This window comes from Corvus moneduloides, chromosome 3 (genome assembly GCF_009650955.1).
Source record: "Corvus moneduloides isolate bCorMon1 chromosome 3, bCorMon1.pri, whole genome shotgun sequence".
NCBI lineage: Eukaryota > Metazoa > Chordata > Aves > Passeriformes > Corvidae > Corvus > Corvus moneduloides.
In genome coordinates this window covers 76899082-76970196 of record NC_045478.1, presented here as the reverse complement: position 1 = coordinate 76970196, position 71115 = coordinate 76899082, and the positions used below count along the sequence as shown (strand labels likewise).

The following is a 71115-nucleotide window of genomic DNA, read 5'->3' as shown; positions in this document are numbered from 1 at the left end:
TGCCAAGCGTTATTACAGTTACCAGGTTTAGGTTCAATTTTTGCAACTTGCTTTCTTCTTTGAAATGAGAAAAAGTGTTCCTTTTAGTCGACCAAGATTAGTGTTCTGCACTGCATTTCCTATAGAAGTGGGAACGCACCCTGGGAATATGAAAGGAAAGGAGAAAAATGTGTCCCTTTGGATCCCAATCTACCTTTCACATCCTCTCAGGAAATTGTTTTGAAAGTGTCCAACATTTGGTGCAATATGCTGCAGTCACAAGGCAAAAATTTTATTCTTTCAAGAATGTTTTATGAGCCCTAAGAATAAATCATCTCTAGCAGGGATGGTGAAGCATAATGTTAAGAGTCTGTGATTTTCCTCAGAGGTACAGAAATTATTCTAAGCTTTTCTCCAATTTGTTCATGAAACTTTAACAAGAAAATACCAAGGGCCGTTCTGGCACATCGCTGGGATATGTACATAAAGAAAGACCAAGGGGAGTGTTTCAATTGACCAAATTATTTCCTTCAGTCTCAAATGATTTAAATGTTTGATTTTAAGCAACAGTTCTGGTATGGCAAACTACTTTCACGGCAAGGCAGTCAACATTATGCTTGGTCAGCATCTTTAAAAAAACAGGCATAATTTTGTGGTGGAGGGCAGGGGGACTGGTCATCCTAACATGAGCTGCACTGAGACTACAGTCTGCAATAAATGGATGCAGCAAACAAAAGGACCAATTCAGTATTTTCAAATGCTAAGATTATTGGAAACAAAGGAAACAATTTTGTCACCCCAGAAAAAAAAAAAAAGGCCTTTTATGATTGTTCTGAAAAAGCCCCCTGCCATGAACGGCTGCCACTCCTAAGAATTCAGAGCATGCAACTAATGCACATGGCTCTGCTTCCAGCTTCATTAATATGAGATTTTGGCATGGCAGGAGCACGTCCTGTGTGTACTGGATCTGGATCTAGCATAAGCACACCAGTATGTTTCTGTTGAATTAGAGCACACAATGTGGTGTTTATGCCAGTTTTATGCTGACTGGAGGACAGACCTTACCTGATTTGGTGCAGTGTCTGCCAGAATGTGTCAAACGTATCTGAACCGGCATAGTAAGTTTGTGCTTGTTTGGTGCTTGGCTTTGTGTGGCTATGATGTCCTGGTCCAGCACAGAATGCTTTTTAGGCCAGATTTTCTATCCCATGAAACTGTGATTTAAGACATACAGTGCAGTTTCATGCCTTGCTTATATTAACTAAATGTTCTGCCCCTTTCCTGTAAGGTGTTGTTTAATTACCATATTCATAACAGAGATTATATAATTCCAGAGAAAAAGCTCTCCTTTGATGTTTACTCACAGGCTTCAGGTTTCTTAGTGAATGCAGGAATTGTCAGGTGCCTCCTGAAAGTAAAACGTTTATGCATCTCTTCGATAAGTAAATGAAAGGCACCAAGTTAACATGAGCAAAGCATGTAAAGAAAAGGAGTATTAGATCAGAAGAGAAATCTACTATTTGCTTCTGCTCTTCTGACTTTCCATTGATTGGGGACTAGGACCAAGCCACCCGGTACTCTGAGTTGCTCCACTTTCAACAAATATTGGTCAAATCCTGCAGGATCAGAGCCAGCTTTGAGACATGCTGGCAAGAGGATTCTGCTAGGATCCTCCCTTCCTCATCATCCCTCCCAAGCAGAACAGAGTAATTTGCAGCAAAGTGGGTGGGGAGGGTTCAGAAATCTTTGAGCCCCTACAGCTTACCCAGGCGACACAGAGGCCAGCCACATGTACACTGGGAATGTCAGCATCCCAGCTATTTTCTAGAAACAATTCCCTCTGAGGGGAGCAGTCCTTCAGACAAAGCCTTATGACACATCCGGGTGACTTTTAGGCTCTTTTCCTTTTCTTCTAATTACTTAGTCATGGAAACCAGAATAATTAGCCATAAGTGGTCAAAAGAGCCACAGAAACAAAATGCCTCTTGGGACATTGCAACACAATACTGAACTAGTAAAAAGAAACTTCATTAACCCAAGAACAGTGTGGTCTCTTTGCTTCACCTGCTTTCTCCAGTGTCCCTGTCTTATTATTCCTCTTTCCACCTCTGACTTTTTCTGTTTTCTCTATATAATTCTCTCCTGTCTTGGTTTGCATTCCCTCTTCTAAAAATAATTTTCTTCTCTTGTTCATCATGCCACTCCTTTTCTCTACACTATAGTTTTACCTACTTGTCTCATTTTTTTCTCTGGTCATTCCCATTCATTCCTGGCCATTGTCATCCTCAGTTTCTTTGGTCTGGCTCTTTAGCTCTCCATTGCTCTTCTCTCCCCTTCACTTCTCCCTGTCTGATGTTTTCTCTTCTTTCATATTTGCATCCCTGAGGAAATTAACTTCTCTCACCTTGAATCTTACACATTCTTACTCCCCATTCTTGCAGTCCTTCCTTTTCTTACACTGTTATTCTCATTGTTACTCTCTTTTTGTGGCCATCCCTCCCTCCTCTGCTCTTCATTCCCCACCAACAGAGTCCTGGACACAGCAGCAGTAGCTGTGTCTCGCCTCACTGCGCTGCAAACTTTCTGTATCCTTACCCATTAACTACTTGGCCAAATGTCGTTGACAAGCTATGGATGTCACTACAGCCACAGGAGCTACAGCCACGGGAGTGATGTTTACAGAAGCAAGACTGGGCTGAAAAGAAGCTCTGCTTGTGCACAAGTTAACCCATGGAGAGTTATTAGTGTGGCTTATCAGAGGGTGGGTCAGCAGACAGGAAAATCCCAAGCTTATCTGTTTGTCCCTTGGACAGCTATGCCTGTTTTGTCACTGTTACTAATCCTTTCCCACTTTCCTAAAGAATGTTGTGGGTACTGCACAGATCAAGAGCTGCTGGTTGCCCCTTCCCTTGTCCCTCTTGGAAGTGGGGAGGGTTGCTGTGGCCAAAAGCATGCAGTAGCAGAGCCAGATCCCCTCTTCCACTTATGTTGGTATGCAGCTTGGAGTCGCGTCAGCTCTTTGGATGAGATGTTCTTTCTGTGGCTGGAAATTACATCAGAAGTTCATCACAGAGGACATCTGAGCCACCAGGCAGCAGCCAGCAGTGCCTGGTAGGGTGCTTTTGCACTCCCTTCCTGAGCTTTACCCAGGTAGTTCCCTGCTGCACTGCCCGCTGATCCACAGGAAGGACAGCCATGCACAACCTGGGTGCTAGAGCTGGTCACTGGCCATGGGGTAATAGTGCACAATGTGCTTTAAAGTTGCTGCAATTAATCCCCTCTGCTCAAGGCCAGCCTTCACACTAAATTCTCTCTTCACAGTGAAAAAGGCTAGAAACTACCCGGACTAACTCCTTCCCCAGGGGTCCATCACTAAGTCAACAAAGTTGCAATATAAATGCATGTGTCCCATTGTTAGAGGTGGGAGAGGCAAAACTGACAAGGGTTTGTCAGGAACACCCACAAAGATCCCTGGACGCAGAGCAACCAAGTTTAAAGATCCAAAGGCCAGTGTCTTGCAACAGCAGCAGCCAAGCACAGTCAAGCAACAAATGAACATTTGCTTTTCTGCTTCATATCCTTCCCAGTTCTTTCCTTAAGAAACGCGGAGGATTAATAATTTTGGCCGCAGAGCCTGAGTTCACACAAACACATATGAAACCAGCAAACAATACCCCCATTAAACGCATCGAGAAGCTCAGAGACTGGAACAACTCACCTCCAAGAGCTTCACCCAAGTCCCACAGGAAGGCTACAGCGGAGCCAGAAATAGAGACCAGACCTCCTGACTCCAAGCCCTGGGCCCTAACAAAAACACCAGCTTCCCTCCACCAAGCCTCTCTTCATACACTACATTGACCAGACTGGAAAAGGCATTCAAAATAAATAAAATCTGCTTCTTGCGCCAAGTTTTAAAAAACATTTTCTTGTCATGGCTGTTGTTTTTCTCCTGCTAGACATTAGGCAGTCTCCACAAGTGAGACAGCTCTCCTTTCTTCTCCAGGAAACACAGTTGTCTCCCACATGTTGCACTCAATGTAGCTCAAAGAAATGTTTTAGGAAATTCCCCCTAATTCGGTGAAATTGTTAGCTTGGCAGAGGCAGGCTGGAAACAGGACTGAAGGATTGCCTTGGAGGGTTTTTTTCATTTTTCCTTTTTAAAGTGTACAGGAGAGCTCGGGCTTCAGACGGGCTGCTGAGGAAGACAGAAACTCATGTTACATAGGAAGGACTTGGCAGGCCTGAACACAGAAATTTCCAGAAGTGTTTGCGTGGCAACAGCTCTGTGCCAATCCACATTTTTTAGCTATTCTGGCTGCATGCCCAGCCGAAAAGAAAGTCTTGTATCTCCACGCAGTTCACTGGCTTCCCTGAGGAGTTTCCATACTGCATGGCAACATTGGATAATCTCATTTACGTGCCAGAAAAACTCCTGCTACTTACACTGTTACTAAATACCAGATGTGCTTAATAAAGAGTAAGTGGAGCCAAACCTAGGGTAATCACATAACCTATCATTAACATTTTCTAAAAACAAAAAAATGCCATTGGAACAGCAGATTACTGTTTTGCTTTGTTTGCTTTACGCCCTCTTACGGGAACCCCTGGGGTGCTGGGAAGGGAGCACGGCAGGAGCAGACAGCTCTGGCACGGCTGATGACATTGTTTACAATCACACCCCTGCACATCTGAAACGTGTGAGAAAGTAAAGGCTAAGCAGATTTCCCTGTGCTGGAGAGGGAGGGGAGGATTGCAACAGGAAGTCTACGCCACCAAGAAAGTGCTGGAGTCTCATGTTTCTTCATTCCGGGGAGGTGGCTGGGGAGGGGGGATGCAGCAAAGGTGGTGTGAGTTTGGTCTTTCACAATATGCACATCCCCAGGTCCCCGGTGCACAGGAATACAGGAGTGGGCCTTGTTCCTTGAAATTTAATGATGGCCCAAATCCTCCAAGCCCATTTAAAATACATTTTTGTGTGAGTCAGGGGGGCAGTCACCACACAAAATGTGTGTGCACATTTATTATGGATTTAAATGGATGTTGCACATGTGCATATCTGATGCTGACCAGACCCTTGAGGGAAATAGCTAAATCTCAGCGATGGCGAGTGAATTCTGCTGTGACAGGCTATTAAGAGGAGGGAGACAGATCCATCGCAATGCAGTCCCTGTGTGCCCTGGGCAGTGGAGGTACAGAGAGCAGGAAGACACCCCGATGTGAGAGGGGCAAGCCCTCCCTGAAATGAGACGAGGGTGAAAATTCTTGCTTCTCCCACAGCTGTCTCTACAACTGACAGGGGAGAATGGACTTAAATGACTAGAAAAAGAGTTTTTTCTATATTTTAGTGCCCACTAAATGGAAGAGAAGCCTGGAAAATGCATGCCAGCCTTCACAGGTCTGCTTGCTCTGGCTGCGTGGAAAGCAAGGTAAGGGGATGGGAACAGGGACAAGTCCAGGCCTTGCTTGTTTTGTACAGGAAGGCAAAGGCAGGGATCAGGAGCAGTGAGTCACTCTCATCACACAACAGCCCGGAGCATTGCCATTGCTCTAGGCCCTCAAGGTAAACTCTGATCCAAGCCAGTAGGAGTTGCAACTATGCAAAGCTGGGATATCTGATGCCAGGAGCTGTGCCAAGGGCACCGGGTGAGGAGGTCACAGTAGGTGTCAGCCTGCCACAGCCCAGGAGCAGGAGGGCGGTCACAGTCCAGTGCCCACATGGTTCCCAGTGTGACTGAACCCAGTGTCTTCCAAAGCCTGGATGCAAGGAGAGAAAAGCCAGCAGGCCAGGAAAACGCAATGGTCTTGATGCTGCAAGCCCACTGCTTGTGCCGTTCCTTCTTGGCCCCATTCATTGCACCCACTGTGCAAGGTCGTGCCCATACTCCGTGTTTCCCCACGAATCCAGCAGCACTGGTCCCACAGGCTGTACAGTGTGTCAGTGAGTAGCACGGCCGCCTGTGCTGCCCCCGGGCCAAACAGATGGTACAATCCTGCTTCCTGGCATGGGAGCCAGCTGCGCGGTGATAGTGATGGAACAGCTGGTCTTGCTCGGGCCAGGCTGATGTAGGTATTTTGCCTGATGTAGGTATTGCTTGGCTGGCCCTTAGCCAATGGCTCAGGACAGCAGATGACTCAGGGCACCAAAACAGCCATGTGCCCACCAGCTATTCTGTTTGCACCACAGCCCTGGGAATCTGGACTTGCTGCTGCCACCACTCAGAGGTCAGGCTGAGGAGGATGTGGTTAGCCTGTTGAGGGGATGAAACTCTAGGACACTTGGGTCCTGCCACACATCTGCCCCTTCCAGCTCCCTTTGTCCCATGGCCAGAGTGGTCCTGGCTGCTCAGCCTCCAGATGGAAAGAACTGGTTTCACCTGTGCTACGGAGAAGCCCCAAAACATCCTGCAGTATTCCAATCTTGTTGCCGGTGCCTTTCCTGTCTTTGTCACCATAGTGTCTTGGGCACTTCTGGAGCACTGAGGGAGCAGTCTGTTACTTGGCAGCCAGAGCAGGAACAAGAAGCCTACTTCACCCACAGCTGCAGGCACAGGGTGACCAGCTTTCCCAAACTAAAAACCTGGGACAGCAGTGATGTAGCCAGCAGCTCACTCCCTCAGTCTGCCCACTCCCTGTCAGACAGAAGACTTCGTATCAGTGCAGCTGCTGGTTCAGGGAAGCCTCACCCCACCAGCTGCGGGTGGTGTGCAAGAGAGCCAGGAGAAAATTAGGTAGCTGCTGCCCAATGCTGTATCACCGTTTCCACTTCGAGGTTTAAGGATCTTATAAAGTCAGGAAACAGCAAAGAGGAACAGCTAATCAGCTGCATAAAGCCACTCCTTCCTTCCCTCACTGCTGCCAGGGTCTCCCAGCCCCTGCCAGATGCCTCCAGCTAGCTGCTTCCCTCTTGGCCTCCCCCCAGGAGGCTGAGGGAATGAATACTCAGGCAAGGCTCCTTGACTGCAAGGATCCGGGCACCTCCACACACCACACCAGATCTGTCCCCTCCCTCACTGCACCACATGGGCCACTCACTTCAGTTTGCAGACAAACTAACAACATGTTTTTCTACAGCTGCTTCCAGGAGTTCAGCAACTGCACTGCTCCTTGGAGTTTGGTTTGATTGTTGTGTTGAGAAGGCGTACCCATCAGATGGTCCTGGAAATGAACACCTAACCCCATTCCTCGCTGGCAGCAGGAAGGAAAGGGTCCTGCCAAGCAGTCACAAGACATGCCACAAACAGCTTGCTTCACTGCCCCGCCAGGGAACGAAGTCCATCACCAGTAGGAGACTTCAGTGTGCTAAGTGGAGCTCATGAGCTTAATGGTGTTGGCATGCACGTGAGGTTTCTATTTTCTGCTGTGGCCAAGCAGAACTGAAGCACACTTGGCAAGGCACTGCACAGGTCTGAACTGTGGGGCAGTCCTTGACCTGAAGGGCTATCTCAAGAGAGACAATAAAGGCAATAAAAGGGACAAGGAAGCAGAAGGGACATAGAAAGAATTTGCAAATATGACAGCAGTGGCATGATCAGTGTGAAAAGAGATGGGCTTTAAGATTTTAATTAGGAAAGAGCTAAGGGAGAGGTATGAGAAGGACAAGAGCAGGAAAGAGCAGAGAAGGCAGATGAGATGAGACTGAGAGGAAGGCAAAGGAGAAAGGGAAGGAAACTCTGACAGGTCCTATTATACCTTCTTCTGTTCCCAGCCTGCAAGATATAGGGAAAGGGACATAAAACATCATGTGCAATAAGATGCAGAGGGTGACTGCTTCCTCCTTCATTTCTTACACCAGTAAGCCTAAGCTGACCCTGTCTTTTCCCATATCACGGGGCTGCTGTGTCTGTTAAAACAACCTCTCCTAGCTCCCATCAATCAGAGCCTACATTGGACAAGCAGGCAACACAATGTCAGGGAACAACCACAACGTATATGCACACAGGAAAGATCTGTTAGAGCTCTCCAACACATTGACAGGTTTTATCTTATCTGTTGCCAGGAGGGACAAAGAGCTGGAGAGACAGTGAAGGTCAATCAGGCTCTTAGGAGAGTTCGGAACAAGGGAATAACTGATTACACTGAAGGACATCACATTTGCAATTAAGGCTGAGCTCCAAAAGTGTGGGGGAAGTAAGCTATTTCTCTTCCCTAGTTCAGTGTAAGAAAGACTCCCCAACTACCAGAACCAACAACTGTGCAAAACCGTCTTTCCCCTTCCTACATGTCCACCGGGTTCTGAATGAGGGAGGATGAGCAATAAGCCTGTGGGTATTTACAAGAAAAAGACTTAGCACATAGTGCTTCTGGGCGCAGCTCTACTGCCAGTAAAAAGCACGATGAAAAGCATACTTTCTTTGATGAAGCCTCATTCGAGTGGTTTTTGGGTAAAGGTGAATCTAGTATATATCATATTTGTCTGATGGCAAACAGAGTGCATTTGTGAAATCCATCTGATTAGATCTTCTGAGAAAATCTTCGTGAAACATCCGTGAGCTTTGAATCACTCCACTGTTGTCTGGGTTTCAGCTGGAAATTGTTCTGGGTGCAAAGGAATGGCAGGTCACTAATGGCTTATTTCTTATTAAATGCTTTGGGTTTAGGAACTTAGAGGATATGTAGATACTTTTCTCATTTACAGCTTCACATGAAGCAAAATACTAGATGAAGATATATAACCAAAGCAACTTGCCTTTTGCTTGAGAAGTAAAGACCCAGGTTATTGCTGTGTTAAAAAAATGTGTGAAAATATGTGAAAAGTACTTTTTATCCTCTATAAGAGAATTGCTCAGTCACTGATCCATATTAGCAGGCCTTGAAATGTAACTGCTGTGGGCCAAAGAGAAAGGTATGTCCCAGAAAGGTTATATCACAAAGAGAGACTCAGTATATCTGGCTTAACCACCCAGCTCTGTTGCTGACGTCCTATCGTTTTATCCATCTTTCTTGGTTTAGCACAGTAATTTCAGAGCATCAAAACAAATTGATTGCTTGTGGGTTTAGAGTTAGGTCCTCTGCTGGATGGCCCTTAAATCCTCTCATCAAAAATGGCAAGCATAAGATGCCCTTCCTGACGGCTTCAGCCTGAAAAGAACAGTTTCATGCTCCAGGGAACTGCTGAAAAGATACAAAGGCTATATTCGCTGGACACCCTCTGTCACCTCTGCTCATGAGCAAAGCTTTGCAAGTTATCTCCCAGCTTTCACTGGAGGGGGAAAAAAGTAATCACAGCTTTCCTGATTTAGTCCCCCCTCAGTGGACTTTCATCTGCTTAGGGCCACATGACAGTGTCCCTGATATCCCAGCCTGCTGTCAATTCAGCCTTCTCTCACTTCATTTACTTGGCTGCTAAATGATGCTGAAGTCACAGTCAGAACATCAGTGGCAGTGAAACAGGGGACTAATACACTGAAATGAGAACCTCTATGGAAACACCTCCCAAAATAATGAAAGGTGTGATGTAAAACTGGCTTAGGTGTTTGAGTGCTGCATCTGCACGTCACTGTGATATTGGCCTACAACCTGTGGTAGGAAACTTGCCAGTGCAAGCTACACTAGATCAGGTCCAGAGCCCCCCATGACCCCTCCCATCGCTCCAGGTGCTGGCTAAAACTCTTCATACCTGCTATGTCCCAGGAAGTTCTTGTCTTTTCCCTTGCACCTTGCATGATCTTTAAGATGAAAAGGAACAAGCTGGGAGAGGCCTTTGTCCCCCAGCTGTGTCCCCCAGCTGTGTCTCAGCCACACTTGCCACTCTGCCCTCAAAGGAAGTGAGGTCTGATCAGGGTGGGGATTTTGGGGGTAATGTGTTAAAAAAGCTGCTTCATCATTCTCACCTGGGGCTTCCCCTTTCCACCTGCCTTACCTGCAGTTAGGACTGTGCTGACTGTAGATGGCTGCTAGTGCCAGAGGTGACAGCAGACACAAGTCCTCAGCTACCCATGTCCCTTCCACATCCGGTTGGGAGTCTCGGGAGCTTCTCATCAGTGGGGCTCCTCCTCCCTTCCCCACATCTGTGCCATGGTCTCTCAGCTATAATACTGCTACAAAAAATTTTGTCCAGGCACCATTGAGACAAGCTCCTTGCAGCTTTCCAGAGTATTAATGGTGAGTGGCGATTCTGCAAGATTTGTCCTAGGTATAGGCAGTTGTCCTCACTAGCCACATGGCTATGGCTGAAGCCCGAAGAGGGAGCAAAGTATCTGACACTGAGCAAGCCCAAACAGGGAGCAAAGAGACCACCCAACAGCAAGAGACCACCCAAGCCCTCAGTGTTTAACGTGTGCGGATCATGACCTTGGGGGAAAGGAAGAAGTGATTTTCCAGTATTAGTGAGAGGAAGGGAGGCAGACAGCTATTGGGATCTCCCAATATCACACAAAAAATGCATTACATGATCAGGAATGAATGCAGATTTCCTAATTCCCAGACCCATGGCAGCCATCATACTGGTTCCTGCCCAGTATGGGCCATCAGGCTTCATTCAGCCTTTTGAAATGGCAGCTAGCTATTTATAGATGCTGCCTACATTACTGCAAGGAGCAGCATCTTTCTCTATTTTACAAACCCACCCCGAGTTTCTTCAGTACCCTGCCAACACAGGGTAAATTTCTGAGAGTAATCTTCTCTCCTTTTTCCCAGAACAGAGAACATCTGTGACTACTGAGATATCATCTTGTGGCATTGGCTGACTTTTTTTTTTTTTTTAAACGAGTTTCTGTGTAACAACTTCATGATGTTTTTCCTGGGAGGACAACTGTCTCATCTAAAACCTTGTCCCACATATTCCTTTACAGACGACATTTTATGCTAAGGTTCTTGAAAGGATTTCCTTTTGTGCTCTGTCCCCACCTTTCTCTGTTTAATTCCTCCCAAATGTCTCTCTGATGCTTAACCTGCAGGTCGCCCCATTCAATAAACCAAAGCAAAATGCTGGTTTGAATAAGCTCAGGATACATTGATGTCATTTCTGAATATTAGCAGGCCACATGATACTACCAACTTTATTTGATCCCATTTGCTGAAGCAGCCTGAATTTCTCAGGGGCAGGTTTTTTAAATCCTGGTTCATTATTGTTCAAACCCATCAAGTAAATGGCTGTGGAGCGGAAGCTTGAATGGGCTTGTTTAATAGGAAAAGTCATTCATCTGCAGCATAGCAGCTCTGCAGCAAGGCTATCTTCCCCCTTCTGCTTCTTACTGCGTCTGCATCGGCAGCAGTGATGTTAAACCCTGGTAGGGAAATGCTGGGGAGAGTAGACCTTTGGCTTCACACTAACTGCTTTTGTTCACTGCAAGAAATCCCTTCCAAAGTAAACAGTCTGATTGTTTCTATGGGTCGATCACCTATTTTAAATTTATTTCTCACATATCACTTGGTACTGCTGAGGACACTGGCCCCATGGCAAGCTGTGTTCTTTATCTGAGGCAGCAACCCACTCAGGCCCCAAATTGTAACCTTGGGATCTGTTGATGCTACATTTGCAGCTCCCCACAGGTCTTATCTGCTGCTATGGAAGGCCAAGATAGGCTGTGAAACCATGGCACCTGCCAGCTTTGGAAAACTAGCCCTAAAGTGTTGGGATGGGCATGACGCTGTGAGCTAGGAGGTGCACTGAGCTTCTTTACCCTCCTGACTTGTACCATGTTTGAATTAAGAATCAGACCCTCAAATGGGCTGAACTGGTGCATGGAAATTCAATGGAGCTCTGCCAGGTAATGGAAGATGAAGTTCTGGCACTCAAACCTATATTTTTATACCAAAAACGTGCTATTTTTGCCCAGCCTTTGGCTTTGCAGCACTGCCAGGAAAGTGCCCTGGCTGCGTTTCCCCCATGAAAGCGCAAATGTAAGATCTTGTTGCTGGACACTTGCACCAAAGATGTGTTCAAGGCAGATAACTGCTAGTATTGATCACAGTGCCATTCCTGCACCGAGCAATGCACGTGAGACCCTGGCCTGTCCCCCTACTCCCTGCCTGCTAAAACCCAACTGAAACTCATTACATACCAGGAATACCAGCATCCCCACAAAGCCTGTGCTGGGTGGAGGAGGAGGCTCTCCCTCTCTCCCTTTTTTCCTTTCCACCCAGCTTGGCTAGTTCTTTGGCAGAGCCCCAGGACTTCAGAGGGGGGAGCAGAGGGGGGCTTGGGAGGGCAGCAACTTCCCGAGCTTACCCACGGCCTCATTTTGATCTGCAGTACTGCCTGCTCATTTCCACTTCACAGATGCTGCTGAGCTCTGCCACGGAGAGACACAAATCCCAGAAGGGGAAGGGAGCGTGGTGGGGAGGGAAGAGATGAAAGCAGAAAAGAGCCACATTTATTAAGCTGTTTTTCTTCCAGTGAAAAGAAGCATTTATCAGTGATTTCATATGTCATGTGAGATGTGGCTCCCTGCCAATTTCTAAGGATGCAAACAAGCCGCTGACATCATACACTAAATATAGAGCAGCTCCTGCTTTAGGTGAATAAATAATGCAGATGCAGAAGACCAGGTTTTCAGTTACACATTCATTACCATCTGTCTGTCAGGTTCTCATCATCAGGAGAAAAACGTCCAACGCCAGCAAGGAGTGACAGGTGAAGAATGCGAAACAACTGCAGACAATAGGTGATTAAGCAGAATTTCCTTGTTCTCTGCCTTTTTTCCTTACAGCTACATTTCATTTCAGCATTAATCCATGGTGCAGCTTTTCTAGCACAGCTCTGCTGCCTCCCTCTCTTTCCCTTGAAGCCAAGCTGGAGTGACAAGCCTGGGTGGGGAGAGCCTGAACAATGAACACAGCCAAAATGTGGAAACTTCCCTAGGCGCTTAGCAGGGGAAAAAAAGCAGAAGAAAGAAAGTGCCCAAAAAAAAAAAAAACGCCTCTGATCAGACTGCACAGGCAGTAAAGCAGCAGCATCCCCCAGTGAAGCAGTTTTCCATGCCCTGTCAGAGAGAGGTTTTAATTTTGGTCTCCCAATGCTAATCATTCTTGACTCCTCTATTGGGGTTTTTTTTGTTAAGGCACCCATTTTAACAGCCGCAGAAGCAAACCTGTAACTGGTTCCATGGCATATTATTTCAGCTCTCAGAAAACCCTCCAGGAAGGATTACAATTGGTAATAAAGCTGAATCGATAACTTTCTCCCTTCTCCTCCTTCAGATCAAAGGCCCTGAGCAGGAGGAAGCATCCCAACCCATCCTTTCTGGGGGAGAACAGAGACAGGAGAGCGGGAAACAAGAAGACAATGCGCCATCAAAGCTGCCGCAAGGTGTTGGATCAATGACAACATCTGCATGAGGGTCTGGGCTACAATAGAAGCTGTTACCATGGAAACGGATGCAAAAGCATCAGGCGGGAAGAAGCAGGCAATGATGAAAGGTGAGAAAGAGAGAGTATTTTTAGATCCCTTAGGAGGAATGCTATTCAATGACATCACCCTATCTCATTATTTGCACCCGTGCTGTACAACACATTGTGGCACCTGCCCCAGACTGCTAAATGGGAAAATGTTATTACAGATGTGAATTATAAATACTGCAGTGACACTTGAGCTTGGGAGTTATTAGACATCACTATTCTGTAATAAAGGAGAGCATTTAATACATTGTGCTGTAGAGATTCACTGTACAGTGTAAGAAGCATCATGTCTAGGATTTTAATATTCTCAGAAAGTAATTATGACTCATCCTTTTATTGTTATTAAGAAGCAGAGTGAAAATAATTTTACACATTTGATATCCCACACATCAACAAGCCTTTTGCACTGGAGAAACATGGCCTAATTTTCCAGAGCTCTGTGTGCCAACATGTTTTGAGTGAATGTGGTGGTAGTCATAGGTGCTCAGCACTGCCAAAAATCCAGCCATCTGTGTCACATGTGAATGAAGCCTCATTAATCTCAAAAATACAAAGTATACATTTCACTGCCTGCGTTCAGCTCCTTTGGAAGGGCCAGACCCCTTTTGTAGTTAAGGACCAGTAGATACCCATAACATCTGCTGAAGCCCTGATTCCAGGCAGGGAAAAAATTCTGGCTGTCAGACATCGCTCCTGGCTGCCAAACAGAGGGGAAAACCTCCATCCTGGGGAGTTGAAACAAGCTGGGGCTCATTTGCCTTGCGCCAAGAGGTGGGTGCCCAGAGCTCACCACAGCAGAGGGGCTGAAATCACTATTCCTGTCACGCTGCTCACAGTGAAGTTGAAAGGATAAACCCAGAGGAATGTGTGTTTCTGGTGACTGCAGAACTTTGAGCCCACTCCCAGCCCTGGAATAACTATCGATAAATGCCGCGCTCAGCCAGAACGTGTCGGTGGCACCGGGGCCTGTCACTGGAGATAGGCAGGAACTGAAGTTCCCAACCCGCGCTGGCACCCACCGCTGCTGCCAAAGCAGCGGTGGGTGAGTGACAGGGCCTGCCCTGGCTTTTGCCCTGTGCACAGCGGAGCACGTGGGCACTCAGCCATTTGTTTTCGCAGTCTGGCCGGGCCCTGCGTCAGCAGGCCAGAGCGGGAGCGGGTGACTGGGGCGGCACCAGGCACTGATGCCAAGGGTGTAGGGCAGGCGGTGGAGTGTGGCCTGGCTGCAAGGAGCAAGCCAGACTGATGTCATGCTGTAGCCCCCCTCCTTGGTGAGCTAAATATACCCTCCCTGTGCCCCACCGCCTGTCCCAGGAGCACGGGCGGGCTGGGGGCAGCGGCGAGAGGCTGGGGGCACAGCTGAAGCGCTGGCCTCGCCCGCCCTGCCATAAAAGGCACTGGTGCACAAGCCAGCCAACTGGGGAAACAGAGCAAGAAATAGCACAGGGACCACGGTGGACGACAAGAAACACGAGCGAGTCAGGGAGTTACCACCTAGCGGCAGGCAGAGGGGGCTTACAGCAAGGAAAACTGGTGGCAAAACCTGATTTTCTTTCTGGTTTGGGTTTTTTTACCGTGCAATCACGATGTGCACTCTTCCCTCTGTCTGAGCTATCTTTCCTACCAGAAGATCTGAGTCTTTAAATATACAGTAAATAGTGAACTGTACTGACGTATGTGTGCTACTTCTGATCCATCTTCTAGGGGGAGAAGACGAAGGTTACCCAACACAGCACAGCTCAGGCTGCTGAAGGTCCCATAGGGCACATTTACGAAGAAGGGTAGAAAAGGTGAGTGAATTTAGCTGAGCCTGAAATAACAACACCTGAAAACATTTTCTTTCCTGGTCTAAATGCAGTCTTCTTGCTCCAACATCCCTGAGTCTATTGTACCTAATCCTCATGATGATTAACCAGACCATGCCTGAAACAGTAGCCTTTTTTTGTTATATCACTGGCTAACTTGAATTATTCTGCACATCAGCTTATCTCTCCTTAACCTCACCCCCATTTCCTAGTTAAGCTAATGCCCAGCACAATGCTGAATTGCTTCTGCTTTCTTCCTGGCACCTCTTTTTTGGCACTTCTCATTTTATTTTTAAGGAAGGAGGTTACGGTTCTACATCTCACAGTATTAGTGTTGGATATAGATGAAACAATATTTCATGTGACTTATCATTTAATTTGTCTTATATGTTAGCTTTGGCACTGCCAGCATTGTAGTCATGCCAGTAGAGAAACTTTGATCTGAATGAGTGTAAAATTCAGCCAGGCTTGATGTAGGGTTGCAGAAAATAATTTCAAATATGAAAAATCTGGCCCATGCCTTTGGGGATACAAGTGCTGTTGATGCTCTAAATATCACATTTTATGGGAGGTATGACCTCTCTGCTAAAATCAAGGACCATTTTAGGACAACATAAGGAGTCACTCTGGGCACGTGTGGAATTCACCAGACACATTTTGGGCACTGTCCCAATCTGAATCACTGCAGTCGTGGACATGTATGGCTCAAGAGACCATCCAGCCCCCCTTCCCCTCCCCTTCCCTCCTTTTCTAGCTGATATCCCTGACTGATATGTGCTTAACCTTTTTAAAATATCTTTGGGGACAGGAACAGCCCTCAGCCAGGGCTCACCTCACTTGCTGGTTACAGCATGTTTTTCTCTAGCTGTAACCCAGCTCACTCTGACTGAGAAAGAGCTCAACTTCTCTGCCTACCTGAAGACTAGTTGGTCTAATGACTTAGATATTTGACATGCTACCACATCTGCCCTCATCCTCTAGTCCTCCACCCCGAACAAACCAATTCTTTTAATCTCTCCCTGTAAGCCAGGCCTTCCAGCCAACCACCATGCCCCTCTCTGTTCCATGCCCACTTGCATCACCCCTGGATCAGCGGGATGCTGTTCTCTGCCTGGCTAAGTCCTGATGAGGGAGAAATAGTGATTTCCCCAGACTCACATCTGGCATGACCTCTGGTACCTCCCTCTTGGCCCCTTCCCCATTCCAGACCTCCATCTTCTGCCTTCCCGCTCACCCAGACCCACCCTGCTCTGCTGCTGCCAGCCTGGCGCTTCCCCACAGCATCATTATGTGTTTGAGTCCTCCTTCTAAATGTGTGCTGAGCACTCCCCTGTATTGAATTTCGGTTTATTGATCTCAGACCGTTACTCCCATTTGCCAAGACTACTTTGACTTCCAGCCCTCCAAAGTGCTTGCAAATTGTGCATCCCCACCTGGAGGAACTCACATATTTTAAAGTGTGCTTTCTATTCCATTATGCTCCTCATTAACAATATAAATAATAGCAGCACCATCCAGCACTGTCTTCTTGCTTGCTGCTCTCCCTTGCCTTCAATCTCTCCAGGTACCAGGACAGTGAGCACTCTTACCCACGAGACAGAAAAGACATGGGCTTGCCACCTGGGTGGCACCTGGATAACAGCAGGACCCTGAAAACAGGGGATAATGCACATTGTCCCATGCTCAGCCTCTTGTTGCTGCCAGCATCAGGCATTAGGCCCTCATGTCTGACTTAAACTTGCCTCCAGCCAAAGTCAAAAGCTGCTCCCATGTGCAGTGTGCACCCACAGCGGTGTTGAAGCACAAGCTTGTAGCTAGAAGACAAGAGGGGATTGGTTTGGCTCAGCAGGACTGCTGAAGGTCGGGCTGCTAGAAATGTTTACTGAACAAGTTTGTGCAGCTTCAGCTCATGCTTGCCAGGGACCCAGCTGAACAATTAAAGGAAATATCAGTTCAGTCGCAGGTTGCAGCACACTCATAGCCCTGCCTTCAATGAATAAAATAAATCATTCACACTGATTCTCTAATCAATCCAATCCTCAGAGGTGTAAATTATGCTGGCAGGTGTATAATCAGTGAAGTTTCCAAATTAACCTAAAAAACCCCGAAGAACCCTCTGAGTCTCTCAGCATTGGCTGAGCTGAGCAAAGGCTGTCTAAAACAAGTGCAACACAAAACTGGGTGGCAGCAACTGTGTCTTGCAAAACCTGATAGAAAAACAACCATCCTGGAACATAGAGCTTTGGTTCAAAAGAACGGTGCTCCAACCTCGGCTGTCCTTTCCTCACATCCTGACAGATGCTCAGGGCATGCCTTGTTTGCATGGAAATCCCATCAGGATCCTATACCTCTGCAGGAGCATCTTAGGAAAGGTCCTAATCCTTTCAGCCAGCAGACCTGTAGGCAGGAAATACACTATAGCACATGGCTAGGAATAAAACACAGAGTGCAGGGGTACGGCCAACAGTATGGCAGAGGGTGTCACCCTCTGCTAAACACACCCCTGACAGCAGCCTCAGTCGAGCTGCTGGCTGGAAGGGGACATCAGCTTGACAGTCTCAGCTTGATTTTGTCCTCTCACTGCTTCTGTGGTGGGAAACACCAGTGTTCCTCGAAGAAGTGAGGGTGGCTGCTGTGTGACAGCACCCAGCAGACAGCCAGTGTTGTTCACCCACTGACCCAGGTCTGCAAAGGAATTTGGAACCACTTTATTTATTTTCTATAGAGATGTGGGTTGAAATAATTTACTGGTGTGGAGTGAGTAACAAAAGAGATGTCAGGATTCTAAACACAGCGTTTGGAGCTGTTAGAGGAAAGCAGTGAAACAAAGCAGCAAAACCTGAGTTAAAAGCATATTGCCTGCTCGACCTGGGGGGACAAAAAGTGTTTGGATGGGGCCCAGCCTGCTGCTTTATGTAGCCACTGTTTTACTGTGTAAAATAAAAATGAAATGGATTCCAGCAAATAATGGTAAATATTTGATGATATAATTATGTCTTATTAATGCAATGTTCTTTCTTTTGCAAATTAAATTTTCACAAGAATTCATCACCCATTTAATTTTTATTATTTAGGCCATGAGTATGTCACAGTTGTTTGTTATGTACTTTCATAACCATTTGATTAATATTAAATGTTTAAAATAAAAACTCCATTTATATTTTAGTTATAATGGCCCTATGAAAATATTACAAATACAAGTTAGTATTTATGGCTCACATTAGCTCTTAGTACTACTTTTGATATTTTTATTGCTGCACAGGACATGCACAGTTCATTACATATGAAAAATAGTTTAATTTTCAGAAGCTTTGTAATGATCTGTAAACTGAAGAATTTTCCTTGCCATGCCGCAGAAACCCTCTCAGTACTCCTGATTGCACTTCTTTTATCCTGAAGAAAGCAGACCCGAGGAGGGGACAAATCTGCCCTATTTATGTGTATTGCTGTAAGAGAGGATCTCTTAGAAGGCATGAATGCAGGAGATACAAGGTTTGAAAATCCTGAATATGCAGCGTCTCTTCATCCAAATGTATAGATATGGACTGTGACTGGGCAGGAATTAGGGGAGAGCATTAACCATCAGGAATTATCTCATGGGTTTGCAGGGCATCTGTCATACCTGTTGGATGTGGTAATAAATTGAACCCTGTCTGTCTGACAGTTACCGTGCACACAAAAGCTCCTTCTGGCCACTTACAGCGCAGGGCTGCTGTGGGTTTCAGGCTCCAAAAATGCCCAGGAGCAGGCTCCCTTGCAGCATTAGGAGCAGCATTAGGTTTTCTGCTCCAGTAGCTCAGGCAATTTCAAGTGCATCAGTTTTTTCGGTTTTTTTACAGTACTATAGAGAAGTGCTGTTGGCTTCTAAAATAAACACCGCTCCCCAAAAATAAGAGCCAAAAAAATCCTCCCCTGCTCTCTGCCAATCCACTGGGAATCAAGCAATCCTATGCAATATTTTCAGAAGGAAAAAAAGCACCACAGTCATTAGTGTGTCTGTGTAGGATGTTAGACCTAAACCTACGAAGGCCTTACTTTCCTTTAGCTGTACCAGGCTGGTGCTCTGTCAGCTTTCGCAACATCCTTACAGACTTAAAGTGTCACTGTATCTCCTGCCAGCCACAGGCTCCTCGTACAAAACGTCTCCTTCCCAGCTCCATTGATGCTGGATTTCACCTACATGGTCATCCGTTACCTGCTGGAAGAAAACTAGATCCCAGGATTTGCTAAACATCGTAATGCCAGCAGGAGACATAGCAGATAACAGCATCCTTGCCCACCACCACTTCCAGTGCTGCAAAATGACAGGGTGACAGGGCACAACTAGGCTTTTCTTGCCCAGCTTTCTCTTAGCAACTTGGAAGAAGCATGCTTACACCCAGCTGTGCTGGGCTTTTGTGAGGCGTGGTGGACTTCTGCCACACACTTTGTGCTCATTTATAGTGATGCACAGTGAATGCAAAACCTCTCCTGTCTGTCCTGATGGTTTCCTATATGCCTTCCCTTGCTACACCTGATCAGCCAAGGCAAGTACAACAAAGACAAGGAGCTCCTGGAGAAGGTCCAGCAGAGGTCACAAAGATGATTTGGGGTCTGGAGTGTCTCTTACAAGGAGAGACTGTGGGAGCTGGGCCTGTTTAGTCTGGAGGAGGCTGAGAGGGAAGCTCATTAATGCACATAAATATCTCAAGGTGGGTTTCAAGAGGATGGTGCCAGACTCCCTTCAGTGATGCCCAGTGACAGGGCATGGAGCAATGGCCATAAACTGAAACACAGGAAGTTCCACCTCAACGTGAGGGAGAATTTCTTTACGTGGAGGGTGGCAGAGCACTGGAAGACGCTGCCCTGGTAGCTCGTGGAATCTCCTTATCTGGAGACATTCAAAACCCACCTGGATGCATTCCTGTGTCACCTGCTTGAGGAGACCCTGCCTTGGCAGCAGGGTTGGACTTGATGATGGACCAGAGGTCCCTTCCAACCCCAACAATTCTGTGATTCTGTGAAATGGCTGCAATGGTGGGTCTATACAGCAGCAGTATGCACCTCACCTGGGTGAAGCCAACTAACGGTGGCAGGCTTTAGAAAGTTAAACAGTCCCTCTAAATATTCTCTCCTCCTCTGCTTCTGAAAGGCTGCCGTATAGCCATCCTACCTCTGCGGTGAGTAGTGCCCCTGCGATTTGGAGTTTGCTAGGCAGAGTGAGTGGGGACAGCCACCAACAAAAGGCGCATATTCTCCTCAGAGGCTGCTGAAGTGACATTTCAAACAAACACAAAAAATACTCCTGAAGGTATAGTGGTTTAAGTACCGGAGTTAAAAGCAGTAGTCTCCACCTGCACCACCAGCACGTGCTCTCCAGAGCTCATCCTGATTCTCATTTTAGTTCCCCAGGTTCTGGGTGTGTATCCGGCATGGCTTTTCACTGAATGGAAACCTCTCGTTTCAGGTGTTTAGCAAAACATTTTCTTCCTGAGGCTAGTTTGGGAACTTTTGGGCTGTGAGAGGCAGAGTGTGCACGGGCCTTCATGTGTTGTTTTCACCCCTTCCCTCTCTCGGCCTCATGCCCATGCTGTCTGCCTGCACATGTAAAGACCACTGGAGGAACACAAGCTGTTTGTGGCCATGACCTTGTCATTGCAGCCCACTGTGGGCTGCTAGGTCTGAGGAAGTGAATCCAGACCTTAGTTTGCAGAGGTAGGGGAGCCAGGACCCCATTTCTAAGTGCTGTTGAAAACCCTGCTGGGAGCAGGGATCTTCTCTTACTGCCAGAACAGGATGTGCTTTGTTTTCTTCCAATGATGCCATCTCAGAAAGCAGGAGGGGAGCAGTGCCCAGGGTGAGGCTGGTAGCTGTGGCCTGGCTAGCAGGGCACCTGCAAGGAGGCTTGTGTCCCCTCACCTCCGACACTGCTCTCCACTCACTGGGCTGCTGTTTCCATTTAGTGCAAAGCATTCCATGTTTCTCAGCCACCATCATAAAACAGGTTAGAGGGTGTCAAAGCGGGAGACTTGATTAATTTGGTTTGTAGGTAACAGCTGCCATGGAAAACAGAAGGCTGTTTGGCCCCTGGGACCCATCAAGCATCTCTGCTAAATTGAAGGGAAGCCTTTCTCCCTTCCAAAATTGTGCTTCCCTTCAGCTGTTGGGTTTCGGGATCTTTGGAAAGAAACACAGCTCTGGTATGGACACCAGCAGCAAGAGCCTGGGACAACAATCAAATTACACTGTTCAAAATACTCAGTCCTTTGAACGAACTGAAAAGATTTTTTTCTTACATGCTAGGAGAAATTATCAGCTTCAGTGAGGGCAAGACAATGCACAGGAGCAATGTACAAAGGCAACGGCAGGGGGAATGAAGCCCATCGAGTCCCTTTGCCCTGAATCATGCCCAAAGTGCAGAGCCCGGCTGTTTCCGGAGGTGCTGCCATGCTGGGCTCTGCAGCAGCCAGGACCATTGGGCTGCCTCCTGTGAGCTTTGTTTGTTTCTGGAAACTGAAATGCCTCAGCGTCCAAATCATGACAGGAGATGATGCTTTACTTAGGGTTGAAATCTGAGCCACAATCTATTCCTGGCAATGACTTGAAGGTCATGCACCAGTAAAGAGTTCCTACCCCAATGGTATGTGCTATTAGACAGATGCGGCTGTTGCTCTTTCTCTGACAGTGACAGATTTTAGGCCACCCTTTCATGGGTGTGTTTGTTTTCTCCTCCAGTCTGCATTGCTCTCCTAATCTGTCCCCCCAACTCAAGTTTCACTCACTTGTGCCCTCCCCAAAGAGATGTGATTAAGCACAGCACGGCTAGTGCAGAACTTTACAGTAACAGCAAATTCCTTCGTGCCTGCAGAGTTCACCAGCAATGAGATGGCAATGTGACTTTGCAAGCATGCCTCACATAGCTTCTCATCTTCATACCCCCTGAGGTGAGCAAAGCAGTTCACACACAGCCCTTGCACCTGTCACAGGAGCTGGGGACAGCCTAGGGGACTCAAAAGGTGGTCAGCAGACCCTTGAGAAGTGTCCATGGAGACATGTCCTATCACTGTCCTTTCCCAGCTGGTGGGATGCAGCACTGCACACTGACCTCTGAGGTGGCTGTGAGGAGCACAGCTCTGGTTTGCAGCACTGAGAGTCTGGCACCCTTTCTTGGCAACATGACAGATACGCTTTACAGGGCAAATGTCTTGGTCTTCAAACTGTGGAGGAGTTCAGGTTCCCACAACACAGAGGTAGTTTATTCCAAATCCCATTAGTCTTCACTTTTCTCTGGAATAACACACCCACCGTGCAGAACAGAGAGGAATAAAGCTCCCAAAAGGGCTGCACTGTTGCCCCCACCCACCCTGCACCACTCTGGTGCCTCTGCATCTCAAGAGGATGATTTTTTTTTAAGGCAACTCTCTGTGGGTGTTTGGCATATAAGGAGACATCAGTAAGAAAGCTGAGCATTATGAATGGTGGCCACAGGTTGGGCAAGTCAATCAGGGATAAATTGGGAGTAAGGAAAGAGGAGCCTGGTGCACCACTTATCCCTATGGTCAGAGCTGGATTAGAGCAAACAGTTGCTTGTATTTATAAACTTCCCAACACCCTGCTGCGCCTGAAGAAGAGAAAGGAAGGATCACAAGACCCTCACTGGCCGGGGCTTGGGAAAGGAAGTCTCTGAAATATGAATGCTGGACATTCTCTTCCCCTCCCCCCAGGGTGAAGATTTTCCATGGTGTCACTCCCGCTGTCACTCACAGTGGGAGCACCCTGGTGATCTGATCTCACTCCCCAACCCTTAGAAGAGTTTTTCGTGTGCCCAGAAACCCAACCTGAAGGGGGGCAGGGAGAAAGCTGCTCCTATGGTACCTGCCCCTCACCCCCTGCCGCCTCCCAAGGGCTGATGGAGCTAATTGGTTTATTATTAGTACAGTCCTTTTCAGTGTGGGTCTGTGTTTATGTTTACTTTCAGGAGCTGGAGATGGTACAGATGGCTAATTTGTTTGTTCGGTATTGTTCTTTCTAGCTGCCTAGAGCTGTTTTTGTACTTCTGTATTTGTCATGGTTACTGCATACTCAAAATCTCAAGTGCCTCTTTTCCTGTGTGATGGAAAGCTTACTGAGTATCAGCTGAATAGTCATGACTGTTTAGAAGGATTCTCTCTTTTGTCCCTTTGTCCGGCACTACCCCCCATTGCCTTTGTTTAGGTGGGGAGTTCTGGGAGGCAGAGAGCCAGCTACAGTCTGGAGGTTTCCCAGAACACCCAGAAAACATGGACAATGGGCTTTTCCCTGGCTCTGAGCCTCCAAAATGGGTCACCTTCCGTGCCGGTTAGCAAGGAACATGGGCAGGGACAACTAGTGCTGCTGGCAAGAGAAATGGTGGTGGTGGGGAGGGAAGCAGCTGCATTTGATCACACAGTATTGCTGCCCAGTTGCTGCTGGTGGGAAGAACAAGCCTGCTGATTAGCATTCCCAAGAATACAATTAGGAGACAAGGCTATTTTCAGCAGTGTCCCCTCTCAAGGCTTGTAAAGACACAAGCGCAAAGAAGCCTGGAGTAGGCGCTTCCTCCACCTCAGGCACTGGATGGCTTATATTAGCACAATGCTCCAAATCCTCTGTAAGTCCTCCCAGAAAGGGAGAGTAAATATAGTTTGTCAAACAGTTATCTTTAGCACACTGTCTCGTCTGCCAGCATGGATCTTTCTGCATGACCTCCTGCTAAGTCAGGGCAATTTCTTCTCGTTTGCTTATTCCTGCCTGCGATGCCATTCCCAGAGGGGAACCGGGGCTCCCTAGGGCTGGGGGAGAGACCATTTCCACCCCCCTCACTGACCAGCCTCTGTACGGACATAGCTGGGTTATTGACCTCTAAACCCAGTTTTTCCCATCTGCTTTAAAAGGCAAAAAAATTGGATGGAAGATCACACAAAAGGAGGGCGAAGGGAAAGCAAACTGTCTCTGCTGAGGACCCCCTCTGAACTCCAGCAGGAAAGGGACGTGCTGAGTCCACACCCCTGCAACAGATTCTCTGTGATGATGGGATGGTGATGGAAGAAGAAACCCAGGGAGGTTTTGCTGAAACCAGCCCTACCTCACACTGCTGCTTAGACTGGCAGTTTTTCCCTGCCTGGCCTCACTTTGGCATCACTTCTCTTGTGCCACTGCTCATGCACACACTGCACCAGGCTGCCTCTGACCTGCCAGTTCCACGAGCAGTAGCATAAGCACAACAAGGAGGGTAGGTAAGTCCCACCTTTGGAGGTTTGCTCAGGCTGGGATAATTGTGGCTGGCTCATGGGCCATGCATGGGGTTGTGGCAAGGCTGGGACATCACAAGGCAGCAACTAAACCCTTTTGAGCTGAAAAGAGGACATGTGGGAAACAGGGCCGCACACACCAGCAGGCACCTTGCCTGCAAGATGAAGAGCATCCCTTTTTGTAGCAAAGAAAAAAGAGCGAAGGATCAGAGCTGACTGCAGCCCTGGCTGCCCACCAGCTGCCCTGTGAGCTGGGGCACTGCAGCAGGGGAAACCCCCTGCCCCTGGGTCTGCAGTCTCTGCCCCACTACAAGGCAGCCTCGCAGCAGCAAGCAGCTATCTGGACAACTTGATAGCACCCAGCAGCCAAAAAAGCCTGATCCAGCACAGGTCATGGCTATACCAGAAAGTCAGAGGCAGAGTTTGCCTCCCCCAGGGTAAGCTGGAGCAGGGAGAAGGCAGGCAGCCCCAGCATGCCGTGTCCATAGGAGCGCTGGGTTTCACAGCAGGTCTCCTGTGCCCATTGCAGTGGGCAGTGATGTGCTTCTGCACAAAATTCTGTATGTCTGAACCACTAATTTTCAAACAAATAATTTCCCTTTCTTTAATCTCAGTGGAGTCTCATCTCTTCAGGATACTGCCACAGGCAAGTGGTGTAACACGAAGCTCAGCGACTCCGTTGTAATGAAAAGGGGGAGATTAGAGAGTTAATGGCCCCAGCTGCTACTATAAGCTTTACTCTCCAGGCTGCACTCAGTTGGAGAGGCATCATGTTGCAGCTCCTTCCCCTGTGCCACTCTCTACATGGTTGGGGAACTCTCCAGAACAAGAACAACATCATTTTGTTGCCGTCTGCCAGACGAAGAAACCAGACCGTGCTCTTTCATCAGGAGGCCCCCTGCTTCCTTCTGCACTTCTGAACAGAGCTCTTCCTAACTCACCAAGGCCAGGTCCCCATCTCTGCTGTGCTGCTGTACAGGTACGGCAACTCCAGCTTGGGGGAAAGAAGACCAGTGTGCGGCCTGGTGAGCTGCTGCTTATCCCGCAGGTGTTGAAGAGGGACCAGCTGTCCCATGGTGTGGCTATGTTTAATAGTGCTCTGGGAATGGAGAGTGAACCCAGCTCTGGCTGAGCATCGGGAAGAGCATAGAAGAGGAGCTGTCACCAGCATCCAACTGCCTGCTGCAGAGGATCACATCCGAAAAACCTCCCTCTCCTGGCAATAACCTCGGGTAGCTCCATTAAATATGTATCTGTAAGAAACCTGTGTGCTGGGGGGACAGCCAAAGGAAAGTCAGACAGCTGTGTGCCAGGTGTGTGGCATACAGCTGCATGTATCCTGTGGCCAAGCCAATGCAGGGGCACCAGAACCACCTCCTACAACACAGGGTGTATGACAGGTTCCAATCCATGTGCTCTTTCCTCTCAGGTCATCAGCTCCATCTTTTCCTCCATTAACTTTGAGTGATGGAGGAAGGGAGGTCCGGCAGGAGCCTGTGCTGCTGTGGGTGCAGGGATGTTGCTCACCTCTCTGCATGCAGGACATCACTCAGCTCTCCTCTCTCTTTTCCAGGCACCTCGTGGTGCCTCCTGATGGTGCTACCCCCTTGCAATTCTCCCCTGCCCGGTGCATGCCAAAATGCACTGCCTTGGCCCTGCACAGCCACTTGGTGCTTCCCCACCTCCCCCCAGTAGGGAAATGAGATTAAGGCCAACCACAGGACTCCTTCATCCAGCACAGCTCCACTCCAGCCAGCTATGACATGGTGGTCAGCCTTACTCCCAGGTGATTTCCCCGTGGCTTCCTGAGATGCCAGTGCACACATGCAGCACAGACATGCCAGCAGAAAAAAAACCTCTTGGAGAGCATATCCAGTGATTCAAATGAAGCTCACTACTTCAGATCAGTTCCCCAGCTTATTCTTTTCCTTAACTTTGAAGCAATTCTGACTCTATCATAACTTCCATATGCCTGACCCAGTTATGCTTGCCCCAGTTCCTGCCTTCACCACCTCTTCGGTGGGCTGGTGTCCAGCCACCCCCACGCCTGATCCTAACATGGTTTGCATCCCAGGACTCAAAAAACCCTTCCCCATTAGGACACTGCTAAGGAGACAGCACCAGTAAGAAATGGCTTCAAGAAATTCTCCCAGCCCTGCATAATTATTATAAAACAGTGAGATGCCAGTACCAATGAGCAAAGTCTTAAAATACTAGTGAGATTCTGCTTGGAAGTTTTCATCTTGTTATTCGTGAACAAGGATTGTATTTCCCAGGTAAATTAACTTGAAAAACATTTCTAAAGTTAGTTTAAGTGTGAACTTTTCAACATTTCTTGCTTGTTTTTCAAAAGGCAAATTAAACTTGCAGTGACAACAAAAACACTTTTGCCTTTACTTGAAGGGAAAAAAATGCTGTGGAGCAAAGGCAGACCAGTGGATAAAGTCCTTCACTCCATCAATTCTGCACTTCCTTCTGATTATTCCGAAAAGCAGCCAGAACATGCCCAGCATGGAGACAAAAGCCCTGCAGTGCTGAGGACAGGACCCAGCATTGTATTTCACTCACTGGCCACCCCCTGTCCCTTTCCTTCCCAGTTTTTCTGAAGATGTAGTTGTGAAAAAGTCGAGGATGGAGCAGCTTTGCTCTGCTCAGGTCCAGATTGCTCTTCTGCCTTATCTGAACATACAAACTACCTTGAAAGAACCCACATTTCTTCTGAATTATTTATAGTTTATGGTAATGATAATAACATAGAAATTTGCAATGATTTAATTAATTATGGATAAGTAACAAGGTAATGCTAGCAATACTTTTAACCGAAAAACCTATTTATAAGGGAACGATTTCTTATAAATAATTAAAGCAATTCTATCTGTGTTGTAACTCATAATTTACATTTAAGCCCTGTTTTTTCTCACATTTCTGGTGAAACTTTACTCATAGGAATGCTCCCATGGAGCTGCTGAAGTCAAGGACAGAGCTGTTGGCAGGATGGAATCCAGTTTAGAATTAGAAGAACAGATTCCAAAAGAAAAACATCGCTTTTTCTGTTTTGTGTTTTAAACTAACTAAGGGTCAGCAATTCAGTCCCTAAAAGATGAGCTTTGCTTTTTGCTCAGTGAGGAAAGTCATCTTATTTTGCCTTTCTTAACCCCATTTTAAAAGCAAATGAAGCCCAGATGACACCAACTGTTTCACAAGTATTGCTTACCATTTCCTTAAACCACTCTTGCCTGACTGTACAATAGCTCCCAGCAATTTGGACCCTCACTGATACACTTGTGGGTACCATGACATGGTAACCATGACTTGTGGGTACTGAGCAGTGATGGGAGGAAGGGCACCTGAAGGAGTATGCCATGTATCAGCTAAGCAAGAGGAATCAAATTTGGACTGCCATCACCAGCCTCACCCTGGTGAGTACTTCACTGGACTTGAGGATTGCAAGATGTTCCTTCTTCATTTTGTCCCTTTTCAAGAAGATGACAGTGAAGAACTATCCTTTCTATTTACTGCAAGTTCAGTGAAACACTCACTTCAAGTACCTTGGCATTTGTCAACAGGCAAGGGTTGAGCCTCAAGGAGTGGAGGGTATCAGCCCAGACCCTGTTGTCAGCTTTCCTTGATGGTCCTCAGAACCTGGCAAACTTGACAGTCTGTGAGCTCCAAAAGGTGTCCCACTCAGGGATATACTGGTGGCAGCCTGCTGTAGTTCAGGAGAGCTCAAGGGTCCTTACAGGGGACCACTGTTCATAGGGTCATGAGATGACTGGCCTTAGTAATCCAGAAATTTCCATCCTGGACACAGTCTGGGTCAGTAATTACTGGAATTTTCTAAAGTCCAATAATAATGATAGCATTCCACTCAGGCTACAATTCAGGTAAGGAAAATTCCAAGGCTGTCAGGGGATGACTGATTATTCCTGCTCTTTACACCACCTTGGCCATGCAAGACTTCCTGGTACAGTCAAGAGATGCTTCATTGGCCGACTCCTTATACAGAGAGCCCAAGGCCTGATAGAAATTCCTTAGATCCCAAAGTGGTCCAGAGGAACAGGGGTGAATGCACCATCACAATCAGGACAAAATGGGCTGTGCCAAGCACCTCTTTGGAGCTGCTTGGAGGGAGCTTAAACGAGCCCTGAGACTGCACACAGTGAGAAAGGTCAGTACTGCTGAAACCCAGCCCTCTCGAACACCCCTTCCCCTCCAGGCACCTCTCAAGGCTCTCTCCCAAGGAAGGTGCTGCCAGCAGCACGGGAAGGGAAAAAGGCAGGCTGGCAGGGCTGGTACTCCTGTCCTTCTGCAGCCAAGGAGCAGCTAAAAAAGGAACCCGGAAGCTTTCCTACACAGGCCACATTTATTGGTGTTGCTCCAGTGCTTCATGGACTGTTATCCATCAAAAGCAGCACTGAAATTGGCACTCTTCACAGAAAAGGAAGGGATCCACCCCAAAACACTAAATGTCAGGAAATTTTTGTGACACAGGATGAAGAAACACATGCTGCTCCTGCAGTTCAAAATGTTCCTGCTCGGAAGATAACCGGGAAGCAGCATGGCTGGTCCACACCTTCCACTAGTGCCAGGACCACACAAAACCCCCAGAGCCCTTGCTGTGAGCTCTCCCTGAGAGGTGGCCAGAGGCCAAATGGCTAACCAGCTAGAGTGTACCACCATTCCCAGAAAGTCTTACTAGCTGGAGAGTCTCCCCATTAAGAGGCGGATTTCAGGAAATGTCCAAATTGTGCAGGAAAGAAGAGGAGCTGCAATCAGTCATCCACCTTCATGAGTTAATTTTAACGCAGTCAGACAAAGAGGTCTGGACAAAGAGCAACCGTAACCCAAAGAGGCAGAACTGGTAAGATAAAATTTGGATTATAAAAATATTAATTGGGGGCATAAAGGAGTTGATTCAGTTAAGGGCACAGGTTATTTGTCTCTCCAAAGCAAAGCAGAGGGCTTACACAAATGCAACAGCTCTCAGTATGAAACTAAACATCAAAATACTAATTAAAAAGCACATCTAAAAATTGTTGCTTCATTATGTTTATCATGGTTTGTTTCCTCCAAGAAAACCAGAATGGATGTCTAAGCATAATTTTTGAACTAATTAGAGCAAGTTAAAGCCCCAGCTGGGCCCATCCAGCCCCCTTCTTTCCAGGTGCAGGGAAGCCCATACCTACTGCCATTAGTGCATGACGTGTTGTGTTGCCCAGAGTTCATAAAGACAGTATGGTACTTTCAGCAACGAAAATAACACCTTCCCTCTGTAATTTCTGTAGGGGAGGTTGCCCTAATTGTATTCTCATGGGGAAGAAGGCTAGAACCCTATTTAATCACCACCACAAAATCACAGGGAACTTAGTATTTGGAATTTTTAAATTATTACAGCATGAATAGTTATGAAAGAGTGATGGAAAAAGTGGTCCTTATGCTGATTTGACTTCCCTGCAATTCCTGAAGTAGGAGCTGCAAAGGCATGAGTCAGTGTGCAGAAGCTGATTTATTTCCCAATTTTTGTGAAGTGAAAGAAATGTGATGTTCAGCATCACCTTCCTGTGCTTGCATTGAAGTCTTTCATCAGTACCCTGATTTTAGAGTTTTCTAACTATCAGCTGAGGGGTGATACATCTTAAAAGAGAAAATTATTTGTTCTTAGTGCTTAGCAGCACCTGAATAAGGTGGATGGGGAAAAAAAATACTTGTAAGTAGTCTGGACAAAATTAAATGCCTCATCTGTTACGCAGTTGTTGTCTAATATCTGTAAGTCCCTTTCTACATACAGTTGGAGAATATGACACACCTATAAAAAAGGATTAGAAAATGGTTGGAGAACGCATGGATTTATGGTTGAAAAAAATTAAGGGTATCTATGCAAACTGCCCCCCTCTCCAAAAAAATCAGGCCTCCTTCAGCTCATAAAGATGCAAAAAGAAGAAGAAAAACCCCAAAACCATGTGAGGAAGAAGGGAAAGGTTCAGTTGCTTTCTTGTGCCCCTGGCTGAGTGGGTGGCAGGGTGAGGCCCCCATTGCATCTGGGGCACTCCTGAAGCCCATCACGTGCACACTTCCCCACCAGCAGCCTGACACTCCTGCCCAGCAGTGTGGGAACAGCTGGACTTGTTGCCACTGCAAGGAAGCAACCTAGTGAACCAACAACCCATTTCATCTCTGTGTACTTATCTCCTGTTTGTTTTTAAAGGGTTGCCAAAAAGAAAAAAACAAAACAGCATGAGACTTCTCTGGGCTGGCAGAGGGTGGGGGAAAGAAGTGGTTTATAGTGAAACAGGGTAAAAGACAATGCAGACTTGGCATTCTTGCAGTGAAGAGTGAATGCACTCGTTCCCAGAGGCAGCAGCTGAAAATCATAGACTCATAGAATGGTTTGGGTTGAAAGGGGACCTTGAAGATCATCCAGTTCCAACCCCCCTGCCATGGGCGGGGACACGTTCCACTAGATCAGGTTGCTCAGAACCCCATCTAACCTGGCCTTGAACACCTCCAAGGTGCCTCCAAATTGGAGGCTCCCCAGGATTTATTTCTCAGGGAAGCCACAGCCCCCCACCTGGAAGGACATCCCACAGCCCTGGACAGGGCACCTAAGGATGGGAGGGGAGCACCCCACAGCTAGGGACCACCAGGGCAGGAGGCAGCAGGCTGGGGGGCAAACAAAAGGACCCCGAGATGGGGACATGGCCAGATCCTGTGCCAGGCAGAGCAGGTTCTCACATCTGCCCCAGTGCTGCTGGCGATGGGAGCTAATGGGCAGGGATGTTTCTTGTGGTGCTTGCTGAGTCAGAGGTGATGAGATGAAGAAACACCTAGTACAGTGAGAAGCTTCTATGAAGCACCTTCTGGTTTCTCTGTAAGTTTGTTTTGTAGGGGGTTTCAACTTGATGCAACACTTCGGGGTTTAGCATGTACTCTTCTATTCCAGTCTCTACAAAACCAGCTCTGGAGTGGCAGAAAGAAAAGCAAAGTTAGGTGAAGTATGTCTAAGAATACCTGCAGAGCTGTCACCCCATCTTCAGTGTACCTATGCCAGCCAACAAGACAGCCATATGGGCACTAACATGCACTTGGGAGCTTTCTATGGGAGATGTGTGTCTTCTTTCCCAGGAGGGAGAGTTCGGCCTTTCAGGGAGTTCCATGATTAGAATTTGAACCCCACACTTAATGCTCAAAGCCCACGGCATGCTCCAGAGGCTGTCTGGAGGCAGTGAAAGAGTTACGTCTGGAGCAGTGCAGCAGCTCCAGGTGATGAAGTGGATAAGCAGGCACTCCATTCATCTGCTTCAAGCACTGTCTGACCTTGGGCCCTGGCAGAGGAAAGGCATCTGCTCCTGGGAACAAAGGGCAGGGAAAGGAGGATGACTCAGGAATACTGGTGGCCTACATGGGATCAGGGCAAGGCAGCTGGGCTGTTCCATGGCCATGCCTGGCAAGTGGCAAGGGTCACTGGCTGCAATGCACCTACTGCAGGAAATGCACCCATACACTGTCCAAGCCCATCTTCTGTTTTAATAGGGGAAAAAAAAATTCTTTTTCAGTTTTTCTAAGTCTTTCTTTTTTTCCTTCCTTCCTTTCTTTCTTTCTTCTTTCTTTCTTTTTCTTTCTTTCTTTTCTTTTTTTTCTTTCTTTCTTTCTTTCTTTCTTTCTTTTTCTTTCTTTCTCTTTTTATGTTTGTCTCATTACGGGAGCATATACTGAAGGTAGTTTATACTGAGCTGGACTATGGCATCTGTAGAGACAAAAGTCCACTTGAGGAAAGGTGGTGGTTGGGTTTGGGTTTTTTTCAATTATTTTTCAAAAGATGCAGCTGCAGCTACCTAAATGCAGATGCTCAAGGTGGAGAAACATGAAATGCTGAGGGCTGAGCCTTTTCAAGCCTAATGACTGGACATAGCCCTGTAGGGTGAAGCAGTAGAGTCAGGGCTCCAAGTAGCTCAGCCAACCTGGTGCTATTAATTTTCACACAGTCCAGTGTTTTCTCCTCCCTCCTGCGGAGAGGCTGTGTTGGTGTGGGCGCTGCAGCTGCACCCCAGCACCCTGCACAGCACACGGTGTGTCCCACGCTACTTTGGGGGCAAGTTAGACTCATGGAGCGGGTGCAACCGGCAGGGCAGGTGCCCCACTGCAGGCGGGCGGGTGGCCAGGTGTCCCCAGAGCAGCGTCCCATCCCGTCCCACCGAGAGCCACCGCCCTGCCAGCTGGACGGACAGGCAAGCAGGGCTTGGACCGGGTGCAGAAGGAAAGGATCCAGGGGCTCTGTTGACAGAACAAGCCACTAGAGAGCACTCTCAAATATATTTATACCCTTTGCCTAAGTGCTAGTTCATAAAAACACGCGGTTGCCATGGCCTGGTTTACAGCACGTCTAAAAAGAGAGCTCCCAAACATACCAGGTTTTCTGAGGCCACTGCAAAGGCGGTCAAAGCCTCCCTTGTGTGGCACCTTTCCCACCCCCTGGGACGCAGGCACAGGGCAGCACCCACCAGCTCCACGCATCCCTTCTTGTCCCACACTGCTGTCTGTTTACAAATAAATGTCAGGACAGTATTAAAAAAAAAAAAAATACTGTACTTGGGCAACTACAGCTTTTCCAAGTTTTCTCTTTTTTTACATATAAAAAATTGAGTAAATATTTAAAGTTCCTAGTTTCCTTATGCTTAGTGTCAGAAGTAAAAAAAAAACCAAAAAAATCCCATAAAATGCCAAACTGGCAGCAGGGTAGTTCAGCAGCTGTCAACAAAAGCACCATGCAGTTGAACTGCCAGGAAAAAGTATCTTTGAAAAAAAAAGGCATGGAAGAGGGTTGGAAAAAAATATAATAATCACACATTCTTCATTAAAACACTTTTAATACTACACAAGTTACAGTATCACCTTTTAAAAAGTTTAAAAAGGAATATTAACAGTAGCACTGTTGCAGCTAAAGCACTTCAAAATAATAAGAAAAAAAAAAGGAAAAAAGCTTGTAGCCCAGGAAGTAGCAATAAAGGGAGAATCCACTGGAGCGTTATTGTAATTGAGCAAAGCAACCAAAAGGAAAAAGCAACATTCAATGTGAGAAAAATGAGCTATGTATGAACACCCTCAATTATTTTTTTCTTTTTTTCTTTTTTTTTTTTGTTTGTTTGTTTGTTTTTCTTTTGCAGTTCTGAAGTTTTATGGTGGAGATTAGACTTGGCTGGGGGCTGAAAGTCAGCTGAGTGAGCATAGCCACCATGTGCCATTTCTTTTCCATCTATGTTGTTTCTGGGCCACTGCCTGGCATCGCCGGCTGGGGAGTTTCCATCCTCTCCAGGAGTCACAGAGCTGCAGGAGCAGGCGGCTGGCAGGAGGAGGAGGAAGGTGTGCTTCCTTACAGGCCTCTCCGCCGAGTCACACCAATGTCCCTCGGCCCCATAACAAGGGTGTACTTTGTCAGGAGCAGGTCTCACCCTCGGCACGCTCACAGCTGGGACACCTGATGACACAAAAGGGGGGGGCTTTTTTAGGCTTTGGAATTCAGTTTTGCTTCTTTTTTAAGCATAGGGATACCACCTTAATCAAAAACACGAACCTCATCCCATGTAAGGTATTATGCCAAGCAACTTTGAAGAACTTGTTACCATCTATCAGCTCAAATTCCATTTTTTTTAATAAAGTGCCTAAATACACATTTACACAGATCATAGTGGTTCCAAAGAATCCTTTACAGTTGGCATTTTTTTATATATAGATATATATAGGTATATATATATAATGTGCGTTTTCTTCAAATTGGCTAAATGTGTTTACATAAGACACCAATCTTGACTATAAGTTTTAAAGCGTAATATTGACTCAATGAATTTGTTTATCATGCAAGTCTTACCTAATATTACATTGACCTGTAATATGGAACACAATGTAGTGGGTGTGCTCATTAAACACTTCATAGAAAATTACTGTGCATGTGCAGTTCTGATCTTCAAATACTAATAATGACCATTTCTTTTTCTTTAAAAAAAGTAGTCTTCAAAAAAAAAGAAAAATACTACTCTGCACTAAATTGCAGTTTGAACATTATCACAATAAGAACAGTTGACTAAAAAGCACCCAAAATTCTTCCATTTTATAGTTGGCTGAACAGATTTTTCCTCCTCCTCTTCCGATACTGAAAGTGTTTATTAGCTGGTCCCTGGGAAGGGACGACCTTGCCACCCTTTTGCTCAGAAAGAACCGCATATTAGCGAGTTATAAACACCTCGACAGAAGGGCTCATACAGCTGCAGTGTTGCCAATGAACTACAAACAGCACAAAAACATCACTATAAGACTTGAACTATTTCTAGTAACCAATGATTTATTGATTTGAGAAGTCTGCTTGGTGATGCAGAATTGTGATCAAAAGAAGTGGCTCTACAAAAGAGTTCTCCAAAGTAGCTTAAAAGGCAGGGCCAGGGCCATTATGTGCAGCCCGAATTGCTTTCATTTCAACCAGTTTATATTTTCATTTTCAAAGAATAGCAGTAGGTTTGTTTCAAGCATACGTAGTAAGGAAATTACAGGTTTCCTCCACCCACATTTGGGCTGTCACTGATATGCCCGCGGGCAATTTGGCAGTGCCTCAGTCACTGCTGTCACTGTACCACATCGTACCTGCCACTACTTGGAAATACCGGGTCAGCGATAGTAACAATAGCAACAGCACTAGAGGTGACTGATAAGCAAAATCAAAATCCATACGCACTATCTGAAAATTAAAGTAAAATTAAAAAGTCTCTTCCCCACATCCCCAGCTTTGTCCAAAGACACAAAAGCCCCACAAGTGACACTGAAGACCTTCAGAAATGACAGTGCTACACTGGCACCTTTGCCAATCATTTAACTAAGTTCGTTATCAAAATTCCACGTCCTGGTATGCAATTGGTGAATAAATGCAGTTTTGTAATCTTACAACTGATCACGAGAACTGCGGCCAACTTTGCCTTAAAAAAAAAACCAAAACACCAAACCAAAAACAAACAAACCCAGAAATCCCTAACTCAACAGCGCCTCTTGGACACCTCTCCACATCCTACTCTGGTGGCAACTTCCCTTGAGAAACATTGGAACTGGATCTGGAGGATCTTCCATCGCAACCCGAGCCACATGCTTCTGGGAGAAAGCCCTCCTGCTCCCTAAGCTCACCTGGCCAGCGGGATGGCAAAAGGCATGCCTGCCTTGGCTAGCCACTCTTCTCCCCAACCGCCTCAGACCAAGCCTGCATGCAACCAGCTCTACAGGACAGGGGCCAGGAATAAGGAATCACAGACAGTAAGGCAATCTTTACAATGTCAGAAAGTGTATTTGGCATTAAAAAAAAAAAAAAAGAAAAGAAAGAAAAAACAGAAGAAACAAGTGCATACAAATACAGCTAGAAGCATTTCTGGTTTGCCAAGTGCTCTCTAAAAAAAGCAGCGCAAGTCACAGCCTACATTGAACAGTAACTGTCACCAGGGAAGCACAACAAATAGTTGCTATAACAAAAGAGAAAAAAAGAAAACACAAAACAGAAAAAAAGGAGAAGAATTAGAAGAAATGCCTTTATAATAAGTACATACCTTTTGTCTTCAAAAAATATAGAAACACAATGTATTCAAAAAAATCAAAATTATACAGCCATGTTTATGAAGTCTACATTTCCCTTGTCTTGGAGATATATATATATTTATATATATATATTTATAGATATATACAGAATTCGAGCAGTTCGAGTTCAAGGTGACGTCGGGCGGCGAGCGCAGGCGAGTCACGAGTCCCTCTCCTTTTTCACTTTCACATCTCCGGCCAGGATGGTGGCGATCTCCCCTTGCATGAAGGCCCAGGGGACGTTGGAGCCGACCAGGGGACACTTCTCCCCGCTGGGGCAATACACCTCCCCGCTGGCTCCCTGCTGCTTGATGCTCTGCCGGGAGCAGGGGAAGCAGAACTTGTGGGAGGGGACGGAGGGGCACTGCACGAAGTGGGTGTCTTCCAGGCGCTCGTGGCAGAGGGTACAACACAAAGGGACGCTGGCGGCGAGGGACGAGTCCGGCAGGCTGGCGGGGTGGACGGGCTCCAGCCCGCCCGCCGCCGCCGCGCTGGCCCCCTGGCCCGGCACCTCCCTGCCGGGGCCCAGCCTTCTTTGGTTCATGGCGGAGGGCGAGGGGGGGCTGCTGCTGTTCCTCCGCGTGGTGGAGTGGACCTGGTTGGCGTCTTTGGAGGCGTGGTTGCCCCCGGCATTGTCCGCCACCAGAATGAGGGCAGCCATGGGGGACTGGCCGTTCTGTGCCGCCTCGGGCGGCGTGGTCCGGTTGGAGTGGGGCGAGGCGGTGGGCGGCGGGGGCGACATGAAGGGGGTGGCCGTCAGCGGCAGCTTCATCCCTTCCGACGAGGTGGGCAGCCAGGGCTGCACCTCCCCGTTGATCTTCGGGGGTCCAGCCTCGCCCTCCGGCTCCGGGGAAGGCTTCCTCTTCCGGGCGGCCCGGGCCCCTGTAGAGGCAGAGGTGGGGGGAAGGAGGAGGGTAAGAAGGCAGCGCAGTCACAATGCATCACCGAGCAACCGCGGAAACGGGTGGCCTCGGCCACCCCCCGGGCACCCGGCCACCCAAGCCGCCGGGCCGCCGCCCCGCACGCCCAAACCCGCCCGGCATCCCCCGCCCCGCACCCCTGGAGAGCCCCCCCTCCGGCCCCGTCCTCCCCTCCCCTCCCTTCCCCTCCCCTGCCGGCCACCCCCGGTCCCCGGCTCCTCACCTGGCTTGGCAACGGAGCCGTTGGTCTCGTAGCCCAGCAGCCTGCCGCCCGCCATGCCCGGCTCTTTCTTGAATTTGCTGTCGAAGGGGGGCACGGCGTGGCCCCCGTGCTGGTGCAGGGCCAGCAGCGTGTCCCGCACTGTCTTGGGCTTGGCTAGCCACTCCTGCTCGGCGCCCGGCCGGCCCTTGCCCTCCGCGGCCAGCTCCGCCGCCGCCGCCGGCAGGCTCTCGGCAGAGCCCCGCTTCTCCTTGGCGCCAGTGTCGTGCTCCCCCGCCGCGCCGCCGCCACCACCCGAGGAGGAGGAGGAGACAGAGCCGGGGCGCTTGTGCCCCAGCTCGCCAGGCTGCCCCGCCGCCTGCCCCGCCGCCTGCGCCGCCGCCGCCGGCTGCTGGGGCACGGGCACGGCCATGGGGGCGGGCGCGGCGGAGATGGCGGCCAGCGAGGCGGCGGCCGCGGCGGCGGCGCGGCTGCCCAGACCGCCGATGGCGGCGGGGAGCCCGGCGCCGTTCACCAGCGGCACCAGGGTGGGCGGCACGGCGTGCGTCCGCCGCGGGTTCGGGCTCTGCCGGTTCAGCTCTGGCGGCTCCTCGGGCTTGGGGAAGCCGTTGGGCACCAGGATCCCGTTGACCTGCCGGCCGCCGCCGTACTCGGCGCCCAGGCGGGGCGGCGGCCGCTCGGCCGCCAGCGAGTAGCGCTCCAGGGGCTGCGGCGGGGGCCGCGCCGCCGCCTCCGCCGCCGAGGGGTGGCCGAGCTGCTGCTGCTGCGCCAGGAGCTCCTTGGCAGAGAGCGGAGGCTGCTTGGCGTGGGGCGGTGGCGGGGCCCGGCCCTCGGGAAAGCAGCCGTGCGCCCGCTTCAGCTGCCGCGCCGTGTCGATGACGAACTCCACGCGGTCCGCGCCCTCGTAGTTGACGCAGCCCCGGCAGACGGGCTCGGTGAAGTCCCAGATCATGGCCCAGGGCATGCGGGGCAGATCGCACAGGTAGCACGACTGCCTGCGAGAAGCAGCCGCCACCGCCGCCGACGACATGTCCCGGCCCCGGGGCAGCGGCGAGCGCCCCCCGCTCCGGCTCCGGCCGCTGCTTCCTCCGCCCCTCGTCACCGGAGTCCCGACGGGCAGGCTCGGGAGCCGCGGCCGCAGCGGGACCGTCCGCCGGGCCCCCTCCCCCTCGCCTTCCTCTTCCGTGCGCTGGAACGGGGCGCGACGGGCGCCCCGGCAGGCAGAGCCGCTGCGGGGAACGCCGCTCCCCTCGCCGTCTCCGCCGGCGGCGCTCACAGGGCGGCGGGGACGCGCATCTCCGCCGCGCGGCTGGCGCAGGGCTGCGGCCGCTGCCGCCCGCACGGCTCCCCCGCTCTCTGGCTACTACGGGGCGGCGCGGGGCGGCGGGGCGGGCGGGGCGGGGACTGCCACGGGGGCCGGGGCCGGGGCTGGCGGCGGCGCCGTGCCGTGCCGGGCTCCAGCCGCCACCGCCGCCTCTGCGCGCCGCCGCCTCGATTCTTCGACAGTGCCGGCCGCGCCTGCGCGATGGGCGCCCCCGCCCCGCCGCCGCCGCGATCCCAGCCTCGGCCCCTGCCCGCGCCCCCGCCACCGGCACCGCCAGCGGCACCGGGGGTTCCTCCTGCCGCCGGGGGGCCGCCGCGCCCCCGCCCCGTCTCGCCCCAGGGGAGGGCTGTGGGAGCGGAGAGGGACAAGGTGAGGGGCGGGGGCGCGCTGCAGCTCCCTCCTTCTTTTCTGATGTTATTTTTATGATTGTTGGGTGTATTACTATTTCCCTCCACGCCGAGGGGCTTTGCTGAAACCTCCCACCCGTGGGCGCAGCGGGGCATGGGGCGTCTCCCGCAGTGCGGGGCTCGGTGTCCCCCCTCCTGTCCCCCGCCCCGCTCGCCCTGTGACCTTGGGCACGGGCGGCGCTCCGGGCGCGCCCCGCAGCTGCGGGGTCCCCCCCGCCGGGCCGGTCATCGCTACCTCCGGGCAGGGGCTGGCGCCCCGCCGAGCAGTGCCCGGCTTTGTTCTCCCCGCCCGAGCAGGAGGCACCATTAGAAATAAATACAACGATTACCCAGCTTTTTTTTTTTCTTAACTGTTGTCATTGTGCACAGGAAATAGGACGTTCTAGATTTCCTGTCATTTTAAACCACAAACCAGCAGTTCTCTCATGCAGATTAGTGAAATTCACACAGACTAAGCAAAAGCCGTCTCGTTCCCAAAAAAGAAAAACCTGTTTCCCCGACCCCCTTCCACGCTGTGAATCGTTTATCCGCCACCTGCATCCTCACTGAAACACGAGGTGGGGGCAAGGGAGGGAGCAAAAGAGGGTGTTCGCTCTCCTCATGTGCCACGGGAGGTGAAGCAACCCCTCACCGGGCGCATCCCGGCACGTACGGTCGGCTGCACGCCTTTGCCCGTGCAGGGTGAAAACGGCGAAGGCTGCTCCCCTCGACAGCCGTGCTCGAGCCGCCCTTCCCACGGCGTTATGTAGGTTACGGGGGAGGGAGGGAAGGAAGGCGGGAGGCGGGGGCCGGCCGGGGCTGGGGAAGCTCTGACGTCCGTCGCCGCCGCCGGGAGGTGGCTCCCCGCGGCTGGGGGCCGCCCGACGGCGCTGCGGGGCTGGCCCCGCCACCAGCGCCGTCGCTTCGCTGCTCTTGCTCGGCCGGGCTGCCGGGGTCGTCAGGCGGGCACCGGGGGCAGAGCCGCTCCCCTCTCGCCCGGGGCCGGGGACTGGGTGTCGCGGCCGCCCGTGCGCCCCGGGGCTGCGGGGGGGTCCCTTGCTTCCCCCTACCCCGGCATCCTTCTCCTCCTGGAGCTGGCTGCAGCGCCGGCCCCCGTGCCAGGTCGGGTGACTTTGCAACTGCATGGCCGGCTGGGCGTCCTGGAGGCGCCGGGCTGTACATAAGCGAAATAAAAGCCTGCCCCGGCCCCCAGCCCAGCCCTGCACGTCGTTGCGGCGCTCAGGGCTGCTACCTCGGGAGCTGCCCCCGGAGCCCTCACAGCTCCTAGCAGCCCTGCGGCGGCCGGCTGGGGCCGGTGGGCAGGAACAAGAAGGGGGTAGCCCTGCCGTGGCCCCGCCGTGTTCCCGGAGAGCCAAGGGTTAACATCGGCTCGCTTTTCCCGAGCAGCCCTCCTTTCACATTGCATCAAAGTCCTTTAAAGCTGTGTCTCTTCCCTCCTCCCCTCCCCGGCTGGAAAGACGATTTATCCATGCAAGCTAAGTAAACAGATCTTTGTTTTCGTCTTCCACCCACTGCCCTCTTTCTCCAGCCCGAAGCTGGAGCCTCGCCAAGCCGGCTGCAGCGATCGCTGCCTCCACACACACACACTCACACACACGGGAGGGGGGGGGAGAGAAGAAGCCGGGTTTCTCGGGTGAGGCAATGCGCCTGCAATTGGCAAGGACAAGGCAGGAATTGTAATTGCACTTCATCGTGTGATGGCTTATGAAAGAGGAAGTTTGGATGTTTTAGTCACGTACTCCTTTGCCCTCTTGCTTTAGCCTCCAGGTTCTCCGAAGGAAAAAATTACATATATTTATATATACTGGTGGAAAGCCAAGAAACAGTGTGTTTGCGCATTTCAGATCATGAGCAGAGCTGGAGTGCTAGCTGAGCGAGGCTGCAGGGTAAGAAGAAAGCAAAGCTTTGAGCTGTGGCAGGCTTTTAACTGCAGGACAGAAAATGTGATCTGTATTTATTTTCCTGTATTTTTAATGAAAACTAGCTGCATGGAAAAGTCAAGATGAGCAGTATTCTGGTTTTGCTGCATTCGCTGCCTTTGAATTCATTCTGGTGGAAAAGGAAAAAAAACCCAACAAAATCATGTTACCAAGCTCAATGTCAAAAAGCTGATAAAAAAATAGTGGCAGTGCTACATAGGAAATGTGGTTTATGTAGCAAATCACAAAAAAAAATAAAGCTCAAAGCTGCTGACTGTTACAGCAGTAACTGCACAGGAATTGAACAAATAATGCATTTGTCTCTTGTTCTTTTTTTCTCTTTTTTGAAACAGAAACCATCCCTTTGTGCCCGATCTCTGTGAAACGCCCCTTGCTGCAACACACCAAGGCTATAGATAGGAGCAGTGAGCGTTGGACAATGTCTTATGGGGTGCAAGGCTGTGAAGGTCTGGGGCAGTCCCTGACCAAGGAGCACCATGGTGGCATGGATGAGGGTCCAGCACAGTGTGGAAGGCTTTTGTCTTGTTCTGGTGTGCCCAGTGTCATGGGTGAGGGAAGGAGGGGAGAGGAGAGGTTGTAGTGGGGCAGCTCTTTGAGGTGAATTGTGTTTGCCACCCCCACATCAATGCCATGCCCTTTCTCACTATGTGGTTTTTTGCTTTTGTCAGTGAGCCACACTGAGATCGTGCTGTGTTTCTCTTCCTTCCTGCAGGGTCTTATATCCTTTCCCACCTATCCTCTGCACTGGCAGCAGTGATTGCACGCAGACCCTCGTCCCAGAACTGCGCCCCCAGCCTGCACTTCACCCACATACCTATCCCCCATGGGGCTTCCCCTTCCTTCTGTGTCCAAACCAGTGCTCCTCACCTGCTCCCCTCTGCCCTCAGCATTCTTCTTTTCCTTCTGATTGAGGACTGTCTCATGTCCTTCTCCAGCAGATAAGCACAACTTCCTTCACGGCTCTTATTTGCATCCTTCTGTTGTGGCTGAAGTCCTGATGGGTAATATCAAAATGGTCAGAGCCAAGATAGGAAGGGCAATTATGCTGAAGGGTGCTACCACCTCGCCTTCACTGATCCATAATGAATTATGGAGGTGGCTCTCCCAGAATTGGGAGAGGAGAAGCTGGGAATAGTCCTTGGAGTTTTGGATTTAGTCAGATGCAGGTGATTCTTGGCCAACAATGTTTAATCTAGTGCTATAGGGGGAAAAAAAGTTACTGATGCAAATGAGAGTGTCATCAGGCACAGCTTGTTGACATAAATAGGCTTTGGACAGGATCCTGCAGATGTTTACAACCAGTTACAACTTTATTCACAGGAGCATCACTATGAATGTAAAGCTGTGTGCACTTATGGGCTTGCAGGATGAGAGCGCGCTTCCCCGAGAGCTGCTCGTCAGCAGCGTGCTGATGGCTGCCCTGCAGCCTGGAGCTGACTGCCGATGGCAGGAGCTGACAGAGCCACTGGCACAAAAATATTCCACTGAGGCCGGAGAGAGGTCACTGCACTAGCTCAATGTGAGGCAGGACGTGCCAGAGGATTGAGAGGGACTCGAGCACCTACTCTGTCTGATATTTGCCATACATGGGGCCTTTTATTAACTCCTTGAAGACAACTGCATTGAATGCTGCTGTTTGGTGTTAACTTCTGAAGAGCTGCGAGGCACCTAAGCAGAGCCTGCCTAGAAAAGGAAACAGCAACAGGACAGTCGTTTACCATTAATTCACGGACGTGTCACGAAACATGGAGATGTGATGTGTGCTGCTATTCTGTTCCAATGCTTTGCTGTAGACAGCTTGGGCAGGGCTAGTTACCAAGGTCTCGCACTGTGAGCAAGAGCCTGGGTGCTACAGCTTCTGCTCCATTGGTGGGCTCTGCTCGAGGCAGTTTGGAGCAAAATTTGCATGCTTTCTTTAAAAAAGGAGACAATTCTGTTTTTAACAGTGCAGTTGACTTTACGCCCTCTTTTCAAGTAGAAGTAGAAAAAAAGCAGCAAGGAAAAGATCATGAAATACTTGAGAAATTCAGAGGTTACTACCCTCCGAAGAGAACGAAAAACTTCAGAGAGACACTTTCAGATACCAGAAGAAAGGACAATTGATGTGGAAAAGCTTCCGCCCCTTATCCCCAGGCTGAGTAAATAGGCATGTCGGGTTATCCCATTTACACCCCGCCTTGGTGCTCTGCATTTCGAGCCACAGTCAGCAATTGTCTGCAGCCACGGGCGAGGGGGGCAGGAATGTGGTGGCCGGGGGCTTCCCGGGGCGCAGGCAGAGCGGCCGGCTGGCCGGGTGACCCCTTCCCAAAATAAACAGGAAGCCCAGGAAGCAGTGACCCCTCCGTGACACCGCGCTGGCTCTGCTCCCTGCCTTCTGTGCGGGAGTCGACAGGCTTCCAAATACCCTCAGAAAATTGGACAGGGGCGAGGACTCCACAGGAAACGTTACAAAATAAGAGCAGAAACAACAGATCGTCTGTTGAAAAAATTACAGAGGGCTTTAAAGCTCCTCTTTTTAGGCTCCTGGATAGTTGTATTCCTTGTCTGTGCTTCATTCCCCTGAGCCCATGTCGATGCAGCTTGCAGAGCCCCGAATAGCTGCAGAGAAGCAGAGCTTCCCTTTCTGCATGTGTGAAGTGCTGCTGTGCCTGAGCAAAGCACAAAGAGGAGTCCCAAGGAGGCTGCACCAAGGGCTTTCTCAGATGGGCTAGGGAGTTCAGGCTGGGAAATGCTTTTTCCCTGCTTGTGGGAGTTGGCAGTAGGGTCCTCACACAAAATAAAAGTCAAAACCGAGGACCAGACCTTCTCAAAGTGTGGGCCAGGGCTATTAATGCTGTTTCCAACATGGGAGTTCCTGCATTACCCAAACATCCCCCTGAAGCAGCAAACTGGCGCTTGCTGACAGCTCCAGCTGGCAAATCACCTCCCGGGCCTGCCAGAAGAACTCGCCGTCCCAAAAGTCTCCCTGCCTCGATGGCTGGTGGCCCCACAGTTTGGGGCAGGACAGGACCACCACCAGTGGGGCAGGCAGCCCAGCTGAAGGGAGACAGTGCTGCTGCTGATCTCTGGGCTTCCTGGCAGCACTGGCCATTTTGTGATCCCATTTTTCTACTCACACAGCAACAGTTGTCTTGTCCTCCCTGCAGGGCACAGACACCTGGAGGGGCTGGGGGCTTTGGGGTGCAGGTGCCGATGGGTTTGGCCTCCACACAGATCAGCTAGTTCAAAAACACTCGGGGGAGACAAAAGGGGAGATGGATTCCCTCTCTGATTCCCTAGCAATTGCTAGGATTGTATAGCTACCAAACACTGGGTAGCAAAACAGACATGCCCACCTTGCTTGGCAGCAAGATGCACTATGCTGGTGCCCTTCCTATGCTCCCCTATCCCCCCCACCTCAAGGGGGTTGCTCTTTAGGGGAAGGACTCTAATACAGGGAGCAGTGGGCAGCTCCTACAGGAGAGTCCCTTGAACAGCCCAGTCTTCCATCAGGAGGAATTTTGATCATTGGCATGCAAAGGTTGCAGAATGGTTCATTAGGCTGCAGCCTTGGTTTGTTCCAAGTACACTGAGATACTGTTGGGGTGCCCATGTTTCTCCTAGTCATTGCAGCTATACTATTTCAATTTTACAATGAGACCAGAGTCAACAGAAGTGTGCCCAAATCTGAGAAAACACAAAATGCAGACAAAATTTGGTTTTGGCCTCCCAGCACTTCCTCTCATTCTTTCCCTTTCTCTCCTTCTGATGCAGTGCCCCTCCTCTGCTGGAAAACCCTTAGGGAGCATTCTGGGCAGTCAGAGCAGGGAGGAAATGTTCCTCTCTGTGCTTCAGCCCATAGCCTTATCTTTTTGCTGACTGCAGTCTAATATGCTAAGTAAAAACAAGTAAAAAAGGATATTTTTGTCTTCTTGTACATTCTGTCACATGAGTAGTATACTACTGTGTAGCAATGCTGAGGAGCAATACTTTCAAGTTTAGGCATTAATGATGTATTTGTAAATTTAAACAGCAGAGTTGTATTGCATTACTTCATTCTGTCCATGTGTACTTTCAGCCAAAAAAATCATACACATCCCATTTCTAGGCACCCACATCCCTTCTGCTCATGCTGAGCTCCAGAAGGAGGTGCCTGCTAGGAAGTACAGTTGAGTTCATATTCGATTAAAAGAACACCAGCAACATTAATAACTGGTAGACCTGTGCTGGAACTGGCAATTAAACTCAGTCTCATCCTGCACATTCCAGTCATTAAAGGTACTTGCCAAAGGCTGGGACTTGCGTATCGCTTAGTCTCCCAAATAGGAGTGGATGAGGACCAGTCATTTCCATAATGGGTCCTGCGAAGGGCCTCGCATCTTGCTTGAGGAATGGCCATGCCAGTGAGCTTGCTGGGGCAGCTGCAGGGGCTGCTTGCACGGCTGCGCTTGCTGCTGATTCAGGGGTCTTGTATGTGCTCTTGGAAGGTGTCAGACAGGCATACCTCGACAAGCCTCCCCCTAACACGTCTCACCAGTTTCCACATGCAGTCCATCATGATAAGGAGCACCAAGCAGCTGCCTCTTTGCTTCATGGTCTGCTTGCACTTCCGTATGCCTCATGCAGCCTCAGAGGTGAATGACTTTTGAATATCGCAGATCTGGGATGGGTTTCAGTGGCTGATCCAGAGGCAAGAGGACGATCATTTTGATCATCCATTTTCCCTTTGCCAGTTACTATTATTGCTAACTGCTGTTCCACACACATTGTAATTAAGTGGAAAAAATACAGACCAAATGAAAAAGAGTACAAGCCTCTCAAAAACATCTCTGCTTTAGCTGCAGCCTGACTCAGCCTTCAATTAACATTCTTACTTAAAATAGTTTTGTTATACAGCTTTTGTTAAGTCTTACATAATAGCAGACCAAATCACCACCCCAGAGCACCATGCTGAAGAGAGGAGCTTGGCCCTGGTTTCCGGAGCACTGTCTCATCCTGTCTTTGATCCAGATGGCCTTGGGTGTGAGCTGCATGAGCTACCAGAGGAGAGCATGCAGCACACCTGCAGCTCTGTTTTGGTGGGCACAATGAGTTAGTGCTGTCATCAGAAGAAGTGGTCCCGCTCTCCCCCACCCCAGCTCTCAGTTCTGCCAGCGCTGCCCTTGGCATTTTGGTTATGTGGCTGCTGGAGCAAATCTGGCAGCACCGAACAGCTGCAGTGCAACCTGCCATGGTGCCACCATCCTGCTGTGCCAGGGGTGCTTCTGGGGCAAAAGGGAGCAGGTCAGGATGGGTGGCTGGAAGGGACCTCAGCAGCAGCATCACTTTAGAGCTGCTGCAGAAGCCCCTCATGCTGCACCTACAGGTGTCCTCCCATCACCCATCAACAGCTGTGACAACCCTCCCCATGCTGCCAGAGTGCACACTGAGGAGGAGGGAGGGACACATGGACCAGCAGGGCTTCCCAGGGGCACAGGGCCACTCTGGAGATGGGTCTGATTTCCTGCCAGGACCTGAGGAGCTTAAAGGCTGGGCTCCTTATCCTGTAGAGCAAGATGACAGCCCTGCCTCCATCACCAATAATGACAATGTGGGGAAACCCCTGCACAGGACTTCTCCACTGCAGAGGGGTGTCCTTATCACTCAGTAGCTCTAAAAAAAAATTTACCTATCAGCATGATTTTTCCTTTGTTGTTCTTATCGGGCCTATGTCTAATGGGTACAAAACTAGAATAAAAAACATGTGTGTGTGTGTGTAAATAAAATGGGAGCTTGTATTAAAATCTCAAAAATTGGTACATGCAATGCAGGTATGAGGTGAGGAAGATACTCCCTTGTCTACTTCAGTAAGGGGGCCTACTTTCCATTTGAAGCCATTGCTGTCAAGTTTATGGCCCCACAGATGCTCTCTGGGATTGTGAGAACCTTATCCTAGGAGTGCACCATGCTCATAAACCAGGATGGTGATTCAAATGGAGAGAGAGCTGGGAAAAGAAGTCAGGCACATCTAAACCTAGTATCACTCACCACTCCCAACCTCAGTAAGCCAATGAACACAGGGCAATCATAGTTCCTGCTGAGGGCAGCTCTGCTAAGACACTGAATTTTCACTAGAGTGGCATTTGGCCTGAGGTGATGATGCACTGCACCGCTTAACGTGAGGTCAAGCAGTCCTGCAGCTGACAGCTCACTCCTGCCTCTGCTTGGCTTAGCTCAGAGTCCCAGCCTGGCCCACCATCAGAGCTGAAGGAGGGTCACTCCTGCCAGTGTCCCCCTATGCCAAGGAGCTGGGAAAACTCCTAGGGAGGACAGGAAAGTCACATAATGGGCTCAGCTCCTCTTCCTCTGGGAGATCCTGCAGTAACACACAACCTGGAAAGAAGTAGGTTAATGCAAGAGAGCCCCTTTCTTGTGAATTTTGTTTTAGACTAAGAGTTACGTGTTTTGGCAGACTTTTTGATGAATAGGTCAGCAGGGTGTGGAAACATATTCTAAAGCTTTCTGCATCCTTGCACATGCTTCTAGTTGCCGGGGGTTTTGCCTACTGCTTCACTTGGAAAGGTTTAAAAGAAAATGTAAATCACAGGCAAAGAGTAGAGATAGATTTTTGTGCATACTTTTGGCACAGATTTTAGCTATTCCTTTGTAATTTGTGAAATAACAGCAAGAAATTCTACTCAACTGTATATGATATGAAAATACCAGTTTCTCTGTTTACAAATTGATAAAAAATCCCATCACAGTCTGCTATATGCATCTCCAGGTAGCATACATAAATGTCCTTAGAACTTTCTTTGCCTCAGAATGGATACAGGGCAAGTGGGAAGAATCTGGACTTTTTCACATCTTCTTCCAGAACTAGTATTGATAATAAAAAGATATTGTTTCACATACCTCAAAAAGATGTGACTGTTTCTGCACACTAGGCTTTCAGAATCAAACTTCTCCACTTGAAATATGAGAAAAATCGTATGAGCAAAAGACTAAGAAACTCTTTTCAGATGTAATCAGATACACTGTCCGACAGACTGGAATACTTAAAATCCTTTTCAACCAATGGCATGTCAAGACATGCCTGCTTCGGACACTGTTAAGACATCCAGCCCCCATATTTTACATACCCTCCTAATTACATTCATATGTTCAGTTTCATATTTGACCTCTTTCTTGCAACAGAGTGCCAAGTAAAGCTCTCCACCTCCTAGGTCTCATATAGGAATTAAGCTGGGGAGTGTGGAGGATTCATGATTGTTTTATTCCTCAAACATACACCAATAAGCAGTAAGCAAAATAAAAACATTTAAAAAACCCAAAACATTACAAATGTGCACTTTTAAATTTAAAGTATACTCTGGGCTCTTTCTCTTGGCCTTGTTTTTTGGAGCACTTTGGTGTTCACACCTCTAATGCTTCCTCCTTCATCTGGCAGCTCACCAGCTACCAGGTTTCAGCTTCTCTTTATTTGGAGGAAAAGACTATTTGCACAAAAATTACAACATTCCAGAGTGAGAAACTGGCTCATCTCAGTTGTTAGGACTTGTCACCAAATCCAGTAGGTTCAGGTTTCCAGTGCACTGGGAATGGCTTTACATGAAATCCCATGGAAACACCGGCCAGAAGACACCAGCTGAGAGAAATTCACTCTTTTCTTCCCTCCCCTAAATTCCCTAAGAAGCCAAAGCAAAAAATCACATCACTATCAGCAAGAAGAGGATTGGAAAACCTGATAAATGTGATTATTTGATGTTAAATGCACATGCTTTAAAAACATGTTATCAAAGAGAAAAAGATCTGAAGGCACAGTGATTCCTAAATGGTGGCCTTTGGGCCATTGCTGTTGTTTTGGTGAAGGAAACAGCAACAGTGACGGAAAGAGCAAAGTGACTGGCAGCCTGCACCAGAGTGCATTTCACTCCCAGCTTGTTCTCAGGCAAGACAAGGTTTTTCCCAAGTGCAGTCCACAAGGCTGGATCACAAGCCCTCAGCCTCCAGCACATCAAGATTTCCAGCTTCAAGACAATGCATCTGGGATATTTTGGGTGAGCTGTACCTCCTGTACACTTTACCTGGACAGTTGGGTTTAAATACCATGCTGCTCTGCTCTCATTTAGCACTGTTATTGCAACCTTTTTCGTGGAGAAAGAAGAGTAATCCTCATGTAAAAATAATAGTATTGCAGACCTAGACAGCAGATGGTGTTATTAAATACCTGGGCAAAGTCTAAGGTCATAATGCTCTAACAATTAACAAGTTATATTGTCTTTCACTTAATTGGTAACCTCCTGGTGTGGGATGTTTGCAAGGCTGAGCACAGTGGCAAGTGGTATCTTGTCCAAGCCCAGATAACTCTTCCAGTTAAACAAATATTTGACAACCATTCTCTTGCCTAAATTTGTTGCTACCAACATGTCAGATAAAAATGATTCCATTTAATCTCCTAAATGATCCCTTCTTTAACCAACTACATTAGGTTTTAACTAGACGGTAACAATTTGAGTGCTTATTGATAGTTGCCTGGCATATAGGATAATTTATAGGAGCACAGAGAGACAAATCCTTAGGGGATGTAAATCATTGTGAGTGTGCTGCAAAGTATGTCTCTGACTGGCTCCCCAAGGCACTGTGCCCATGAGGTGTGCTCACCAGCCAGCTTTTGTTGTCCACAGAGGTCTTCAACCATGACACATGTTTTTTCTTACTCATGGGTCTGCTGTCCTAGGGATGCACACATTTATCTGTGCTGATAAAGTTGAAATTGAACCTTGGTAATGTGTGTCAAGGCTGTTCTCATTGCATGATCTAATCACATTTTCAGGCAGGGCTCCCTCTAAGGATTAATTTCATATTGTAACAACTGCACTTTATCACTGTTTCCCTTGATATTTGCCTAGCCTTCTCTGAACTTTACCTCTCAGCTGATGGGTGACAATTTCACTGCTTTAATGGCACTCCCAGGTGTGAGAGAAACATTGTGTATCTGCTCATTTACCTGTTTCTTCCTCAGATGTTTCTTCCCTGCCAGTACCTCTTCGGAAATTTGCCCAGGCCAGCTACCCAGGCCACCCCGTTAAACAGCCACAGCCATTCCTGCCAACCCCAGTTACATTTTTGCCTGAGCAGAGCAGCTAGTTCTTGTTGGCATGCCTCTCAGAAAGGCTGCTCCCCTGAAGTGCAGCCTTCTCTTCTGACATTGCCTTCTTTTAGAAGCATAGGCAAGAGTGCCTGCATCACTTTCAGAGATGTAGAGCCCTCCATCATCTCTTCTGGCCCTTCAAAGAAACCATGGAAGCTAAGCATCGCTCTTTGGGCCAGATCCTGGCCTTCATTTAATTACTGTATAGAGGCAAGATGGGGGGCTAAAGAAGAGTCCTGTCACTGCCAGTAGTTTCACACAGTACTTTTCCTCAACAGTAATTGCTCTCCTGCTAGGATCCATGAACTTGAGAACAAAAAGTACATTTTATTATTTACAAGGGTTAGATGACAAATACAAACAGATGGTGTGAAGATGACTCCTAATGCGTAGTGATCAAGGAATTTAATATTCATGGGTAAAGGCCTGGAAGATTAAGTAAACAGATTCAAATGTGCAGGGGAAGGTATCTCCTAACAATGCATAAAGTCAGCATGGCCTTTTTTGCCCTGTTACTGCTTGGCTCAGGGCAATTAACATAAAGGAAAAGACTGGCCAAATTTTCCAGTCTTCCTCAAGCATTCAGCTTGAGCAGCATCTTTATAAGGAAGCCCTCAGCAGGAATTTTTGCAAGGCCAAGAAAAAACCCTTCTATTTTGCTGTTGAAGAGGGCTGCAAAGCCTGAGCATGCTCCAGTCTGCTGCAGGTGCCCTTACGTAAAGCAGTTTTACCTGAATGACAGTGCTGTTTTAGCTGGGACTGGTCGGATGGCTCACGATTACTCACCCGAGCAAGGGTTGTGCCACTGGAGTCTCACCACACCACTTCGCCGCTAATGATACTTCTCGTGGCAGAAGCTGGGATTTCGCTGGTGCTGCTTTCACATGCAGTCATCTTGCAGAGGCAATTTCAACACAGATGAATATTACGAGTCAGGTCCTCAGTATGAATCATCTTGTCCTTCCAGATGACTTTTTCTTTCTGTTGTTTACATTAGAGGCAGGGAATTTTGATGTTTTTTTGTGCCTGTGACTAAAGGAGTGTTTTGTATGGGAAGCAATTTCCAAACTCTCTTAAGTCATCCCTCTATATATTTCCTTTTGTTGTTGTTTTTTGTCCTTTTGAGCATAGGCAGATAGTGAGATGTTTCTAAGGTACTGCTGAGTGCTGAATGCACATCAAGAAAGGAAAAGCAGGGGGAAGGGTTTATTGATGCATGTTTGGGCTGGATTGTGCCCAAAAGTTTGCTCTAAAACTTTGATTTTCCTTGTCCAGATCGGGTTATTGAACAAACAGATTATGTGGGATTTGGTCATTCCGTTGACTTAGATGATCACTCAGCCCCAGAAAGGTGTGCCCATGGAGTCAGGAGCAGGACAGCAGCTCTGAAGTGTCTGTCCCCCTGCTTTCTCTTGAAAAGGCCCCTTGCCAGTGCAATAGTCAGGATTCCATAGCCTGCAGAGAGATAGGAGAAGCTAAGAGATGGGGCACGGCTGGGGAATGGGTGAGCTCCAAGCCACAGCATGCAAAGGGTGGTGGTAAGCTGCCCATGAAGGTGGAGCTGAGCTCTGCCCCTGGCACTCCATCACTCTAGCTCCAGGAGGAAAAATGACACCCCAGACTCAAGAAAAGGAGCTGCTATTTGTCTGCTCTATTTCCATCCTCCTTTAGTAGCTGTAGCCACCAAAGCTGTTGTTATGGCAGCCTGTCAAATTTCAGAAGACATCAGGCACCTCTTTCTTATGGTCTTGCTGCTCTGCCATGCTTTCTCCACAGCACCTGGCAGCATCCTGGAAATGGTATCTGGTACCTGAATCCTTTTAAAGGCTGTCATGTGAGGAATGGTGTGTTTATTGCCATGACTCCAAGGCTCAGATTTCCAGAGGGGCCAAACCGCTGCTCAAGTAAGTCATGCTGCTCACAGCAGCAGGTGCACAGCATCTCTGCATCTGGTATCCTCTCAGAAATTTGCCTGGCTCTGTGGATGCATTTGGTTGATATGGCTGTGCAAGCTGGGATATGGCCCAAGATATGCCACAGAGAAACCTGCCCTGTGAATAAGAGCCTTTGTTAAGATGGATCCCATCTGTACGTGATTTCATCAGCTCCATGAAATGTACAGGACATTCATATGGTGAAATAGGCAGAGTCCCTGTTCCAAGAGAGAAAAACCCTTCTGTCTGCTTTTCTACAGGAGACTGTTGCCATATGAGGAGGTGAAACCTTCTGTGATGCTGGTATGCTCTTAACCACAGGATGGGACAAGCACTGTGACCATACTAACATCGTCAGAAAAATAATGTGCATGGAGAGGCATCAAAAGTACACCCAAAAAATTGGCACTGCCCTCTCCTTTGCCTTCTCTTCCTTAAATATGGAGCTGCTTAAAGCAGCATAAATACAATGCAGGCCAGCTAACAAGCAGTCCACAGTGCTGAAACACTCCTGCCGTCCAAGCCAGCTCCCTGCCAGCGATTTCATTTACCATATGTTTGGTGTGGGTTTTGGCAGAGTCAGCCTGAGGATTTTTTGGGCAGGCCTGCAAAACAGTTTTTCCCTGCCTCCACCCAAACGTGAGCAGGTCCTGTCTGCCACCGTCACACTGCTGTGCAGGGTCAGCCTGGCTGTTTTGGACAAAATTAGTCAGAAGGGCCTCTGGAAAAAAGCCCAAAGAGGGCTGATTCATTTTCCATAAGAGTATTTGTATTAAGGACACAGTAGGAAGATGACTTCTTCAGCATCACGCCCAACCACTGTTGCAGCTGCTTTTCCCATCGTGCAGTAATATCCCCAGGGATCACTGCCGTGATCGCTGTGTGCTTTCGTGCTGGAGAGGCAGCTTGAGGGGGCTGCAAACAGCAGCAAAGGTAGATCCCGACAGGAACAGGGAGCCCCAACAGAACCAGCAGTACCCAGCAACAGTCCACCAATAAAGCATTTCTGCAGATGCCTCATTTTTCTGGTTTGGTTTCTGTTTCTTTGCTGTGAGCGTCTGTTAGGTTTGCAGAGGAAGCCGCTGAGGTGTGAGCCAGGGCAGCCCCCGGTGCTGGCCCGTCTCTGCAGCCTGGAAGCCCAGGTCATGGCAGGGGTGGCTCCCGGTCTCCCCATGGGTGGCAGCTCCGCCGCCCAGTGCAATGCTGCCAGGTAAGAAGGCTGACAGCTTTCCCAGGGAAGGAAACAGGAGGGTTGGGTACACACTGGGAAGGATTAGCTCACGTGGGTGCCAGTAAGGAGCAAACCTGGCAGGATTAGGACATTTTTCTCCAGGCATTGGATCTAGTGTCAGGCACGGCTTGCTGAAGCCTGTCTGCATGTCACGCTTCTGCTGCCTGCTGCAGGGCTGCCGAGCTGGGGCACAACCAAAGCAAACTGTGGCTTGGGGAAGGCTGCTCTGGAAAGCCAGCACTGGTGCAATGCACCTGAAGAGACCAGCTGCAGCAGTGCAGTCCTGCCGGGGGGAGCGAGGTGCTGGGCAATGCTGGAGGACCGCACTGGGATACTTATCCCAGGATGCCCTACCCAGGCATACAGTGCCATCCATCTAGGGCCCAGGACCAGTCTAGCTGGCCCAGAGAAAAAGAAAAGAAAATTTAAACACACTTCCCTGCCCTTTTTTAAGCAGATCCCAGAAGGTGGGAAGGTCTAGCTGCCTCTTTCTTTCCTGTCCCATTCTCAGAGCACATATTCTCAAGGGAATAGCAGTATTTCACAGAGACAAGTCATGTTCACCCAGCAGAGGAGCTTTGCAAAAGAGTCACAGGTTGTCTGTTCAACAGACACTGTTCACTAACTTGCTGACCCTAGGGAACAGCTTTGCCAGGTAAGCCCTCCAAGCAAAGATGAAAAAAACCCAATAGCCTGCAGGGCTATGATTCCTCCTCCCTTTCTGCTGAATTAGTAGCTAGAATAGCACCACATCTGCAGTGGCCAGGCACTCCGTCCCCTCTGGAGGAAGGCATTGGCATTTGGTCTCACCTCTACATTTCTGTTCTGTGAAGCAGCGTGTCTGATCATCCTGATTCACCCTGGAACTGAGATGTGGAATTTGGCTTGATACCCATTGGAAGGAAATTTAAATATTCATGCCTATAGCAACTTCTTTTGCAGACTACTCCAGCAAGCAAATGTGTCCCAGCTGGGACACCTGCTGTGCACAGCATGGGCAGGAGCATCTCTTTCCCTGCCTGCCTCGTCTTGTCCAGCTCCAGCCCATCCTGGGGCTGCTCCTGAAGGCACCAGACCTACATGCTGTAGAACTGGCACAGGTGCCAAGGAAGCTTCCGTGCACCCACAGAAGGGCTGAGGGGGGCAATTCTGGCTGAGTCAGCGCTGCGGCTGCCCCGGGCACCCTTCTTGCCCTCCTCCCCCGGAGACACAAGCTGGCCTTTAATCAGCGTGAGCTGTGCACTGGGAACTGTCAGCATCGCTTTTGTTCCACTAATGGGTCTTTGCTGTAGCAAGGCCGGTGTGTTAACCCCAGGCGGTGACTCAGCATGCACAGCACGCCCCATCGCACACCCCTACCTCGAGTGTGGGAGAGCTGCGGGCAGGGAAGGGAGCGGCGTGGGATGACCGGCGCTGCCACGTGCAGGGATGCAGAGTTTCTCTCTTCCCTATTCTCATTTAGGGAGAAGCTGTTGCAAATTTCACAGCCCTGTCTAGCTAAGGCAAACAAAGGGGAAATTAATTCTGAGCGGGGGAACTGACATCAGTAAATAGCGAGGGCATTGCTAAATGCGAGTGGCTGGTTGTTTTCCTGCAGAAGCAGAGGCGGGCAAGGGCAAGCTTAGAAAATAAGGGAAAAGCGGCAGGGCAAGGGCAGGGATCTCTGCAGAGAGAACTCAGCAGATAAAAGGCAAAAGAACAAAGGGAGAGACGCTGGGGGAATATGACTGAGCAGATGCATTGCTTATCTGCTCCCGCATCAAATACAATTCCTATGTGTAAACCAAAAGCAATGACTAACCCAAAGCTGAGGACTGGCCTGTGGGAAGGGGTTATGCTGCTGTAATCAAAGGGCCGAGGTTAAACCATTTTAGTTAAGGCATTGCACACGTGAGCTACTGATAGAAGAAAAAAATCTGGCTTTATGGCTTCCAACGAAATATCACAAACACGGTGGCTTCCTGGTGCAAAGTGCTGATCCTGTACAAGTGCATGCTTCCATTTGTTCAGAAATTGTTGACAAGTGTGCTGGCTGCCTTTATGCTGGATAAGGCACAGTTTGTCTTCCAACAGGTGGTTTAATGCCAGAAAAAAAAAAAATTGAGAGCCAGAATAAGCACGTGGTGCAGAATTTTGGCTCTTCCAACAGAAATGTGCCTGGGAGTTCACAAATAATCCTGATCAGTCTTATCCTGGGTACTGCCGCTTGTCTTAATTTTCACTTAAATCAAAGCAATCTTAGTTTAATTGGCTATTTCAGTTAAATATATGTCAGTGCAAATGTTTCTAGGTCCCAATATAACTAATTTTCCAAGGCAATACAAATGGCAAGAGAAATGGTGCTCATGATTGTTACAGCGTTAACACATGCCTTTGACAAACACCTGCCCCGGGTTTAGATGCTAGAGGACCCCCGTGGTGTGTGAGGTGAGCAGAGAGACCTTTCCATGAGGTGCTGGGGCCAGGCAAGGGGTTTGGGCAGGGGGCAGATGAGAGAGCCATGGCAGGAGCCAGTGAGAGCCATGGCCGGGAGCTGGCAGGCGGGAGCGGCAGACATCTCCCAGTCTCTGAGTGGGATGGAAACCTCCTCCCCGGGTTTATTGCTGCAAGGTGTGTGCTCGCCTCCTCACTCAGCCTAACCTGCCCTCACCTGGGGTTTGAACTAGCACGTCTGGCCGAATTTTTGAGATGACTGTGTGAGTGTTTCTGCCACCTCCGGGAGAGGAGCAGTGCAGACAGATGTAGGCGGCAACATCTTCAAATTACAGTTTAATCCACAGCAGCTCATGAGTCAGGGCTGTGACTCACAGGCAGAGACAACTCGGCGTGAGGGGCACGCGGCTGCTGCCCCGGCTGCCCGCCCTGCCGTGCCCGGGTACGGGCTGCACACCCGGCCTGCCCGCACCAGCCCTGCCCGGCGAGCCGGCGGGCAGCTGTGCTGCTGCAGGAGCCCGCTGCTGCGGCCCGGGCACCGCAGCCTCCCGCAGCTCCCGGGGGCTCCGACAGCAGCGCAGGCCGTGCGGACATGTGTCGCTTCTGCGCCCAACCCTGTACGAATTACTGACAGTGTGGCCTGGAGACCCACGTGTCCTCGAAATCCTCTAAACTCTGTTTCCAGAGCAAAAGGAGGGTGGAGACATGTTTTTATACCGCTGTATTGGTTCAAATAACTGTTCAGATATAAAAATTACCTCCCACACATCCCGCAGCTTCTTGAGGTTTTACTTTTTCTTTCACTCTGAGAGAGATTAGCCTTTGGTGACTGAAGATCAAGAATATTTCTACCCGTACAAGTAAGTCTGTTGGTGCTCAGAGGAAATGGGGTTTCTTTGAAGGTCTGATTTTAGGTGAACCAAAGATTTTAGCTGCATCAATGTTCCAGGCATTAAAGGCAAGCCTGCATTTTAAATGTGTCGCATGCTCAAAAAAACTGTCTACCCTAGGCCAGTCCCAAGGCGTGAATATTAACGAAAGAGTTTCCCCACATGAACAACATGTACTGTCACATGCCTTATGCCTGCCTCGAATTTAAAATAGCCTGGTGCAGCCATAGAGAAGTCTCATGTCACTGTAACTCCACATCAACTGCAGGTAAATGCTGTGGGTGATACTGTTCTGCTGGGATGCATTTCCAGCTAGCTTCCAGAACAGCTCTCCTGTGGGGAATGGACTTGATCTGGGCTGAGTACGGCTGGACTTTGAGGACTCCAGGCATGCTGGCTTGGGTGCACAGGGGCAGAGCTGTTTGTCTCACTATTTCCACACGGCTGCTTTATTTTTAACTGCCAGGACTGAATTTCCCAAAAGGACTGCATCTCACAGACAACAGGATATTAAATGTAAGTGACAGATTTCTGCAGTGGTAACTTTTTTTTCCAAAATCCACAGAGACCAGGGTGGCTGTCAGAGCAAATGTGCTGGGAATGGGTGCTCCATGCAGCACATCTCCTGTCCCACGGGCCAGTGTCCCTTCCGTGTCCTCGCCTGGGAGGAGAAAGGAAGGCCAATCAAAGAAGCCTCTCTGGCATTTTGTCTGAGTTACAAAAAAATGATAGCTGGAAAGTTTCTTCTGTGTTTTGTCCTTTGAAGAGACATGTTTAGTGTTACTGCCTAGCTTCAGACACCTGCCATATGTGGTGTTGAGAGCAGCTCTAAGTGGGACAGCGAGGTTTCGTTTGTGTCTCTGAGGAAACCTGTCTTTTATTCCCATCACACTGGTGTTGCTGTGCTCTCCTTCTCTGAGCTCCAACTTGCAAACCTGTTCATCACTCCCTGCATATCTGAACTTCACAGGCATCATTGCTTTTAACCAGCCTCTGCCTTTCCAGCCTGTGCCTGGCCATCAGCAGGGTGGGAACAAGCCTGGTGCTGGGGCATTTGTCAAGGCATTCTTGCCTTGTCCCTTTCCCACAGGCGTTTGCCCCAAGCTGGTTATCACTTCTTTGAAGTCTGACATACAAAAAGTGTGTTTACTTAGGACAGGGAAGTAGGAAAACACTAATGGCGAGCAAACTGACTGGGGAGGCAAACATCTCCACTTCTCCTTTTTGGGTGTTTTCCCAGCTCATAGAAGTGTCTCATGCCTGACTCAGCCTAACAGATCAGCAACCACCCCCAGAGACACCCCCCATCTCATCTGCCTCCACCAATCCCCCTGTCCTATGCCAGCCTGCAGTGGCTGGAGGCAAGGGGGGGTCTGGCTGGGGTGGTTCCTGCTCCCCTCAACACAACAAACACCCTGGCTTCAACGAAAAGGGTGAGGCTGCCCCTGTGTTTCCGTGGCATGCAGAGAGTGACTGGCATCACCACACTTTCGTTACCTCTTTTGTACACTGTAATATGAATGTCTCTTCCTCTTCTCCTCCATCTGCCCTCCGAAGGTTCACCACATCTGGGACCGAGCAGTGAAGGGAGTTGTGCCCTTTGCTTCTGCCCTCTCCTTTCCTGCCAGCGCTACCTACCCTTGGTGGAACACAGGCAGCAGGTGTGGGATGGGTGGGCAGCCAGTACTTGTGCCTGGGGTTTGCTCCCCTTGGGGGCACCGGGCCTCCTTCCGCACAGCCGCTTCTTTCAAGCTGTTTCCAAAGTTTCAGATGGGCTCAGAGGAATTGCAACCAAAGTACTTGGGAGATGTTGCAACGGGACTTTTCGTTACAGTGAAAACTGCCTTCTTCCCCTCTCAAACCTCTTGCTCATACCTAGCCCTGCTCTGGGGCTGCATGGAGGCTCACATCTGGGACCAAGTTAAAAATAATTTACCTTTTGGGTTCTTTTCCAGCCATATAATTTCCTTTATCCCCTTCAAGTGAAAGCACAGCATGGGAAGGGAGCAGGAGTGGGGCACTCATGGCATGGGTGGCCCCCAGAGGAGACATGGATATGGGGGGACTCCTCTGTGCTCCCACAGATGCCCACTCATAAAACCAGTCCTTGGAGGTTTTTAAGGCAGGCTGCAAGAGGCTGAGATCACACCCATTAATTGTTCCCTTTGCCTGCTCTTCCCTTGCCTGATTACAGGTTGTCTAGACTGAGAAGTGCAGGTTTTGCTCTTGGAGCATGATCAGAATAAGGTGCAACATGCCGTCCTCCCTGTTGTGGAAAAGGGATGTCAGTGCCTGCTCAAGGAGGCTCTCTTTCTCTATTGGCTTGGGCTGGCTTTAGATGTGCCATCTCCTGGTGCAGGGAGAGGATGGGGCAGTCTCAGCCTACACAGTGCCCACTTCACAGGTAGGGCTTGGATCTCCAGGCACTGAAAAATTACTCAATGTGGATCAGAAAGTGGTGGTGTTAAACACCAGTCACTTCAAAGCTGTTGTCAGTTGGTAAGAAAATAATTTAAAATTAAACCAGTTCTGAAACTATCTACCACAAGTGGTTACAAGCCTGAGTGTTGTAAAACTGGACTGTTTCCTCTTTTCCTCACAATGATCGTGTCCTTGATTCCTCCTTTAGGCTGCTTTGGCAATTCTTGCACAGTAATAAAAAGGCATGACACAGCATATGTTTTGTGGCTCACCTTGCCAAACAAAATTACAATGTTAGTGTAGCTTCTTTGCCTTTGCATAATGAACTCTACAAAGAAGCTGGAGAGAGGGTAAGCATCTGTGCCAAGATAAAAGCAAAAACAAGAAGTACAAAGGTCTGGTTTAAAGCAGTCTCCATTTAAAGTAATTCTTTTTAAAATGACTTATCTTGAAACTGTTACAGACAGTTAGGGAAAGTCATACAGTTTCTAAATGGCTGCTATGTTCTAAGTCTGCAGCTTCATTGCTCAGATTAAGAAAAAAATAGATGCAACTTTGAGAGCTCACAAACGTGTCACAGCAGAACATCATCTGCACAATGTGTGCTGGGGCCAGGAGGAAGTGGGCTGCAAAGGAACTGCTTATTTGCCATTCCTCAGGCTAGATGGACATCATTTGCACTTTTAATAGCATTCAGGACAATGTTTATATTATGGTAATTACACTGACTGACAGCAAGGGGAATTTGATGTGTGGGCAGGAGGTAGTTTGAGAGAGAGTGGTGCCCAGTCATGCTGCCTTTTTCATCACCTTACAGTCACCCCTCAGGGAACAGAAATGAGAGCATGGACCTCACTGGGAACTCCAATGGAAGGGAAAGATTTCCTTGTAGAGAGGATGATGACTGAGTAAAGGGAAAATCCTTCAGCCTATGGATCTGCTAAATCTGTTTCAGGAAAAAGGCAAAAAGCTGCCCCAACAAGCATACTGTGCTTATGCCACTACATACCATATTCAGTTTATAGCTGAAATCGGATTCAGGAAGACTGAGTGGTTCAAATACTAAACATTTAAGATCAGAACCTACCTCAATAATGATAAAGACAAAACTCCCAGCAAAAGATCTGGCACGTAGTTTCTGGAAATCCAACCAAGTCAATTAAGGGGAAAAAGAAGAAAAAAAAGAAAAGAAATGGGTGAGGAATATTTTGTCATCAGCTCTGGCAGGTCACCAAAATCTTGCCTATATAAATGAGATCCAGTCATTTGACAGGCATTAGATATGTTCATGCTTTAATCACACTGAAATATCACCTGCTTATCCTAACCCTTTTTTGCCTATATCACTGTGTTTATTGTGATATACTATGGGTGACATTTGGTAGCACTTGCTAATGATACAAGAGTTCAGTCAACAACTCTTTTTTTGGTAAGAAACGGCATCAAGGAAAATAATTTAGTTATTTTTAGATAACAAACACAAGAGAAATCTCCAAATACAGTGGCAAGATAAGTCAGTGCATGAAGAACAGCAGGAGGTGGAATCAGTGTGGAAGGAAATGTGACCAAATCTGTGAAGCAGCTATGTGTCTGACAATATTCATCTTGCATAAAGCACCCTGAGGTGCCCTTCCAGTTCTCTGTAGGCACAATCTCCATGGGATGCTTCAAAACCAGCTTCATTCCCAGGCCATCTTGCCATGGTCCAGGTGTCCTTGGAGGTTGAGGGAGCACCTCCATGGCCCTGGCCCTGGAGCAGCACACCCAGGAGGTGGCTAAACCCCAGCAGGCATCTCTGAAAAGAGTCAGAGATGCTGCACACTGAGACATGCTCAGCTCATTCCCTGCACGAAGCAAAGAAGACCCAACCACCAGCCCCTAGCCTTCAGCCCAGCACGACTCTGCAGGTGAGCATGTCCCCCTTGGAGAAAGGGATGGCTTTGAGGATGCTCTCTGGTGTCCATGTAGAATTCATGGGTCAACTTCAATGTTTCTGGGCATCGGTGCCCCATTTTGGATGATTGCTGCTGTTTTTCTGGTGGTGGGTACCTGGCAGCAGTGGCTCTGAGCCAGCTCAGTGTGCTGCAGCACCCGGCATGTCCTGCCTACAGCCCGGGTGCTGGGCTGGCTCCTGAGCTGCAACTGACGGTGTAAAGCTTCCAATAAATCAAGTGGCTCACAAAAACATGAGTGATTGCTTTCACAATGTGATTAAAATTACCAAGGGTAAACATTTCAAATGTTCAATAATTTACATCACCACCTGTACTTTAAAGTACCTTTCCCCATTTCACTCCCTTAACCTTATGGGATTCTTTCCATGTTCTTGAAGCCATTTCCTTCCTCACTTCAGCTGTCATTGTGGCTGAACACTCTCCTAATAAATAAAAGTACTGTATGGCTGGAGATTGTGCTGGGGATGAAAAACATAATGCCATTTATTATACAATTGTTTGGGCAGGCAGCTGATCTTAGCATGCACTCTGCATCCTTCCAAAATCAAGACAATTTGTAAAGTACTACTGCAAAATTTGGTTTATATTCCAGCTTGCTTCTTATGATTCTTATTTTTATGAAAGCATTTTCAAATGAATTTTCAGTTAGGTTTTTTCCATGCTGGCTTTTCACTCTAAGCACTGTTACCGAAGTCAGGCCTTACTTTCATGGTTTAGTTTTGAAAGCTTTTAAATGTAAATTTGGAACTCATATTCCACATTACTGAGCTGTTTGTTTTTATATTTATTAACTAAGACTTGTTTTCTCTCCAGAATTCTTCAGTTTCCTACCAGGTAAGCTCTTTGGTGAACTAATTCTTCAGGATGGACATGAACTGAATTATTGGAACAAAAAAAAACAGTAGGGAAGAGGTAGGGTAAATTGTCCTTCCAGCTACTTCTGCAAATGTGTCAATAGCAGGTTGAGTCCTGGGACTGACGTGTGGCTTTCAGTCCTCTCCTGGCAAAGCAGGAGATCTGAGCAGTGGGGGGTAGGTGCAGGGGTTTGGACCATTGGGTGTTCTCAGAGGAGCAGTGGAAAGACTACCTGTTACAACATGCTTTTCCCTCAGGTGAGTTACTTTTTATAGATGCTTTGTTTTAGGAAACCATGAGTTGGCACTGCTACTTTTGATTTTACTTCAGGGAAGATGAGCTATAGGTTCAGGGGGGTTCTCTGCTTCCAGTAGTGTGGTTTCTTTTAATCAGAGTAGGCTGATGCAAATACACCAGTTGTCTAAGCCTCTAGGTATGTATTTAGAAAATACATTACCCATCCATGTCTTTATGGGGAAACCTTTCAAATCTTCCCACCTTTTCTTCACAGGTGTTTTTAAGCATTGTACGGTCTGATCAAAAAACCACGAGCATGACCAGGAGTGTTCTCCAGCTGATGAGAATTGATTCTGAATTAGACCATAAAAGAAGGATGCACTGTGACAGAATTTTGTAAATTTGGGCTTTTTTTTCTTTTTAGTAAGAAACTGGCTTTTCAAGACCCATCCTAGTAGGAGAATATGCAGTGTTAGCGCCGTGGTTCACCCAATCAACCACTTGTGATCAGTTTATTCTCCCTGAGGTCTGAAGGTCTCTGCACTTTCCCAAGGAGCTTCCTATGACTCAAAGAGCAACCATCGGAGGACACATTAGATCAACAATTTCTAGACAAAGAACAGAAATCAGACTGCTTGCAAGGATACCAGCTGTTGATGTATCATCATAGCTCTTCTACAATAGTGGAAGGGTTGTTTTCTTTTTATACAATTATGTCAAGAGGAATTAGTTATAAGGCTGTCCTCATATGGTTGTTTGGAGCATTAAAGCCAACAGCTTCTTTAGCAACCATCCCAGCTTCTGGGCAAATATCCATGGCAGCTTTGGGAGCTCTCTTTAGTTCTGGATGCCCCATAAAGAAACACCATTTATACTGAATTAACTAGCTGCTAGTTCACCCCTAATGCCAGGACTTGATGTAGTGAAGCAAAACTACGGTGAAGTAATGAAATCAATAATGTTATTAAAATAACTTGCAGCAGAGTTACCAGACACCCTGCTGGCGAATCTCTCAGTACCTAAAGGGATGTCAGCAGGAACATGCCAGGGCCACAGATAACAGCCAAAAGCCAACTTGCCTTCACCCCACTCAGGGGAGCTTTTCCAGAATATCACAGGGGCAGGCACCCAGGGACAGTCCCAGGATGGATGAGGGTAAGCTTGGGTGAGATGGCAGCAGAGAAGAGAGGACAAGCAGTTCCAAAAAGGTAGTTTTTGGCTTGGAGTTTTGCATAAGAAAGCTTTTGTAGCACTAATGCAGCTAGAGTGAGACATTACCAGGAGCAGTGCACACTGTGCACTGGAAAAAGCTGTCTGGAAAAGATTAATCTGGTCTTGAAGGCCAGATGTATCTTGGTTGGCCATTGAGAAGCTGGAGGGTCTGGCTCATTGACGGATGCAGTGAAGACAAAACAGCTCTGCTTGGCCTGAATCTCTGTGTTTAAAAACACATTTTAGTGTCAATGCATAACTGAATAAAGAAGATTAACTATATGCTAGTAAGGCCTAAGCCTTCTTATTGTACAAAGACCATAAAACCATCCTAAGACAGACAAACAGAACTGAGAAAGTATTTTAATAACATACTTTTACTGCTCATGTTTTATACAAGTAACACACGTATTTCCACCACTATTAGCCACATCTCCTGGAAACAAGTTCACAGGTAAGTAATTCTAAGTGCTAAATATGCAGGGACTTTTCTGTCTGGCTCTATTCTGGTACTCTGTCTGTGCTCTTCCCTGAACTGACTGCAGCTGCCATCTCTCCAGCTTCTTCCTGGACAGCTACTCTGAAAATTTTTATTCTAATTAGAACAGGGGAACTGATTTTGCTGGTGATGGTGACAAGCAACTGGTGTGAGAGTGGTCTTGAAGTATTAGAAGTCATGATTACTAGGAAAGGAGGCAGAGAAAAACAACCCACAAAGACAAAACAGTGGACTTTGAGACAGACTTTAGCTAACTCACAGTGTTAGTACACACAAGCCCAGAGGAACAAATCCAAGGCAGAAAGGACATTTGGGGAGTTGGCAGTGCCCTAAGGAAGTTGTATGAAAGGCACATAACTACTGTGAGCTTCTTTGTCCTGGGGCAACTTAGCACAAGTACAGAGGGAAGCTAGCAAGGTATCAACTGGCTAAGTCATGAGCTCTTCATTAGTTTCAGAAGTGCAGAGAAAGCACACAGAAAGTGGAACTAGGTCACGTTAGTAAGTATGAAAGAGCAGCATAAGCATGGAGGAACAACATGAAGATGCAAGTGATGCAACAAACAGTGGGCATGAAGTGTATGCACTAATAGCAACAGGAGAGCCAGAGAAAGAGCTGGGTTTCACAAAGAGAAGCAGACACTGAGCTGATGATGTCAAACATGCAAAAGTGTTTGATATTTTGTCATTCAGTTTTGGTCAAAAGCACCCTGTTTAACACAACCAGCATAAGCAGTCCAAGGGTAAGAATACCGGCTGCAAGAAAGAACAAAGAGGTCAGACAGTGTCTAAATAAGTCAGATATATTCCAACTGACAAGCCCTAAAATTCTTTTGCCATGATGAGTAAAGCAGCTGAAGCCCACTCAGCACCATCAGCACAGAAGTCAGGGATGGGGGCATGTGTTTCTGCACACTGAGAAAAGCAAATCTAGCACCTACCACAAAAAGGGGAGGGCAGACAGGAGGAATCAGAGACCAGACAGATTAATTTCAATTCCTGGAAAATTACTGGAAGTGGTAATCGGATAAACTATTTTCCAGCACCTAGAAGACAACAAGCAGATGAAGAACAGTGAGTACTGATTTGACGAGAACAAATCACATCAAATCAATCTAATTTCCTTCTACTGTAGGTCTTAGATCTTGATTTTAGTGCAGTTTTTGCCTTTATCTCACCTGACACTTTCATAAACCAAGCAAAGAAGTGCAGCTTTGAAGAACCTGCTATTAGAGGAGTGTACAGCTGGTTGGAAAACCAGACTAAGAGCAGTTATAAATGTTTCACTGTCAAACTGGCAGTACGTATCAAATGAAGTCTGAAGCCATCTGTTTTATGTCTGGCAGCACACAGTATTTTCATTAATATCTTAAAAAAAAAACAACAAGAGCAGGGAACACTTATTAAATTAGCACAGGACACTATGAAGAACAAGCACTTTGGAGAACAGGAGGAGAATGCAAAACAATCTTGACAAATGAGGTAGAGGGATGGAATGGGATGGGATGGGATGGGATGGGATGGGATGGGATGGGAAGCAAAGCACCATTTGGAATGGACAAACGGAGCTCTGGGTCTTTGTAGGTGTCATCAAGGACTACAAGACCAACTGGGGAACAACCAGCACAGCAGCAGTTCCGAGAAGAAGAAGATCTAGGGGTGTCAGTTCAATATGAATGAGCGTGGTCATGCTGCAGTAAAAAATGACAGTACACTAATGAGGTGAACAAACAGAAGTGCAGCCTGTGACAAACAGGAAACCAGTCTTCCCCTGTTGTCTATGTTGTCAAGGCTTCATTTGTAGTCATCTGTGCAGTTTTGGCCACTGTAGTTCAGGGAGACTGAGCTGATTGCAGAAAGTGCAAAGGAGAGCAATGGCAATGGTCCAGAAATGGTGCCAAGTGGAAAAGGCTGAATAGTCTAAACCCAAAAAACTGTGTTAATAAGATAGTCTGTACCACAGTGTAGAGGCTAGGAAAACATGCTAGTGATTATCTAACATATAAACCAGGAAAGGAATATCTCATTTCTAAGTCCATCTGGGCCACTAGAATCTTGAATCAGAGCACCAGAGTAGGCTGCCCAGAGTTGAAGAATACCCAGTGTTAGAGGGCTTTGAGCACTAATACAAAATCCCACATGGGGCTTGGGGAGGAGCAGTCAGGCCAGACAGTGATTCTGCCAGCCCCATCTCCAACAACTTCCAGGAGTGGATAGTCTTTGGGATTCAACTCACAGCTTGCATCTAAACATCTCCAATACTGGAAGCCATTTCTCAGTGAGGACAACTGAACCAATCAGTGTAATTGTATCTTTAATGAAATAGCTTTGGTCAGAAAAAGGAGGGAAGACATAAACTCAGTGTCAATTGAGCCAGTGTAATACAATGGGGTGATGTTAGAATTTGCTTGCAGCCTACCTGGTGGTGTCCCATTGACAAAAGTGGTATTTTGTTGCAAGCTTTTGGGAATCTGTTGCTACAGGTTTCCTCTTGCAGCTTACTGAGCGACACCATGGCTCTGAATACTCACACTCACTCTTTGTCCTCTGTCACCTTGACAGCATCCTCCTCTCTAGTATCCTTTATGGACTGTACTGGTGTTGCAAATGTTGCCTGCTTCTTGCTGTTAGTAGAAATCCTTGCCTCAAATGCCTCTTTGGCTGTAATACCCCTTATACCTACCGTTCCCTGCCTTCCCTTCTAGAAATGCAGCTCTGCTGTCCTCCAATTCATGTAAGACGTCACCCTAAAGCTCTTCCCAGGGTTTTATATCATGCAGTTTTGTAGCCCTCTCTGCTTACTAGCGTCTTCCCCTCTGGCCTTGCTCTCTTCCCAGGACTCTCAATTTGCCACCCTAGACTTCCACACTTCATCACCCGAAATCAGTGTCATACATTTGCCTGGCTGCCCACAAAGCTGAGCACTTGATACAGGAAAAGTTCTCAGCAATCCCATCTGAATCCTTTCTCCCTTCACCAGATTAATTAATTTCTGTCTTCTCATGACCCAGTCTCCTACTGGTACAGTAGAATAGGTAGCTATAATGATGCTTCCTGACCTTAAATACCCAAGGATAATCTAAGAAGGGGGGTTGTGGCACAGGTAAAAACCACACACCACATTTTTTAATAAATGCTGCAGGCTGGATCCCTTGAACTTATGCCTTGGATATGATCGTGCACAGTGTAAAACAGTCTGACTTGGGTATGTTCACTTGTTTTACCATTTGTTGGGTTCTTGTTAACTGTGTACTGATTTGACACTGAGTTCCTTGCTGTGATATGCATTGTTATATATGTCAAACATATAAAACACTGCCTAGCTGTACTTTTGTTAGATGAGATTTCGTACGCCCCCACACAAGGCCACGTGCCCTGCAGAAAATGCTGCAGTGTCCCCAGCCAGGGAGCTCCAGCAGAAGAAATGTTATGACAGTGCAAACATTTACCTGTGTTGCAGGCGTGATAGGAAGTGACACTGCAAACAGATGTGTTTGAGCAAACTGGTCTAGTGGAAGGTGTGCCTGCCCCTGGCAAAGGGGGCTGAACTGGATGGTCTTTAAGATCACTTCCAACCCAAACCAGCCTGGGATTCTATGATTCTTTGTAACCTGTCAAGGCCTCAGCTGTGCTCTTGGGCCCATCAGCTTGTCTTCTAACCAAAAGCAGTCCTGAAGCTTTCTGCTCCCCAAAGCCTGGAGGCATCTGCACACAGCCAGTGTCCTAAATGATGAAACCTGCACAACCAGCCTGAAATCCCCCAAGCAAGCCACCCCAGAAGCTCTGACCCTGTCTGTGTGTGCATGTCAATCCTTATTGCCTCCAGTGAATATAAAAGCCTTCAGTGCCAGTGCAAGCATTGCAGTGCCATGGTGGAAAACATTAGAGAGAATGAACAGAAGGTCCCAAAGAAATAAAATTGTAGCTAAAGGAAGCTATACCAAAGAGCACAACATTTGAAGTGTTGTGGCTTGAACCATAACCCGAAACAGTCCTGAGTTTTGGGTTTCAAAAACTTGAAATGAAAAGGAAGGAATGAAATATCCAGAAGAAGGATGGAAGACAAAGTAGTGAAAGAAGTAACTGAAGGCAGAAACTTCCAAAAAAGGCATTTTATAGTCAGGCTTTTTGACGACCATTTTTGTTGACTGTGCCTAACAGGGTCCTGGTCTTTGCTAGGCATCACCATAATAGAGTTGTAGAAGAAAAAGATAAAGGATAAAATATACAGTCCAGAGGAAAGGAAATTTCAAAGCCTGAGAGAAAGGGAAAAGAAAACAAGAGAGGGACATATTAAAGCTGGCTGAACTGTCCTTTTAAGTCTTTGATTAAGTTACGCCATACAGATTTTTGAAATTTAAGGAACATAAAAGCTTGGGACAGTGCAAAGTCCTGAGGCAATGAAGCTGCATTCGTAGGGTAACAGATGCAGTTCCCAGACATCCTACACCCTGGGAGGTGACTGAGACCCTCTCCTCAGGGCGGTCCATAGATGAACACCGTACCAAACCTGGGCCTGTCCCAAGGCATGCAGTCGGCTCAAAGTCATGTCATGTGGAGACGTGAGGTCAGATGTCAGACCATGAATCAGAAGACATCACAGCTGGGCTGACTCAGCCCCTAATGCAGATCTGAAGCTGGTATCCAGCCCCTGCCACTGCCAAGCCCAGCCAGTGCACCCTGTCGGTCTCAGAAAGAGGAACCACACCTGATCAGTGATTTGCAACAAATGGAAAAATCTGCAGGTCATCTGCTAATGGTGCTGCTGTCTCGAAGATGGGTAGCAGCAACAGACATTTAATGAAGTTAAAGGTAAAACAGACCTTGTGTGAATGTGCCATGACTAAAAATGCTGCTGAAAAAAAAGGCATCAGTGCTCAATATTGACTGCAAAAAACCCCTCCCACAGGTTTGTGCGCACACGTGGGTATGTGCAGAGGATGTTTGGAATGCTGCTTGCTGACCTCCTGCTACCATGAAGGGCTGTGCCGCATCCAGCCTCCCGTGCAGTGTGGGCAGGTCACTCACACAGTGTGCATCTGTGTGAGCCCCCCAAGGCCACCTCCAGCTCCAGCACACCAAAACCTGTGCACCCTGTGAGTCTCGCCATGCTGGGGCTTGCCAGGTCCTGGCAACACCAGATCTGCCCCATCCACAGCAGCCCAAGATTATGAGCCCACCCTACACATGTGCCCAGGCACCCCAACCCTCCATGCCAAGGGGCAGGGGGTGGCTGGCACCTGAGGGAGATGTCACAATCCAGTTGTGGGGCGATCAACAGGGGATCTCTGTACTGGGGAATATTATGCTGAGCTCATTTGGGACCACATCCAGCTCATCACTTCTGCGTTTCTGAACACCTCCTGCTGCGTGGTCGGAAGCTGCTTGTGTAGTTGGCTCCACTGGCATTTACAAACCCTCTCTAAATCAAGTGGAGGCATAAAGACAACACTGATAATCGTGAGGCTGAAAACACAATATGCAAACAAAATATGCTGAAGGCCTATAATGGCTGAGCAATTGAAACAGAAGAGCATGTACAAATGTGACCAAAGAAGGTAAAAAACTTTTTTGAGTGCTGTTTGTTACAGAGAGAAGAAACTCTCTATTAGGGAACCGAGCATGTGAAAACCTTGAATTGGTTAAAAACACGCAGAGCATTACATGTGCACTGGGAGGGAATGTGGTCTGGGCATTGCCACAGTTCAAGAGAGTGCCCTTTCATGTGTTTCCCATGAGCCTGGACAATTACTCAATTTTATTTGAGAACTTCAGGCTGCATCCTGCAGGAAAAGAGAGGGCATAAGTGAGCCAGATAGCTGAGCTGACTTGTGACTGCTGTTCCTAAATGAAGCAGGAGAAAACAAGGAAGGATCTGGTGGAGGGAGGGAAAAGTCAGCTGTGCGCAGGCCCCACCATGCTCTGGACTGTCACTTTTCCCTCTCACACCATGCTACCTCTCTCTTCCAAGCTAGCTTCCCACCAGATTCGTTCCTCCACCACCTCATCCCTCACAGACACACTTTTCTGAAAAACTGTGTACAAATATGCTCTCTGAGGGATGGGAGCAGAAACCATAGCTCAGGGCTGTTTCCCCATGCAGGTACCTCCTTGCATCCCTCTGCAGAGCTGTAGGGTCTCAGGCAGCAGGAGGCCAGCTTCTCACCTTTGCTCTTCACTTCCAGTACCCTGTTTACAAAACTCAATAAAAACCCCTCAAGGCTAAGGACTGAAACTTTGGCACTGGGGGAGAGAGTCATTCCTCCGCAGCAGGTAAGTGTGCCCACTGACCTACACGGTGCCAGCAGCATCAAAGATGGGCAGCAGATCTGAAAGGCTTAGCACAGACACCTGGCCTCTCCCAAAGGAAAAGCATAGGTGTAAATATGCCTCCAGGAAGGTGTCAGTGGCAGGGACACTGGCTAGCACCTATACATGCCCCAAGGCAGCCTCTGCTGGTATTTCAGCACTAGAGAAATGATGTAACAGCAGTGCTTTTTTGAAATCCAGCAGCATCCACCCATCAGGCTGCATAGGATGCCCACGCGCAAGGCTGCAGGCTGGGGCTCCTCTTCTGTTTCTGCTAGCAGCGCAAGAAAATTGAGGTGGAAACCAACAGGAGATAAAACACAGACAAAGGACTGCTGAAAAATATCAGTTGTAGTAACTCTTAGGACTAACCTTAGGTGTCAGATGAGTCGATGACTCTCTTTTGAACATATGAACCATTTTGTGGGTATAACAGCAATACACTCCATAATCCCTTCCATATTTGGCTTTATTGGCTTATTGTGCAGAGACATTAGAATCAGGATCGTCTCTCATGAAGCTGTTAATGGGATGCAAATTGCATGAAAGATTTCTCTGCATCAATAGCAAACAACCTAGTAACACGTTCTTGCATAAAAATCTGCATAAAAATCTGCTACAAAAGACATACTTTGAAAGAAGCAAAAATCCTGCATGACTAAGGAAGAAATATGCACACCACAGGAAAATGAATATCAGGATTGGAAATAGACATGACCTGTCTTGGAGCTGCTTGATATCAAAGAACAAATGTGCCTTTAACTACTGAGGTATCCCGAAGATGTGATTCACACCATGTCATAGCTAGAGCCAGGTAAAGAAAGTGCAATTAATTTTTTATGCACTGAAAAATGCAGTTTCAGTCTGACCAAGCCTGAATCTGTGCTGCATTTAGCAAAGACCCATGGCCAAAATGTATACGCCGTTTGAATTAAATTGTAAGTCTAAGCATCTTGCTCTATGTAATGCATTTCCACTTTTCATGCTAAACTGATGCTTCAAGACTGAAATTTGAGTAAGGTAGAAACACCTAAACTAACTAGCATGAACTGCCAAGCAGTAAGTCAAGAGAAATGTTGTGCTTTATCTGCCACATCACTTTGGAATTGTTTTTTCTTTTTGGTGTGGACATCAGTGTGACCGTGATTTCAGTGCATTGTTTCCAGCAAGCACACAGCTGGAATGAACCTGTTATTAGTGTTCAGCCCGTGCCACCTAGACTGGCTACCTTGCCCATGCGGTGTAA

At 48.2% G+C, this 71115-nt stretch overlaps 1 protein-coding gene and 1 long non-coding RNA gene across 3 annotated transcripts; one reads left to right on the top strand and one right to left on the bottom strand.

Annotated features, from left to right (window-relative positions):
• Positions 1-33477: 33477 nt before the first annotated feature.
• On the bottom strand, positions 33478-38454 carry IRF2BP2 (interferon regulatory factor 2 binding protein 2). Of its 2 annotated transcripts, XR_004238802.1 has the most exons (3): positions 37115-38453; positions 35944-36853; positions 33478-33842 (listed from the first exon to the last, which is right to left on the bottom strand). XR_004238802.1 is itself a non-coding variant. In XM_032102287.1 (2 exons), the coding sequence occupies exons 1-2, from the start codon at positions 38139-38141 to the stop codon at positions 36132-36134; spliced, it is 1749 nt and encodes a 582-aa protein (XP_031958178.1). In that variant the 5' UTR covers positions 38142-38454; the 3' UTR covers positions 33478-36131. The 2 variants fall into 2 exon arrangements, 1 of the variants encoding a protein (XP_031958178.1); XM_032102287.1 differs by having other exon boundaries at positions 33478-36853; positions 37115-38454.
• A 17654-nt stretch (positions 38455-56108) lies between these two features.
• On the top strand, positions 56109-70521 carry LOC116440915. Its single transcript, XR_004238800.1, has 2 exons — positions 56109-56898; positions 62275-70521. It is a non-coding gene; the product is annotated as an uncharacterized LOC116440915 (long non-coding RNA).
• Positions 70522-71115: the final 594 nt, after the last annotated feature.

Coding starts and splice junctions, on each gene's coding strand:
- IRF2BP2 (XM_032102287.1), bottom strand. CDS start 38,141: ATGTCGTCGGCGGCGGTGGCGGCTGCTTCTCGCAGGCAGTCGTGCTAC. Junction 36,854..37,114: donor CGGCTCCGTTGCCAAGCCAG/GTGAGGAGCCGG, acceptor CTGCCTCTACAG/GGGCCCGGGCCGCCCGGAAG.